The 72,089-nt window shown below is 39.5% G+C and overlaps 2 protein-coding genes across 2 annotated transcripts; one reads left to right on the top strand and one right to left on the bottom strand.

Annotated features, from left to right (window-relative positions):
- The first annotated feature begins 16,147 nt into the window (after nt 1-16,147).
- Nucleotides 16,148-38,314, top strand: igfbp3 (insulin-like growth factor binding protein 3). The gene is made up of 4 exons (XM_022686394.2): nt 16,148-16,837; nt 23,580-23,863; nt 24,679-24,798; nt 35,478-38,314. Exons 1-4 carry the CDS (start codon nt 16,465-16,467, stop codon nt 35,601-35,603), a joined length of 903 nt encoding a protein of 300 aa, XP_022542115.1. The 5' UTR covers nt 16,148-16,464; the 3' UTR covers nt 35,604-38,314.
- Nucleotides 38,315-39,380: 1,066 nt separating this feature from the next.
- igfbp1a (insulin-like growth factor binding protein 1a) lies at nt 39,381-43,330 on the bottom strand. Its single transcript, XM_007245322.4, has 4 exons — nt 42,771-43,330; nt 41,945-42,084; nt 41,366-41,494; nt 39,381-40,943 (listed from the first exon to the last, which is right to left on the bottom strand). The coding sequence occupies exons 1-4, from the start codon at nt 43,147-43,149 to the stop codon at nt 40,818-40,820; spliced, it is 774 nt and encodes a 257-aa protein (XP_007245384.3). The 5' UTR covers nt 43,150-43,330; the 3' UTR covers nt 39,381-40,817.
- Between the last annotated feature and the right edge of the window lie 28,759 nt (nt 43,331-72,089).

The raw sequence follows: 72,089 nt of genomic DNA on the forward strand, positions 1-72,089 counted from the left end.
CACCATACACCCAGGACAGAGAAGGGAAATGGTGGGTGGAAACAGGGTACGAACCATGCAGAACACACAGAACTGCAGGATTATTCTTGAGATAAATTAAACATACATATGGTACTCATCTTGGTAATGAAGCAGCAAAACATGTGACAAGTTCTACAATCCAAAAAATTATATCACTAAAAATTAGTGCTTTAAGTCTCCACAGTAAATTTTATATTCTCTGCCCGAACCCAAGATTTCCCACGACTTTCCTTGGGCCGGGTCAGGCTCTGTGACATCTGTGACGTTTAAAATGCTTTTATCACAATACTGCTTACTGCTTAAAATCCTGTAGCAGTATTTGTGTTTAAATCAGACATGGGCGTGACTTAAAACCCGGAATTTTAATAGCAATTTGTCATGTTGGTGTAATAACAATGAAGAACTAAGAAAAAAGTAAAAATATGAAAATATAATTCACCGCAATCCAACTTTATAATAGGTTTCTGTAATTACTGTGTAGTTACATATTAACAACCCATGTAATAATAGTATAACTACTGGTGAAGTACAGATTTATAACAAGTCATGTAAAGTTATGCATGTGTGTCAATGTAAATTTTCACTTGTGTGTAATAGGGTAAGTTTCTCACATGTAGTACTGTGTGTAAGCATGAAATAAGTTGTGTATACATATATATATATATATATATATATATATATATATATATATATATATATATATATATATATATATATATATTCAATGGTTCTTTTGTGTTATGTAATTGTTACAGAATTTAAAAAAAATTGTATTTTAAAACTTTTTACTGGTAATGTGTTCATCTCCATTCAATTTTTCATTCAATGCACATTTTCTGTTGCTTTATTCATAATTTGCTGAAAATGTATATAGTATTTTAAAATGCTTTTATCACAATACAGTAACTTGGCAATACATTTTGAATTGTTTGGTTTTATTTTTATTATAAAACCAAACAAAACATATGGTTGTTAATTCATTATTTCATAAGGGGTACATTAAAAAATTCATGCTGCCTCAACAGCTGCTACAGAAACAGTACTGAGCCTAGCTGTAGCTCTATAGGGGGTAATGCATATTTGTAATGCATGTTTATAAAATGTGAGGTAATGACTCTCTCAATGGCTCAGGCTACACGTCAGTGGAGAGCCTGATGTCACTGTTTTAGACTTCAGTAAATGTCTAAGTCCTTCTCACTTACTCTTTTAATGCACACTCCTGTAACATCATCATTATAATGATTTATATTTGACTGGAGGCTTTCTTTGGTGAGCAGTATGAGAGCACATAAGCCTACAGTACCTTACAGTGTGTGACAGGATGTGAAAACATGCTGCTTGAACAGAGTGTGGCTATGTTTATGACATTTCACACACATGATGATTGTAATATTTTCCCCTAGAGGGGTTAGTTATAATTGTTTTTGAATGAGGCCTTCATGAGTAAAGTGTTGATGTGGAATGTTCTAAATAAGAACCATGTCACCCAGATTCATCTTTATGTTCTTTCTTTTTGTTCACTTCAGCTCCATTAAATTTACTATTCTGTGCATGTGTGCAAGATGTGCGCCTTTTGTATTTTATATGGGATGTGTTTGCTGTGTTTTACAAAATAGGTTTTGTATAATAGCAATACAGGTTTTTGACTGGTATCAGAAGGTTCTGTGTAGAACTGCTGATGTGGTTGTGAAGGTGATTTTATATAAATATATTTTCCAATAATAATAAGAACCATGAAATACATTTCCTGAGGAAAATGCAGAAAGATTTAAGGTGAACAGTTTCCAGGCAGTTGCTTGACCTTAAGTAGGGGGAAACTCTTAGTTTGCATGCTGCTAACCAGGTGTCCCAGGTGGTTACAGTGGTGGTTGCTAAGGTGTTCCGGGTGGTTGATTTGGTGTTCTTAAGGAGTTTCTTAGTGATGGCTATGGCAAACCATGTGGTTCAGGTACCATGCTCTTTGAGTCTTTTGCCAAAAAGGCATTGTGATTTTTTTTATTTTGCAGTGGTTCTAAAGTGCTTTAGGTGGTGGCTACAATAGTTGTTGTGGAATTTGATGTAATTGCTGTGCTTTCTCGTTGTTCTCGTTGTATGAACATTTGTAATTGTGTGTGTGTGTGTGTGAGTATCTGTGGGAATTTATGTGGATAGTGAGTCAGCGTACATTCAGTTATAATTCTATCTCTATAATACAGTGCCACCCATTCAGTGCTGATAATGCCATTGTTTTTATATGTCCAATAAAAGCTGCCCACACTCATAAAAAAGCCCAGTGCCTACTTATTCTCTGTTCGCTTTTCAAGAACAAACAAGAACAATGTCTGCTTTCAATAAATCATTGGTATGAGTTCATCCTTGAGGGCTGCGGAGAGTGTGAGTGTGTGTGTGAGTGTTAGCTTTGTGGTTTTCCTGGGAAACATCTGGTGCAGAATTCCATGAAGCACTCGAATGAGGCTTTGGCCATTTTCAAGCCAGCAGGGAGCACATCTTTCAACCTTTTATCTCAAAGACAGAGAGGTTGGTGGGGGGGGTGGTGTAGTAGGCTGAGAAAAAAGAGTATAGGGGAAAATGATGACAGGAAGAATAAGATAGTATGCGAATGACCATCTCTTTGTTCAGCAGTCTACAGCGGAATAATCAACAAAATTCCCCCTAACTTACTGATAAATTGATATATATTATGTATAAATATTTTTGGATCAACAGTATATCTTGTGCATATTCCATTGTTTATTAATTCATTTAAAGAATATTATTCATTATACCACAGTGAATTCCGACCCTTGGAGGCATTCTATGAGTGCCATTATCAGCCGGTAATGCACTGTAACCGAAGCTTTCCTTGTATTACTCCGCCACATTGAAGTAACCAGCGCTTACAAACCAAACAGCGCCGCTACAAACAGAGCAGCAAAGGAACTACTTTAACTCGCAGGGTTTTTATAACTAAACAGATCGTGCCTATGACCGCAACACAGCAGTGCCAATATTACTCGTTATAGCACTTCCTCATGTGTATTATTATCAGTATCATGAGAGACTGTAAATAACTAAGAAGGCAGATACAGAAACGTTAGTGTCTCAGCTCCTTTTGACCGCCGTCACTTTGCAATTCTAACATGAATGCAGCTCACCACAAATGCTTTCTCAATGTAAACCTCAACACAGTAAACTATGAATTAGTTAGACACACAGAATCGTTTGCTACCTTAACAACCTCCAGGAAATAATCACGTCCACGTCTAATTATGTTCCCATCCTACAAATAGCCTGTGGAAAACAGACCAATTAAACTATTTTACTGTTTTAACCAGAATGTAATCAAGAGTAGCAAAATTAAATACATTAAAATGAAGGTTACAATATGCTCTGAATGAACCGTTTTCTTTTTGTTGTTATTGTTTTTTTCAGCCTTGACTAATAAAAGTGCAGCAAGAGCTCCATGTTTAAGCCCATGTTTGTGTGATTTGTTTGAAAACTTCACGGCATCAGAAGTCGCCGGTTGGACCACAGGCTTAGTAGTCTAGACCCAGCAATAATTCTCTCTGATCAGGCAAAGAAGTCCCAGAACATGCTGGTTCATAGAGAATGTAAAGAGACAGGCCAGTAAAAAAAGTAGTACTCAAGTACACACATTCTCATATATGAACACACAACTCAGTGACTGCATGTGATCATTATCCATCGCTTACTAACTTAAATCAACAGAAAGATAGGAGCCTTAATCTGAATACAGAAAATGACACTTCAATTAACAGATCAGGCACAATCTGAAACAAGATGAGGTGCAGCCAGCTGAAAGAGTTCACACAGTGAACTCTGTAAATAGTTAAAATATAATTATTTTCTTCAGAGGAATTACAGAAGAATCCAGAGAGTGGTAAATACTATTTCCTACACCTTCAGGAGACTCTTGAAAACTGGAGAAAACTGCTACAATAATACTAATATTAATACAAATACTAATAGAGACCATTTTTGACTATTGACTGTTTTGACCATTTTGTCTCTTTCTTATTATTAAATCATTAACACTGAGCTTAACTGAGGCAAGTGTGACCTGCAGATCTTTAAATGTTGTTCTGACCTCCTAGCTGAGATGTCCATGCCCATTGCTAAATTAAGAAAATAAAAAGCAGCAGGGTCATACAGCACTGCTACTGGACAACTAAAAAATAGGGATGTTCTAAAACTTTGGACTGGTAGTGTGAAATGGAGTAAAATATATTTTTTTACATTACAAATGAACTGTAGTAAAAGTGCACAGTACTGTCATTTAAAACAACTTCAAAAGCTACGTAAGTAAATGTAATGGTGTAAGTGTAGTGCATCAATACCCACTTCTGCACATGGATAATGATACTGTTAGACAAAGCACTTCTAAGCCAGCTTATTCTGTAAAAAATGAGTTCTGAAAGTTCTGTTTTAATTAGGCATCAGAGTCTGGAACATGTCTTCTCTGTGTAAACAAAGATGACATTTGGCAGGGCTGAGATGGCATGAGATACTGTCCGCTCGAGTGCAATCTATTCGAGCTGTGTCTTTAAAAGTGTGACCATGACAATTTAGACCATCTGAGAGCTTTGTTTACATATTTGAAGGCCGCGCTGTGATTTTTAAAGCCATGTTGTTTATATCAGCTTTGTTTTGTATATAAACAGTCAGTCTTGAGGCCAGTTTCTTTTACATGTCTCCTGGGGTCTTAGCCTATTACCAGGCGATGCGTGAGCCGCTTTCAGTTCACTTTCTGCAAACAAGGGTTGTGTAAACAATGCAATTAGGACATTGACACATGACTCTTTAGAGACTGCTGCATATGAATATTATACATCTAGGACTATTTTAATTTTATTCCCAGAGCAATATAATAGCAGTCCCCAGTTTGCAAAGTGTATAAGCTGGGTTGCAAGGCCTAGGCTGCAGCCGAGGTGGGCTGTATTTCTCATCTACTTCATCATAGAAGTCTATTCCCAACTAAATAATCCATCATATACAGCAGAGAAATGCAGCTGACACTTTATTTATATAATGCAACTGATGTTACACTCACAGGCAACAAAGGAAAAGAGAACTATATCTTTGAAAAAATAAAAAGGCACATGAATTTCTCACCTCAGTGTAAAGTATGAAGAGAATCAGATACAGGAATACAGTCTATAATTATAGAACTACAAAGTACTCCTACAGTGGCATGAAAAAGTGTTTGCCACTAACAAAAAAAAAAAAAAACATTTGAACCAATCTAGCCCTGTGTGAAAAAGTGTCTGCCCCATAAACCTAATAACTTAGTTGTACAACCCTTGCAATCAACAATTGCAGTCAAGCTTTACAGATAACTAGCAATGAGTCTTTCACATCACTGAAGATAAATTTTGGCTCACTCGTTTTTGCAGAAATGTTTTAATTAAGACACACTAGAGGGTTTTCAAGCATAAACCAAAGGTTTAAGATCATCTAAAGCATCTCAATCAGACTTTGACCAGGACACTCCAAAACCTTAATTTAGCTTTTTTAAGTAATTCAGAGGTGAACTTGTTTGTTTGCTTTGGATCATTGTCCTGCTGCAGAACCCAAGTACTCCTGAGCTTGAGGTCACGAACAGATGACCAGACATTCTCCTTTTTTGATTGTCTGGTCAACAGCAGAATTCCTGCTTCCATCTATTACAGGAAGTTGTCCAGACCATCACACTAACACCACCATGTTTTACATTCAGTATGACAGACACCGTCCAAAAAGTTCCACTTTTGTCAATGCAAAGAATATGTATCCAAAGTCATCAAGATGTTTGTTGGTAAATAAGAGATGGGTTGTTGTGTTGTTTTTGTGCAGAAGTGTTTTTTGGTTTGGAACTCACTAATAGATACCATTTTTACCAGTCTCTTTCTTATTATTAAATCATTAACGCTGTACTTAACTGAGGCAAGTGAGACCTGCAGATCTTTAAATGTTGTTCTGACCTCCTAGATGAGTTGTCCATGCCCTTTTGGAATAATGTCAGTTGACCGGCCACTCCTGGGAAGGTTCACTAGTGCTCCATGTTTTCTTCATTTGCAAATAGCTCTCACTGTGGCTCACTAAAGTCCCAAAGCCTTAGAAATGACTGTGTAACCTTTTCCAGGCTGATGGATGATAAATGACTTTGTTTTCTCATCTATTTTTGAATTTCAAATCCGGGCAAAATGTGTTGCTTTTTGAGATCTTTTAGCTGCTTCATGTTGTCAGAAAGGTTCTATTTAAGTGATTTCTTGATTCTACATGTCTGGTAGTAATCAGCCCTGGTTGTGGTTAGTAGTGAAATTGAACTCAGCTTTCCAAAAAGTGTGATTAATCACAGTTAATTTAATGGGAGTTAAACACTTTTTCTTAAAGACCTAGATTGTTTTGTTGTAAGTGAATTTATATTTACTAAGCATATGTTTGTCTACTATTAAAGTGTGTTTAATAATCTGAAAAATGTAAGTATGACAAAAAGGGGGCAAATACTTTTACACACCACTGTATATTACCAGTGGAGCTGATAAAATGGACAGGGAGTGTAGAAACAAGGACGTGGCCATAGTATTGTGACTTGACAGTGTTTATTAATACTTTATTTATGTTATTAACATGAAAACCTATAAAGGACAAAAGTGCAGACTCAACACAGATAGATACAGAATTAAACTGTCATTCATTATGCAATATTATTCTATCTGTATATATAAATGACAGGGATAGTTCTGGATATGTAAGGGTTAATTATATAAGCTGGATATAATCCTTAGGCTTTGTGAGCTTGAGTGCTTATACTGTCAGCTATAGTATGTGTGTGTGTGTGTGTGTGTGTGTGTGTGTGTGTGTGTGTGTGTGTGTGTGAGACGGACAGAGGAGTGCATGTAAAGTGAGTGGAGTTAATATAATAGCAGTGCTCTATTAAACTGCTCTAGAAATTCCTCCACTCTTCTCCTCCTTGCCCCTTTTCTCTCTCTCTCTCTCTCTCTCTCTCTCTCTCTCTCTCTCCTCTTTATTCCTTCTTTCGCTTTCCAGCAGCTGTGTATGAAGAACTCCATTAGGCGACTGTCCGTCTGACCGCTATCTGATCTAACACTGAAGCAGCAGCACAATGTGTTTTCACCTAATCAAATACAAATTCATTTATAATATAATCTAATTTATTTCATATTTTTCCAGATTGCTGTTGATATTCTGTCTCTCTCTGTTAACATACTCCTACCATAAAAAGTAAAGGCTGTTCATGTCTTTGTAAAGGGGTAAATTTACACAATCAGCAGGGGATGAAACACTGTAGAGAGTATGAAGACAATAGAGAGTATGTACAGTACTGTGCAAAAGTTTTAGGCACCTAAGCAAATTACGTTAATTCTTTTATCTTAGCAATATGAGTGTTTTTGACAAAAAAAAGCACCACATATGCTTTAAAAAGATGCAAATACATATAAATATAGTAGAACATGGGTGTCCAAACTTTTTTTGTTGGGGGCCAGAAGGAGAAATATATTTGAAGTCACGGGCCACACTCTGTAATAAAACAAATAATGAAATATACCACTTTAAATAATACTTTTTTCCTGATTATTTCATTTACCCACCATTTTACTTGACTTACTATCTTTATCTTTGACAGTGTTGTGTAAAGTAAGATTTTTCAAATTGATGTTTAATTTCATGATTTCTCTTTATATGTCTCCTTAATTGCGGCAACTTTTGGCCTCGACTCTTTGGCCTGTTTTTCTGCACTAGAAATGCGCACCCTCTCCGCTTTTAGACTCTTTGGCCCGTTTTTCTGCGCTAGAAATGCGCACTCTCTCCGCTTTTAGACTCTTTGGCCCCTTTTTTGAAACCTAGCGTTCAAACTTTGAATCTCACATTATAAAAACCTGCTTAACAGCGGGCCAGCTTTCATTCTATTTCTAAAACACCTCGCGGGCCACTCCAAAAAAGGAAACGGGCCTCAAATGGCCCGCGGGCCGTAGTTTGGACACCCCTGTAGTAGAAAGTAAAAGAATTTCTCATTTTTAGGTAAGTATGTGCATGTGAATGTTTAACATCAGTAAGATTTGATTTACCAAACCAGTTGTTGATATGATGAGAACTAGAAATAACTCTATTAAACTCAGATGAGCAGAGATTAGGATCAGTAAAATTGCTGTTTGTATTTATTGTAATACAAGTGTTTTACTGAGCTAATAAACACTTACTTCACAGATAAGAAGCTTTTTCTTTACTTAAAATTCCCACAGGTGCCTAAAATATTTGCACAATACTGTATATTGTGTAAAATTCTTTAGTGTTCTCACTAAACCCAGGTTGGTACCTAAGTCTGCATTTTCAGGTGTGAAAAAGCTCTTAGAGAAGTGCTGACAGCCAAACCTACAAAAGCCAGGCAAGTGAGCAGAGGTGAAAGGGGCGACTTTGCAGCCCTGGAACTTGACTTTTCTCTATTTGAGCACTTTATTGTCAATAAACATCCACTCAGCTGCAATAATATCCACAGAAATAGTTATCTGATCTCATGTACTTACTCCCAGACATAATAGCAACAAACAAAAAAGCTTACATACACTCATTTTTATGCAGTGTCAGGATATGGGGTAAGAATATGTGTTATACTGAATGTACACTATGTATTCAAACATATTCAAGGGCCCCTAGTGCACTAGTAGCTAACAGGGAAGTGTGGAATACCCAAAGAAAAGCTTGCCAATTGATTGGGATATAAGTTTAAGGTCTCTTCGCTGGCTGGAGGAGTTAAAAGCCCCTCATAATTAAATAGTGAAATTAGGAATTTACATTCACTGAAATGATGAAACTCTATACAATTTTTTAAGGTGAGATTCTTTTGAAAATGGTGTTTGTGTTCCACAACTATCCATAACACAAGTAGTTTTGGTTCCTTCAAAAACTATGCATGTAAGAGAGATCCTTTCAGTGTGAAGAACCTATTACAATCAGTAGCATCCCACAAACAACCATTTAATGCATGATATTAAGAGTGTAACTGACCTCACTAATTGGATAACTATTTTAACTATATTGCATCTAGACTGCATTTCTCTTTTGGGACAAATCTATTATTAAAATTTGACAGTTTTTTTATTTGATTTTTGAAGGCATTTAAATTAAAATACCTTACAATAGAAAATACTGAAAGAACATTTCTTTCAAAATGGAGAAAGTGTTGATATATGAATATTTTCAGAAGTGCTTAATTCTTATGTGACTGAAAACAATCAAACTCTTACAGCAATTTTATAATTTCTATACCAAAAAAGTCTTGACTGATACAAAAATGGGACTATAGTGTTGTTAAAAATGACATGTGAGGACTATTTGGTTGCAGATTAGCTGTGATTTTCTGCTTTTTCTAATAAAAAAAAGTCAGTATACAAATACAGAACTGCACTACATAGCTACACTGAAACTGATAAAAGTCATTTCTAAATTCTGGGACTAAATTTTACATTTCTAAAATGCTTGTAGCTCATATTGACAGAAATCCATGTCTCTATCTATTAAGTGATAATAGTTCTTTCACATTCACATTAGTTTAAAAAGAACTAATCTTTGCTGGCTTAACAGCAGCTAAAAAGATTATAAAATTTAACTGGTTTAATCCCAAAACAAGACTCTTGTCAAACAAAACAATGCCTGTTATTCTATTATGACATTGTCTCTCTTGAACAGACTACTGCAATGATAAAAAAAAAAAAGCTAAAGCAGCTACATGTGTGGGTGGGATAGCATCAGACCAACCCTTAAGAACTTGCTTTTATCTCATTAGCCAATCTCAGACGCTCACCTTTTTCAACTTTTTTCTACTTTTTTTGGTGCAGCAGTGACTGGAATGGTTTATCCTATCCTATATCTGTATCTGCTTATGTTGTATTTCTTTTCTTATTTTTTGTGTTGAATTGTAAACACTATACTTTTGTTAAAAAAAAATCACAGTACAATCAAATACAGTATTGTGCAAATGTTTTAGGCACCTGTGGGAGTTTCAGTAAAGAAAAAGCTTCTTATCTGTGAAGTAAGTGTTTATTATCTCAGTAAAACACTATTACTAATGCATTACAATAAATACAAACAGCAACTTTACAAAAAATAAGCAGAGCTTTTATCGCCCTGTTTTTTTTTCCGTAAAACATCTCCTAATCTCTCCTCATCTGAGTTTAATAGAGTTATTTCTAGTTCTAGTTAAATTAGTAAATTTGGTAAGTCAGGTGAGCTGCTGACGGAACTGAACAGATATACACATGCTGGCTGATGAGCATCCAGGAGAAATCTGGAACTACACTTTGTTCTTCAGCTTGGAAAACTCACAGGATATAACGTAATTAGTTAAAAATAACAATTTCTTGTTACGTTTTACTGTATTTGTGATTATTTGCATCTGTTTAAATATTTTTTCAGGTAAAAACTGAAAATAAAAATATTGCCGAGATAAATGGATTAGCATAATTTGCTTTGATGCCTAAAACTTTTGCACTGTACTGTATTTATAAAAGAATAAACAATAAACTTGAGCTCAGTCAAGTGAGATCAACTCAGATAAAAAAAAAAACCCTCACATCATTGACCTTGAACTTGGGGCTGCCAAATGTGCTGGTCAGACTCAGCATGGGATACAGAGGCTCTCTCTGCCTCATGCTGGGAAGGTGTGCAGTGTCTCTCTCCGGCACCCGGAGAGAGACACTGCACAGTTCTCTGCATTCCATTCCCAGAATGCCTCTGGAGACTGCGACAGAGCACGCTCAGGAGACTCCAGCCGGAGGAATTCCTGAAGGAGGTGAAGAAAAGAGAGAGGGTTGGATAGAGCGAGAGAGAGAGAGAGAGAAACAGAGGGAGAAATGTGTCGAGTAATAAGAACACTAATCTTAGCAGCGGAGGTGGCTGGTGGAGTGGGCGTGCAGGGGGGTATTTCTGCTTGTTTTCAGTGGGCCAGTCTCAACACAGGGCTTCTGCAGCTCTCTGCGTTCCAGAAGCTGAAGCCTGCATGGGCCCAGTGTTATTGCAGAGCAGCAAGAGAGAGGCATGCAGTGCTGAGCCAGCACAATCCAAAATCCAAGCCACACTCTAATCATATTCTACCTCCCAGCAGAGCGGCTGAACCGGATTGATGAATGGATGCATAGATGGATGTTCCACCATCTGTCTGTACATAACTTGGGTTGTTAGTGACTTGACACACATCAGAACAAAAGCTGATTTATGAACATCCATATAACAGTCCTTAAAATGAAGAGAGAAGCTGCTGAAGTACGGTGGCCGAGAAAGCCCAACGCAGTGCAAATTGAAAAGCGCTGCAAAAGCACAAAACACATCCATCAAAATTACAACACAGGCGCAGCAAATAGAAAAACGCGCTGCAAATAGAAAAATGCGCTGCAAATAGAAAAACGCGCTGCAAATAGAACCACAACACAACGGAAGTGAGTCACAACACAACGGAATTTTCCCGGGGGACCTTAAAAGATACTGTACCAGCTAAGCTGCGTCTTCAGTAACGTCTCGGACTTCACTATGTGTACAAAGGACAATAAGTGGCAAACAAGGCGTTTTGTGAAGCAGAACTTTTAATAATATGCACACAACCGTGGTAATCACAGGTAATAAACATAACTTACTTTTCAGAAGCTTGTTTGCCACTTATTGTCCTTTGTATACAGCTGGTACAGTATCTTTTAAGGTCCCCCGGGAAAATTCCGTTGTGTTGTGACTCACTTCCGTTGTGTTGTGGTTCTTTTTGCAGCGCGTTTTTCTTTTTGCAGCGCGTTTTTCTATTTGCTGCGCCTGTGTTGTAATTTTGATGGATGTGTTTTGTGCTTTTGCAGCGCTTTTCAATTTGCACTGCGCTGGGCTTTCTCGGCCACCGTACTGAAGAACCACTTTGCCTCCATAAAGGAGCATTTTTGTGAAGAGCATCTGTAAGCGTTTATAACCTTTAACACAAGGGTTAAGAATCTTTACATCGATCACATTCACAATTCGCTTTTGTAAAAATGTTTTTAGAATCCTTTAAGCACCCCTTTGTGTTTGAAGGTGTAGTGTAAAAGTTTAAAAAACAAGTATTTTTTTTGTTTTACTGACAGTTAGAAGAGGGATTTAGGTCCTTAATGAGGTTTTAAAGCAACGCCAAGCTTACTTGGTGGCGTCCCTTTCATTTTGGTTGACGTTTTCATGAATATTTAAAGTTTGTTCAACATGATTATGGCCTGGCCTCATTACTTTGCCCCCAATGATGTCACAATGTGAATGTTTCACTGTCAGGGTGCGGGAAGGAAGGACGAGGAGAGCGGACGCAAATGCGAATGATTTTATTAAACAAATAACAAAAGACAAAAATAAACAAATAAACTGAAACTAAACTGAAAACAAGAAATATGGGGAACAGAGACGCAACCATAACAGGCTAACAAAGCACAAGAACCGACACGAGAAAAAGGGAGCACGGACTACAAATAGAGTAACACACACACCGGAAACAGACAACACCTGGGGCTAAGGGGCGGAGTTACAAATGAACACAGGTGAGGGCAAGAAACACTAAGGAACACGGGTCACGTGGGAGACACACTCACAGGCACAAGCAGCAGACAGGCACAGAAAAGGTAAATAAACACAGAAACATGAGAACAGACAGAGACCATGTGACATTCACAATATAAATTAATTCAAATCAAACGATCAAACGTCAACTTTCTAAAATGATAACTTTTTAGGAGAAGAAAAATAAAATTCTACATCAGTTTGAATCTTAATTTCTGTACTGTAGTTGAAGACAGTTATCCTGCTCTTTGAATTTTTCCCAAAGGCATTGTTGCATTTCAAGTAAAAATGCTATGTTTTCCTCTGAAAGTGGGCAACAATTTAGTGGCCATCACAAATTGGTTCTTGCAAAGATCTGGTAAAAAATACTATTTTGTGTTTCCCATACATCAGCTTAAAGATCTGACAGTTCACACATTGCCTAATTTGTGTATCCCACTCCTTGACAGGCAACAATGTATTAAGATGATCAAAAGTATTCACTTCGCCTGTCAACATTGTTTTTAATGTTATGACTGAGGAGCGAACGATTCAGTCTATTTGCATTTATAAAATGAGAGAAAAACTCAGTGTTCCACAAAATGAGCTCTTTAAGTTTGACCTTTGTCCTCCATCTATTAATACCTGGCCTACTCCCACAAAGTCAGGCCGAAGAATATTGCTCTTCCCCTGAGTCATTTCTGTGGTATGCATGATCTGATGATCATGATGTGCCTTCTCCTCACCATGGTCAGTCCAAAGATTAGAGTCTTTTTCTTCTTTTGCAAAGTTTTAAATGCTTGTGCAGAACAGCATGTGTCTATCACATTGTGAAAAAGATGGCGATCAAGTTCTGATGGTTTTTGACAAATAGGAAAGTGCATTAAATCAATCATGGGTCTAAAGTGCTATTAAATACACTGCCTGGCCAAACTTCACACACTTTCATACTTGATTGGACCACCTGATTCCAGCACGCATTTGCTGTTGCATCGTTTTCACAAGCTTCTGCATGCCACAACATTTACTGTATTTCTATCCAGATTTGCATTCATTTCCCCCCAGATTTTGAACTAATGATGAGAGATTTGGATTACTGTGCACAGTCTCCTCCAGCACATCCCAAAGATTCTCAATGAGGTTAAGGTCTGGACTCTGTGGTGAACAATCCATGTGTGTAAATGATGATCTCATGCTCCCTGAATCACTCTTTCACAATTTCAGCCCCATGAATCCTGACATTGTCATCTTGGAATATATCCGTGCCATCAGGGAAGAAAAAATCCATTGATGGAATAACCTGGTATATATTCAGTATATTCAGGTAGTCAGCTGACCTCATTCTTTCAGCACATACTGTTGCTGAACCCAGATCTGATTTTTTTTTTGTCAAGGCAGTCTATCTGAAATACAGCCAGATCATATTTTGTGAAATTAAATATTCTCTTTTATAGAAGATTATTTCATCCTGTTTATTTATGCTGCATTCTATTTACTTTGGTTGCTGGAGCTGGAAATGATGCCAAATGGAATGCAGTATGACATTTATGTGCATAGGAGCTACCAGTCATTACTAAGCAGTCATTACATTGAATTCTTCACTATCTAGGCTGTCCATACACTAGCCAACTTCACCTTTGGTTGCAGTGTTAGTGTGAACAAAAAAATGCTATGGACTCCTATGGACTGGAATTGATATATGATTATGTCAGGTAGGTTCTGTGCGGGATTTAGTTATAGCCAGGTCTTTGCTGTGGAGCAACACACTGTTCCCGCTGCTGGTGTGATGATATGTGGAGCCATTGCATACGGTACACTAACAGCGATATGTGCAGGACATTCTGTACAAATGCTGCAACCTGGCATTTTTCAGCAGGATAATGCTCATCCACACACAATAAGGGTTTCCCAGGAATGCCTCTGCCAGATTGTGACACTTGCTTCTCCTGCCAGTGTCGAAATTTATTTGACATGCAGGGGAAAGGAAGAGGAGGAGGAGGAAGAGGATGTTGAAGGTGTGCAATCCAGTGTCAGAGTGCCCTTCTTCTTCCCAGAGTAGCTTAGTAAAACACTCATGATTCATCAATCAAGCATGATTTCAAGAAGAAAAAAAATTACTCTGATGACAGGGACAGTACATCACCAAATTGTCAGTATACAGTGATCAGTACTTACCATGGCCAAAAGAAGGACAACCAGTGATCTAGCAACGGGGTCATGGGGTTCAAGACTTACTGGGGCATGTTAGAAACAAAGGCTAGTCCTACTGGCTAAGAAACTCCTGTAGCACAAACTGAAAATTGCTGGACACAAGTCTTGTGGAGTGCTTTGACAGATCAGAGCCATTTCGGTGGCATAAAAAGAAACTGAAATAATATTATAAGGGAGTTGGATTTAATATTATTTTTTAAGATAACATTTTAAAATGATCTGCATAAATACTGTGCATATGAAACATGTTGAATATGTATTTAAACAGACTTGTCTTTCTCTGTTGAGCGTAGTATGTGGTTTCTGATGCAGCTATTGAATAAAAGGTTTCCCTACAATGCATGGGACTGGTGAAGTGGGGCGGTAATCTTTCAAACATCCTGGTCTCATCAACACACAAGTTGAAAAACTAAGAACAAATGCTGCCATGAAGGACTTTATGATAATATGAACTCTTTGACAATATACACTTGCACCATTTTTGGGCATACTGTACAGTTTATTATCTCTTAAATCTTTATTATTGTGGGGTATCATATCATACCATACGTTTTATTTAGTTTTTTTTAGCAAGACAATTAAACAGACAGTACAACATTTAGTGCTGGATTGATTCCTTTTGTAAGTATTAAGTAAAGAAACTGTGTTTTTATTAGAGTTTATGTGCAACAGATTAGCTCAAAATTTGTTAAAGCATATGCTCTGTCCATGTCACGATAATTACGTTGTTGACTTATTGTCCAATATATGAACATGACCTCAATATTTTTTGCTGACTTTGATATCGTCATTTGTGTTTTCTTGCGTGCCTGTTGACACATTGATAAATTTCACCAATCTTTTAGCATGTTGCACAGTGACGAATGTATCGATAGAGGTGCAGAATGGACAGAGAAAAGTATACATCTCACAAAATAGTACTAATCAAAAGTTAAATATCTTGTTAACTGGTGTAACAGCATTATCATTTTATTTTTATTGTTGTTCTTATTATATGGGCATTCAATTATATTGTCATATCACAATACGTTCTTGGACAATACAAAAAAAGGAGTTTTCCTGAAAAACCTGCGGGTAATTGTGCTGCACTGTACTGTGTGCGTTCTCGTGGCTCGTATTGCAACTTTGGCGCGCACACCTCCACTCTTCCACCCCTCATTCATTCACTCTTTCACTCTTTTCTTAGTCCCCCTTCAACACACTCGTCTATAACAAAGCGCGAGCAGAGCAGATCAGCTAACAGTTGCTTCAGCGTTAATCAGCGCAGTTTGCCCACGAAGGATGTGCGCGGTCCCTTAAGAACGAGGATCCGGGCTACATAATTCATACCGGGGGGTGTGACTTTGGTTGCGCGTGCTTTTCCTGCCCCGTATAAAGCGCGCTCGTGCAGCGGAGCGCAGTTACAGATGGAGAAGCGCAGCCGCCCAGGCGAGGTGTACAGCCGAGCCAGAACGACGTGACAGAGACCCCCTCTCGTGACACACGATCCCCCTCCCCGATACTCCCCCGTCTTCTGCACGCGCTCCGAGCTCTGCTACGCCGGGCTTTGCTATTGTTTTTGTTTGTTTGTTTTTTGCCGGTTTCGCACTTTTTTCCTTCACGAGCGCTTTTCTAAGCTACTCTGAAGAAGGAGGGCACTCTGACCCCGGATCTCGCGCCTTCACCATCTTCCTCCTCCTCCTCCTCCTCTCCCCCGCGCGTCAGATGACGGCGGCGCAGCGCGCGCTCTGTCTGGCGGCGCTGCTCGCGGCCGCCTCGGCTGCCGGCCGCACGGCGCGCGCCTCGGGCCCCGTGGTGCGCTGCGAGCCGTGCGACGAAGGCGCGCTCGTGCAGTGCAAGCCGTTGCCGCGCGAGTGTGCGGAGCGCGTGCGTGAGCCCGGCTGCGGCTGCTGCATGACGTGCGCGCTTGCCGAGGGCCAGCCGTGCGGTGTGTACACGGGCCGCTGCGGCGCGGGGCTCACGTGCCAATATCGACCAGGCGAGACCAAGCCTCTACAGGCGCTGCTGGAGGGACGCGGGGTGTGCGCGAAGGCGCCCCGCAACAAACCGGCCGGAGGCGTCGTGGCGCGCGGGAACGGTGAGTGCAGAAACAACACATAATAACTATCCTGACACACCATAACTCCTCTCAGTGTATGTGTGTGCTGTGTGACTACTGTGTACCTGCGTGTGACCCGTGCAAATTTGTCCTAAGCTGTAAAAAAAAAAAACATGCTGTTTACAAGCTTTCCCCAATAACTTTTACAATATGTTCTGTGTTTTTATTAAAATTAATAAAATAACAAGAATACATTTAATGATTTTACAAAAAAGGTTATTATTAAAGAAATAAACGAATTATCTGAGCTTTTAGCTTTCGGGTTATTTTCTTTAAGATAATTTGATGAAGTGCGCATTATTTAAAGCGCCAATCTGGGTGGAGGTCTGCCCATCCAATAGAAAAGTGTGTTGTTACAAAGTGCCTTCTGTGCCGCCCCTGATAGAAAGTGTCCCAAATTGTGCATTTCCCGGTAAAGAAAATTAAATGTGGTTGAAGAAGTGTGTTAATGCAGTGCTGTAAATGGTGTATCTACCTGTGTGAGAATGTGAGGAAATTTCCTAACGGAAGCCACTTCACTGGAGGAAATGTGATGCCCTGAAGATACAATAAACTGCAAACTGCATTGGATAGAAAAAGACAAAGTAGACAGCTTATATCTGTCTTAGTAAAATGCGCATCTATTTCTTGCATTTCAGTTTCAGGAGATAACACAGCGAGCTTTCTTTGTTGTTGTTGTTTATTTTTTTATTTTTACATTTTATTTTTTGCTTCTTTTATTCAGACTGCTCTCTCGTGATCGATGCAGCTAGATTAACACTTCAATGAACGTTTAAATGCGAATATGCACTTTTGCACACAGTACACAGTACAAAAAAAGGCACTTTAAGGCTGCTGTATCGCTTTCACTGTTATAGACTCAGTATACACAGTAAAGTCCCGCAAGCTGCTGCTTAATTCTGCAGGCACCGGCATGACGCAGCCGCCGCTGTTTACCGCGTGTTCACCACTCCACCACCCCCTCACCCTCCCCCGAATCCCCCACGACGGACTGTACCGTGAAACTGCCCCACACTGCTGCCGTTGTTCGCTTCCGCGCGAGCGCTACAGCAACCCCTCTATGCTGTTTTATGCGTGCGGTGTGCAGTGTGTGTGTGTGTGTAGTGTGTGTATGGGAAGGAGAGAGAGACTGATCCATGTGTGTGTGTGTATGTACACAGTGTGCGCGCGCTAAAGTTTGGCTTCGCCAACCCGATCGTTAAGAATGCCACATGCGCGTATTTTTAGTACGCGGAGAAGAGCAGAGATCGGTGTGTTTTGGGAGTGTGTGTGTGTGTGTGTGTGTGTGTGTGTGTGTATATGTATTTATGAATAAGTGAATGAAGGACGCATGGACTGGTCCTGGAAGCGAGCGCGCACCTTCATTAGCAGCATGTAGCTCATATGAAACGCTCCACCAATCACAGTCCCTCACTCTGTAAAACCAGCAGCGATTAAAAGGCCAGAACTCTGCCATGGGAACAGGTTTCACCCATGTGAACACTTATGTTCATTAACGTTTTGCGACTTTGCTCTTGTGTATGATATGGAATATGATGAAGAATCCTTCTATCAGTGCCTCTGCAGCTCAGGCAAAAGTGATTGTGAGTAGTTGAGTGCAGGGCACACATTAAAACTGGTTAAATGTAGCACTGACTAAGCTTTAAGCTAACGTATTCCCATAACAGCATTATCTGTGATGTTTGACAGTATTTAGATTGATAAGTGTTTTTTTTCTATTGAAACCTTCCTCTGTAGGTGGGTGAAACAGTACCATCTTAAATAACTCACAATGAGAGGCTAACGTGCATCCTCCTCACAGAAGAGTTCGGTTTAAGCTTTTAACAGTCACACTATCTAAAATCCATTTGCCCCCCCCCCCCCTTAAAAAAATTGCCTATGGAACCTTTCAATACCTATTTAAGAAATGGATGTGTAAGTCAACCAGTCATTGGGCGTACCTGCCCAAATAGAGAAGTTCTGCCCACAAACTAATATATATTACAGAAAAGTCAACGAAATACAATAGAACTAGTATATAATCAACTCTACTGTGCCGAATAAAACATATACAATTATGTCCACCCCTTTGATTAATATGGTAACTCTAGCTTTTCGATAAATAGGTCAATATTTGTCTGTGAGACCCAGATATAATGGATTTGTCAGAAAATAATAAGTACCAATAGTCTATATCTTATAATATAAAGAATAAATGTTTATGGCTATTCAACTGAGTGTAAAACATAGAGACACAGCAGCTTTATGTACAGCTTGAAGTGTAACAAACTGCATCATACCAATTAACTTCTCATCAAACAGTGAATGGTTGGCTTTGACAGTTTCTTATTACAGCAATTTCATCACAAATAAAGATCTTCCGTTCAGTTGCAGTGCCTGTTAGATAAGTAATATAGTGTTATGGCAACTGTTACTTCTTACTGTTGCAGTTAATCTCAACTCAGAGGTGAGCTGTAATAGACAGTTGTGTTCATATCATTTTCACAGCGTTAATCCTGCTCAAATACTTTGTTTAGTAAAAGCTGAAAGTTGAACTGAAAAGCCGAGGCTTCTCTACAGTAGATGGTACAGTTTTGCACTGCTTGTTACAGATTGTGAAGTACTGAAGGATTACATGCATCTCTAGTTTCTTGATTTCTCAGAAACACTGCATGAATTGATCTGCCTGCCACATTTGGACGACCTTGCAAAGAGCCTGCCAGTGTGTAACACTACTGTGCTCGCACTACCTGTTGAAGTGCATGGTGCAGTGCACTGTATATTTGTGCACCACTAAAAATAGCATTACGTAGTGACTCTGACAGAGTTTTGGATAAAAAAAAAACATTCAGTAAATGACAAGTCTGCACCCATAGACTGGACCCTTCTGCTGGCAGACAGGTAGTCTATCTGGGACCAGAGGGCAATTGTATGAGCATGCACTAACTGCTTACTGAGGCACTGTTCCAGATCACACTTTAGCACACATAGGCCTAAACTAGCACCTAGTGCTTTTAACATGTATGTGATTTCAGTTAGCATACAAGCCACCCTCCCCTCCCCAGCCAACAGTGTGCTATGGCCCCTCCATTGCCTTGCCAGTGAGACCGCAGTGGTGTGTTGAAGCAATCAACCGTGACAATGTAACACACACAACAGCTATTGTTAGGACACAGAGTCACTTTTAAAAAGCAGTTTGGGGGCGCCAAGCATTTTACTGTACTGCCTTACCTCATATTCTGTCCTTCTGCTGGCCTTTAATTTTAGTCTCTCCAGCGCTCCTTTCCCATCATACCACACTTTATGGTAATTACATGCCTCGGCCAACCAGCGAGCAGGGCTGCGTCGCCATGGTACTCGTTGCTCCCACCCCACATCCCTGGCACACATGAGTTATGATGTTTTTGCTAGCGACTGCCTGGTCTGGGTGGCAGCATGGGGCCTGGCGTAGCTTCACTAAAGCTTTAAGGGTGGGCAGTGGTAGTGTAGCATCTTTTTAGTGGCAGCCTGATTGATAGTGAATGGCAGTGGGAGTTGACCTGATCAAAAAAATGCATGTCCAGTGTGCAATTTGCATTCTGTTTGCTTTATCTTAAACTGTAATTTACCTATTGTAGATCCTACTGGCATGATTTACACTTTGTGGTTAACAAGTCCTGTCATGGTTATTTTGTTGCATCTTTATGATGTTGTGTGCTTTTTAAAATGTCTTTATTTTTTTTTTTATTGGAAATGACTGCAGAGCTGTTCCAGTGGTGTAAATGTACTAGATGTTAATGCTGGATAAACCAAGGTTCTTTAAAAAAAAGAGAGTAAATACTAATTTTAGAATTTCAGATTTCTGAAATATGCTTTAATATGGAACAGTAAAGTATTGTTTAGGTCAGGCTACAGAAGTGAACTATGCATCCTGGTCCTCCTGGTCTTCTTGTCTTCTCCTAAAATCATGTGCTGGTTAAATTGTTCATTTTTAAATGCTGCTAGATATATGACTGGCACCCCGATGAGCAGATAATCCAGCCTTGAGCCCAATAATTCTGACTTGGCTCCAGATCAACCAATGAATTGGTGTAGATGAAATGACAGATCAATTGACAGTTGGATGGATGTTTTTTTTCTAAGTTTTGCCTGATTTAGTATACATGTGGATTGTAAAGCTAGTCAACACTGCAAGTGCATTAGAAGGCCACTGAGGCCATTAGAAATAGATCATCCAAAGTTTAATGGATAAAGCACCATCATTTCAACAGCTAAGCGGCTTTACATCTTTTTTAGTCGACACTTAACATGATAGCAATAAGTTCAGAATATGATCTACTTGTGGATTTGGCAGTTCTTCTCTATAGGGACTAGACAAGCTAAAGGTGTGCATTTGCACTTCTGTGTCAGCATTGGGTGCAACCCAAAGTTGATGAACACATTTATTAAAAGGGGGAGTTTACAAACATTTGGACATATAGTGAATGTGTATTTATTTAAATTGGAAATATACTGTTGTCACGTCTGGTGCTGTTAGCTCCTCTGTCCCTTCCACACCCAGCTCTAACGGAGGTTCTCAGGTCAACAACTACATTACCCAGAATGCACCACCCGCTGACATCACGCACTCACCTGATCATGTGACACCTCACCTGCTTCCTCCAGGAAGTCCTGAATACTGATTACTGGCACTATAAAAGAGCACTCCACACAAACACCCACGCCGCGTATTGTAGGTTCTCCTCATTACAAAGCGTTCTATATCTCTTGTCTCAGTTTATCTTGTGTATGACCTTGCCTTTGTTTTCTCGACGCCGATTATTGCCTTGCCTCTGATATTGGATTGCTTGTGTATTACCTGGACTGTGTTTTCACTACTGCCTCTTGGATTACCTCTGACATTGGATCTCTTGTGTATGAACTCTGGACTGTCTCTCGTTTATGGTATGGTTTTGTCTACATTGCTCTGGTTTCTGGTGATTAACTGTTTTCTGTATCAACCACGACTTACATCTGTTTATTTTTATAATAAACATATATTTTTATCAGTATCTGCACGTGTCTGCAATTCTGTGCTCATCATGACAACTGTGCAGTCATATAATGAACATATAATGTAAAGCAGTACACACACAATCACTACACACCATACACATTTAGAATATTTGTCCTGATAACCCTCACAACCTTTGACCTTGTGTCTCTCCTCCATGTAAATGTTGTTTGGGTGAATGACGTAATTGTGTGTTATACCCATTTCCGAATGTGAGTGTCTGTGTGAGTCAGTAAGTAACCGTGAGTGTGTGTGTTTGTGTGTGTGTGTGTTGTATGTTAAACTGTTTACCTGTTCAGGATTGAACAAATACATGAGGTTAAGTGTTTTTAAGTCTTGCTGGGAAAGTCCATAAAAAGTTATAAAAGTTTACATTGGGGATAAATATTGATGTTTTGCAGGTTCCTGAATTAGATGGTGCTCCACACGCACCCTCCCCCATCAACCTGCCCCCCACCCCGGCCCTGCCCTGGACGTGACTCTCGTTTGTGTTTTGTAGTGAAATTACAGTGGGTTAAACAGAGAAAGCGGGCTAATGCCATGATTTCAGCGCACTTGTCTCTGATTACATGTTGGCATTGAGATCAGTTATTATGTTAGACATGCACATGGCTGTTTATGTTGATGCTGTTGTTGATGTTGCTTTTTGGCCTTATGTCATGCTTTAATGAGGGCATGGTTTATCTGGGGTGTGCAGTGCTACTATTGGCTACAGTCCTGGTATAGCCACACTCATGCACACACACTTACACACTTACACACACATACTCACACACACACACACACACGCTTTGGCCTTCAATCTGGTTTTACTTAGTTTTTCCACTCTCCGAGCTGAGTCTGTCTCTGATTTTACTAGCTGTATCACTCTAATTGTACTCATATCTTTTTGGCCTACTGGTGATTTTCCAGCTCATCTTCCCGCTGTTGCCGTTTTAGTTTTATCTTTCTATTGTTCTATGAGAATTATTGAAGTTTCCCCATTGTTCTGGATGTGATTTCTTTATCTGCTTTATCTTTTTTAGTGTCCATGCCTATCTGCAATGGTGTTTAAAGTATATCATCTCAACATAAACTGAGTGCAAAAGTTTCTTGTCTATTTTAGATTTGAAGATTGAAAAGATATAGAAAACTTGTACCATTGGTAACCATTTGTACCATTTGCAGCTGGGTATAGATGGCATACAGCAATATTGTCTACTTACCCCTAACTGAAGGCTTTATAGTTAGTCTAGAGGTGGTGTTGTACATGTACATGTGTGGAATTAACTGTGTGATTCCCCTGGCATTCACCCTGGATCTGTTTTTGGTGCCTAAGTTTCCGGTCAGGTGGTCTTCCTTTCATCTGTAATGGATCCAACTCCAAGAGGACTATAAATACCACCAACACTGCCCCATCCACCCCTCTCTCATCACCCCACCCCAATTTCTGCCGGCTTCCTGCCTTTTTCTTTTTTCTTTCTTCTTTCTTTTCTCCCAAGTATCCTCTCTCATCAAACCTGATTGCTAAATTGATGTTGGGGGACTATGCTTTAGTTAACAAAACCTCTAAACCTCTTTTTAAATCTGTCCCCAGAGCTGTAGGTAATCCATGACTTCAACAGTTCATTAACAGCTCACAAACAGTTTTGTGTGAAGCTTTGGTTTATTTATGTGTGTTCCCATATAAACATGTCTGATCTTGACCTATCTCCATTTTCTGTGTTTCAGAAAGCCATGTGGTTCCAGAACAGGAGCGTCTCTCCAACTCTACTGTGGCAACGGTCACCGAGGGCATTGAGGTGGCGCAGCGCACAGCAACAGATTCAGGGCTTGATGTGGGCAGCCAGAGAACAGTGCTGGAGCCTAAAGGCTCTCTGCTGCACACCAAACTGGGCATAATTCAGAAGGAGCAGTCAAAGAACAGCCAGAGCTACAAAGTGGAGTCAGTGGCCAGCAGCGTCCACACTGACATCCACAATTTCAGTCTGGAGTCCAAAAGAGAGACTGAGTATGTAAGTGCTCCTTCACCCCTTGGCAGCAGGTCAAAGTATCTCAGAAAGTAATAGATGTGTTTTTTTAAAGTGGGCATGAGTACAGGTGTTTTAGAGAAAGACCCAATGATTCTGTTCTACACAGTACTGGCAAAGCAAATTATAATATTATTGCATTCTACTCTTTTTACTGCAGTTTTAGGTTTTACGCCAGTTTCCTAGATGGGTTAAGAACCAAGTGATTGACTTCTCCAGTCAAACACCATTTTGTGTTGCCAGTGTGTTATGGAACATTGTCCTACTGCACGATTACGTTCCTCCTGATTAGATTTAGCATTTTTATTCTGCTGCTGCCATCATCATCAATAAAGATTACTGAGCATGTTCTGTCTAGTCTAATCCATCAGTCTATAGTGGAAACTGAATTCTTGGTCCTTTGGAGAGAACTAATGTATATTATATGACTAATTCATAGCTCTGTGTGTGACTTTTTGAAATGTTTTATTTAATTCAATATTTAATTGCACTGAAATATAATGGGGTATTTCTTATTATTTGGAAGATGTCTGAAATAAAATAAAACGCTTTTTTGCATTTAAATCCCCCTTTTATAGATTTTGCATGTTTACATGGGATTTATTTGAAGTAGTTTGTAGATAGAACACTGTGTTCCGCTCAGTGTGGGCCATTATGGGGAGCCTGGCTGTATCTGTTATGGAAAAACAGTGGAAAAAAGGCTTTGAGTTTGTAACATTTCTGAGATTCCGTGCTCCGTATAGTAAACTCTGGACTGATTGTGTTTATATTTGTGTGTGTGTGTGTTTGTGTGTTTGAAGGGCCCGTGTCGTAGGGAGATGGAGAGTGTTTTGAAGAGTCTTAAGATATCCAATGTGTTGAACCCCCGATTCTTCCGCATTCCAAACTGTGACAGAAAGGGCTTCTACAAGAAGAAACAGGTGAGTGTTACTATGGCGCCCGACTATACCAGTATCACAAACAGCTTGATGTTTATGTGACCTGTATCAACTGGTCTGCATGAGTGCTTCTGAATGAGAGAAGGATGGCAGGGTGGGGTGTGTGGGGGGGGGGGAGGTTTTGAAATGTGTGAGTCAGTGAACCCCCCCCCTCCCTCACCACTTTCCATTAAGAGGATGAGTCAAAGCTGGGGTCTGTGCATGCTTAATGAGTTTGGGTGAATTTGGGCAAACAGGATTATTCAGTGGCTTGCTGAACAGGAAGCTCCTGCCATCACTGATAGGGGCACAGATTCTGAACCCACTGAACTGTGTCTTACTCACTGGGACACAGAGGCCGATCACTGAAATTCAGCTCTACAGCATTTCCTCTCTGACTCATGCAGTGAGCAGCGGAAAGAGGACAGAGAGGAAGAAAAGAGTATGAAAATCAGTTAACTGAACTGATGTGGGACAAGTTGATCTCTGCAATGTATCTCCACTAATGTATCCCCACTGATTCCTTAAACAACCTGTAAATACAGCTCTGAAAATGAGAAATGGCTGAAATAATAAAAAAGATGCAGATCTTTCGTACCTCAAATAATACAAAGAAAATAAGTTCATATTCATACAGTTTTAAGAGTTCAGAAATCAATATTTGGTGGAATAACCCTGGTTTTTAAATCACAGTTTTTTTCATGCATCTTGACATGTTCTCCTCCACTAGTCTTACAGACTGCTGTTGGATAACTTTATGCCTTTACTCCTGGTGCAAAAATTCAAGCAGTTCAGCTTGGTTTGATGGCTTATGATCATCCATCTTCCTCTTGATTATATTCCAGAGATTTTAAATTTGGTAAAATCAAAGAAAATCATCATTTTTAGTTGGCCTCTTATTTTTTTCCAGGCGATATATTGTTAAAAAAAAACAAACAAACATGGTTATATGGAAGAGTGCAGTACCACAGAAAATTGCTAGGAATTTTCTACAACAGTCGGTACGGAGAAGTGGGCAATGCCAATGCGCTCCATATATTCAGAAAGTTCTTTGTTTGGAAAGACATTCTATGCTGAGTCATTAAGAGTCCTTGGGCAGAACCCCTAACATAACTTTCACTTCTTTACCACTGAAAAAGCACAGTTGACTGAGTAATTCTGTGGATGTAGGCTGCTCTACCCAGCTCTGTACACAACATATACATACAGAGAGTCCCTGGCATGACCTTACTACTGTCCACGCAAAGCAAGCAACTGGAAGACTCTCTGTGCAACCTGTGGATTTATGAACTGAAAGCTAATGCAGGAAACTTTTACCAAAAAAAGGCCATGATTAAGATCTTTAGACTTAAGCATTTCCTCCTACAGTCTCTTTGATGAAGAAAGGTAGGACTGAGGAACAGGCTGGGCATGTTGAGATGTGTAATCCAGTCCTGGTCTTGAAGAGATCTTCCTTTCTGCAGACTTTAGCTCCAAACACTAATTGCTAATTGACCCCACATGGCACATCTCATTACCGCCTTCAGAAGTGCTGAAGCTGTGGGCTGAACCGGCTGAATGGGACGTGTTAGATTTGGATTGGAGGTGAAAAATGTTGAAAGGTAGACAGTTAATGACCACAGCTGTACCTGTTTTACAGCTATATGTGAGGAGCTTTAGGGATCTGCTGTCTTTGGAATTTTGTGTTTGACTTCTATATACAGTACATTTGTCTTTAGACCACAACACATCTTAATTCCCTGTATTTCTTTAATAATGTAAAGCTGAAGTTTCTTCCAAACACACTCACCTAGGAAGTGAATGGAAAGATGTGTCAGCACACATTTGCTGTGTTCAATTGAAAGTGTTTTTTTTTTTTCAGTTTCTGCAGATTAAGTTGAACGAATCTAGCATGTTCCATTAATGGGATAAATAGTGCTCTGCTTCCCTGATCAAGTATGAGGCAAGAGAAAACAAGAGGGACTAGCGAAGACTGCAAATATAAGACTGCAAGTCATGCACTGACAAGTCAATTAATGAGGGGAAGGAGATAAACGAGAGAGAGAGAGAGAGAGAGAGAGAGAGAAAAGCAAAGAGTGAGCTTAGAGGCATGGTTTTGGAAAAAAAGTGCAGTCAGAGGAGACTGGATTTTCTCCTCATAAACCTTTCAGTCTCGATAAACATTCAATGGCTGCAAAAAGGCACACAAGTGTACACACAGGCCCTCTCATACAAATGCACACTGCAGATATCCTGGGTGCTTAGGGCACCCCAGAATAAGATCAGTAATGTGAGTGTGCGTGTGTGTGTATGTATGTTGGAGGCCGTTCCCCTGGAGGACACAGTCGTCCACTCCCGGCTAATTTTAGCTCTGATTATATGAATTGGCTTAGTGTGCGAGTGGAGCCAGGCATGCTGGCCCCTCCCCACCCCATCCAGGCTCATCTCACCCCCAGGCTGGGAGTCCTCTCTGTGGGCCACAGGCTCGCTCTGCCCCCCTGACCTGCCACCTCAGCCCAGTCCTACAGCTCCTCAACTGCTGCTGCTGATGCTTGTAGTGTGACTGTAAGACGCGAGATAACTCTGAGAACTTGGCTTCTGCTTTGAGCCTCTCAATAAAAGCAGGTAAAAACAAGTTGCATTGTACTGATGTCCTTTGAAATCCAGAACCTTTTGAATAACCCCTGAGAGCCTCTAAAATTACATTTAATTAAATGAACTAGAAGAACATTTTATTTTTCTATTTTTCTACATTTTTTTTCTATTGAAGCATTATTCTGCCATAGGGTGGCACTGTAGCAAACACTGGCTTTGGAAGTGTAGCTTAAACTGTATTACATCAACTATTGCATAATATTGTTATTGAGATATAAGTTAGTTATCTAACTAACCCAAACATCCACCAAGATAACTCCTAGTTTTGGTTTTCCTTCCATTTTTGAAAATTAAAATGCAAAGTTCGCACTAAACCACAATAATAAGGAGCTATAAACTAAAATAGAGAGTGTGTCAGGAAAGGCTATTTTTGTATGATAGCGACTTACTAAACAACAAAAGCATTTACCTGCCCAGGGTGCTGTAAAAAAAGTAACAATTCTGATGTCTTTTAACCCTTGTGTGGTGTTCGGGTCTGTGCGACCCGTTTTCATTTTTCATCAAATGATACTAAAAAAATATTTTTTGTAAGGCAAACTCTTTGGCATTGGCTCATTTTTTGTGAAAAACATATATCAAAACACATTTTCGATAACCACACACTGTACACCCCTACTCATATCTTGAGTTTAATTCATTTTCTTTTACATTTTATTAAAAAACTAATAAAAAAAGAGTAGCACTTTTTGAAAGAAATGTAACATAAGAAAGGTAAAGGGCAAATATTAACCATGTAAGCTGTTTATATTTTTGCAATCTAGGTGAAGCAAGCATGTGTAAAGCATTTTAATGTAAAATTGCTTAATTTTGCTGAATTAAATACAAGTAACAAAGTAAACGAGTAACAAAAATATGAACACCACACAAGGGTTAAAGTCAATTTGCTATGCTAAATTTTGTCTATGCTACTGTACTGTAGTACAGTACAGTATTAAAATGCTTCTTCCTAGCATTTTAATACTTTTGTAGCTAGACCTGTCATAACTAGACCTGGAACCACTGGTACTACCAAATTGCAGTCCTTGGTGTGTAATGAAGCATAAGCTCACTGAGCATAAAGTGTGAAGAAAAATGACTGACTTCACTGTAGATAGCAAAGCATTCTTTTTTATATATATATATATATATATATATATATATATATATATATATTTTATTGCATATTTTTTACCGATTTTCTCCCCAATTTTGCTCAGCCAATTACCCAACCCACTCATTAGGACTCCCCATAACACTAGTAATGCCCCAACACACCAGGAAGGTGAAGACTAGCACACGCTTCCTCTGATACATGTGAAGTCAGACTACGCCTTTTTTTTTCGAGCTGCTGCTGATGCAGCATTTCCGAGTAGCATCACAGCGCCCTCGGAGGAAAACGCAGCGACGGTTCGGATACATCAGCTCACAGACGCCTTGTGCTGATCAACATCACCCTTTGGAGTGATGTGGGGAGAGAGTACCATCTACCCACCCGGAGGGAGCGAGGCCAATTGTGCTCTCTCAGGACTCCGGTAGCTGATGGCAAACCTGCATGAGCAGGGATCTGAACCTGCAACCTCCCACTCATAGTGGCAGCCCTATAGCATCCTGGATAACACTGTTGCACCACATGCAGACGACTGCACGGCAGTTGTAGTGCACACATTCATACCATTAGATTAATATGTCATTAGGCTATATTCCTTATATTACATTAACTTGTATTACATTAAGTTGCATAAAAGCACCAGCTACAATTCTAGATTGTTTCTGTTAGTCAATGCACTATAAAAGGGTATGAATGAGTATTTAATTGATAGGTAACCTTTATTAAGTGACTGTTTTATACCCAGTCTTTACTTTCATTCAGCCGCGTATTTAATCTTATTGTATTTATAACATTTACATGCAATTAGAACTGATCCACTCATTGACCGATAGACACTCGCATCTGCATTTGAAAACACAGTGACTAGCTCAGTGCCTGAGACAAAAAACAGACACTTTTCCTGTCCTCATGCAGTTGTTACACTCACATATTGTGCATCTGTGTGTGTGTGTGTGTGTGTGTTTTATGAGTCTGTGTTTACCCTGTGGCTGCTTTTAATGCCCTTCCGCCTTCCTGCTGCCCATAAGGGCATCATTATGGGCCAGCGATGACTGAGGCTTGCTTTGTGACACACACATACACATACACATACACATACACACACACACACACACACACATTCACACACATTACACAAACTTAGCATACACACAGGTCCGTTGTGTAACAGCCTCCGGCCATTGCCGCACTGACACGGGTACGCTCAGCTGCCTAAATATGCCTCTGTGGTGCTTTCTTTAACACACATATGCACACACACACACACACACACACACACAAAAACAAGTTCACACACATGCATACATATATTTGCAGTGCATGCTTATATGCACAAAAAACGCCCTGTCAGTAATCTTCAGGAATTGTATATGGATGTAGACCTATATTTGTTTGTGTACCACTTAGGCCATGACAATCACAATATATTTTGGCCAATGCCATATAATTTATAACAATATTGATATAAGCAATATGAAAGTAGATTCTGATAAATGTCATTCATAAATGCCATACATGTTAAAATATCAGAAATATCATATCATCTTTTTTAAACATTTATAATGCAATTGATATTGAATTATTGTCACCCATAACACAAGTAAAAACATACTTGATCAAAAAATCTACTTGAGAATACTAAATAAAGGCAACATAATATCTTAATACATTAAGTTTTAATAAGCATGGGCATAATATGTTTTTAAGAAGCTATTCTTTCATTGTAATCCTCTTTTGGTATTAAAAATAAAAAATAAAAAAACTCTACAGTTGTGACTAATTGCAAAGCCATTAAGAGCACCAGCAGCTCTCAGCAGCGAAACATAACAATGCCAATTAGTGACTTATTATTATAATTACTACATAATTATATACGAAAATTCAGAAGTACTTGTGGGATTAAAAGTTTTATTGTTTAAAGCAGTATTTCTTGCTCCTGGATTTTCCCTACAGTCAGGAAGTGTAATCAGCACTTAATTAGCCTCCTCTGATGGAGGATCATTTCTGGATAAGCCAACACTAAAAGTTAAAGAAGCAAGTGGACTGAATCATTACAGTATTATTATATCATATTTTTATACAAATATGGTTCAGATTTGAGATCAATTGAGCATCATAATGATTTTGAAGCTTTTTGGAGGCAATTTTAAGGTGTAAATGTTTGGATATTACTTTTAATATAATTCATTGAGATACTACCTGAGCAGAAGTGAAAGTAACCAGTGTTGTGTTGAAGTATTAGTCATTAGTGACAGTGAATAGAAACTTCATAGAAACCCACAGCATATTCTCACATCCTCCAGATGCACCTTTCATTCAGTGGTTCATGAAACAGAGAAAGAAGCACATGTGATTGTGCTGAACTGATAGATATGATAGACGTAACATTTAAAAATGTTCTATTATTATGCCGTTTTTGAGAAAGATTCTGTAAAGCACGGGAAGGCTAAAAGTGTGTGATGGGATGAGGGAAGGAAGGAAGCAGATGAGTAGAGAAGATGCAAAAAAAAAAAAGAGATGATTAGAAGGAAGCTAGAGGATGACCTTGTGGAGGCCGGAATGAAGGCTCTGGTTTTTTTTCCCAGACTGCTCTTGTCCTGCTTGAGGTATTTTAATTTGGTTCTCTCTCTATAAAAGTTCTTTTGATCTCTCTTTCTCCCTCTCTTCGTCTCTTTTGCTCTCTCTTTCTCTCTCTAGCACCATTTTTCACTGAAAAGTTTTTTTTTTCATGTGTCTTCCTCTAGATGCATGCCTGAGGGAATACATTTTTGTAAAAATATGCAGCACCCCCAGGGTGTGTGTGTGTGTGTGTGTATGTGTGTATATGTGTGTGCGTGTGTAATAAGCTCCAGATGACTTTGAGTGGATGCCAGTTTCCTAAAATAGTCTGGTAGCTCTTTAACGGTGTAGGGCAAATATTTTAGCAGAGCCAAATATACCCTCACACTTTTCACTCGTTTTCACGAACACAAAGACCCTGCCTGCATCAGAGCTGAGCCTCAGTATCCATTCATCCTTGTTATGTAGGCTACCCAAGGTTGAAATGACCACACAGACTTGGGGACTGATATTGAATTACGGTGAATACTACTATAATATAAGCTTTAATTAAAATGCATCTTTGCCAATATTTCTATAACATTGCCAAGTTTTAAAACCAGATATCATCTGAGTCCTCTGCATGTCTGCAGTGATATTAGGTGTGACCAGTAATACAAGTATACCACTTACATAAAAGTCATTCCATGGTGACGTCTGATGTCCAGGGTTACAAATTAGATGGTCTTCTATTTCATTCCATCTGACAGAAGATGATAATAAACATTAACAAAGTCTCAAACATTAAGGACTCAACAGTTTTGAGACAGTTGAGACAGGTCATTCTTGAATAATAACACAGTTTTAATTGGCTGTCACTTTTCATTGGTATATGTTGGATGAGTGCTGGTGTGTGTTGAGTGTAAAGCACTGTGTTAAGAGTGTAGATTGTAAATTAAGGCCAATTTAAACTTCTGAAGGAACTTCTGATGGTTTCGTCTGAGGATTCTAAAGAAGAAACCGTCATGGGGGTACTAGCAGCAATAAAGCAGTTGCAATTTGAATCCTGTCTGACATTCTCAGGATAAGCGGAAGTCTGGAGAAGACAGCTGTTATGTAGGCAGGCTAGTCATGTACCAATGAGACATGGAATTTGCAACCCTGAATCCTCTCTGGCATTCCCAGGATAAAGGAAGTGGAGTGGAGGGAAGACAACTGCACAGACTAGCCATGTGCCAAGAAGGCACAGTAATGGCAACCTTAGATTCTCTCTGGCATTCCCAGGATAAAGGCAGTGGAGGGAAGACAGTTGGACAGGCTAACTAGGGTGCCACAGCATCCTGGTCCAAGGATGTGACCAATCCAGTGGTTTTACAGTTCAGGCAAAAACACTACTTTGACAAAGTCTTAAATGATCATTTTCAAAGAAACAAAGAAGCAAATCTGTCACAGGCTTAGTTACAGCTAGACAAATAGCTTGTTTCCAAAAGTGCACACCAATGGAAATGCAGTTCAAGGATTTGGTAGTGCCCAGTGAATGGGCACCTTTTACCTTATGAATTAAGGCAAGGGAAAGTCCAGTTGTAGTCTTATAAGATGCACTTAGATGTCACAGACACAAAAATAGAGCTTGAAGGATGGGGAATAGCTTCCTTGCTATGGGAGGGAACATACTGGCCCAATCTAACTGTAGCCATGAATGACAAAGTTAAATGGCACAGCCACAAATACAGCTCAGTGTGTAGCAACTAGCTTCAGTTCAGAAGATACTAAAACTGATCCTCTGAAAGATATAGCGATTCACCGACATGCCAAAGGTCATGAGACAGAACTTCTATTGTGTCTTGTGACTTCTGCCATGTCATACAGAAGCCAAAACTGCTGCACTGGCCTGTGGGATATGTGTGTGGGGACTCGTCTTGTCTGTTTGCACACACAGTTCACACAGTTATAGCAATATGCCGCTGGTGAAAATCATTACCACCCACTGTGCTGTCCACTGTGGGAGGTAATGCCTTCTATGATCCCAAGCCATCCTGTAAAGTTACACTTTTAGATCAAGTTACGTACAGCTGGCTCATGACTTTAGTCCTTTTAGTGTTTGTTGCAGTAAGACAGGATAGTAGGACAGGATACGGTAGCTCCAGTTGCGAAACAAGTAAAACTAGCTGTAATAATACTAATAAGTTATTCCTATACTCTTTGCTTTTCCAAAAAAATTGAGTGATTATACCATCTTCGAGTTTTACATGAAAAGCCACATGTAAACACACACAGAATGCATTGCACCAGTTTGTGAATAAAGCATTTAGATCACGTTTATTTAACACAAGTTAATATGTGTAATTAATACTGTAAAGGATGCTGTGTGTGGTGGTGTTTATGCATAAACACAAATTTTTCCAAGTGTATTCTACAGCTGGCAGTATTACAGAAAGTACATTCCCTTACGATTGAAATAGTCCTTCGCATTTTATGGTGGAGCCGTTAAAGGAATGTGCAAACCATGTATTGTTTCACCGCATTGAGGAAACCCCCACAGTTCCTCGAAACCATTCGCAACCTCTTGGAGCTTTTCCCTCTTGGCAGTGTAATGTACAGTTAAACATTGTAGGCACAAAAGTGTGGGGCATGGTACTGCATCTGGTCATCACATTCTCCACAGTTGATACAGTTTTTAGTACAATCCAACATTTTAACAAAATCTTGCTTTCAAAATGTAAAACTTTCAAAAGCATCTTTTGAATGGCTTTATGAGTTGCTGTAATGACCAGGTAGACTCTGTGCTACTTTTAACTGTTATCTCAATACAAACATACACTCACTTAATTGCACGTTGAAAAAATGATCCGACATGAAACTTGGTGGGTAATCGTGTGTCAGACTGGAGTCTGGAGTGACTTGGAATGGCAGTGCATGTGTGAAATCACTGTGGTTAATGCCTTGATATGCCTGTTATAACCAGTCATTCCAAATTATTTTATCTAGTCATAACACATTTAAATTCACTGACAATCATGGTCTCAGTTCTTGAAAGAGTGGAAGCTGTATGCTGTGCACTGTTTTTGAGTGTGCACTAAAATGCTGTTCTAAAAACCCTTTGGTCAAATTCACCTTTGCAACCATGGTGGACCTCTTGTCCTCATTCTCAACAACGACCATTCTGTTACTTATGATTAACACCTAATATTAAAGTAAACATTCTATAAACAATGAAATGCCCACTATCCCCCACTATCATGCATATAATTGGTCACTTTGTGCTGTAGAGAATCTAACAAGCAACTCTGTGCTTATTAAAACGTCACTTTCTGAATCTGTGTATGCTATCCCGCAAATAAAAAAACAAAACTTTTTTTCCACAATCCACACCAGTGATTTTTAGTTTGTTAGACTGAACTGACAATAATCTGTATGTTGACTGTCAATCTGTTGATATTTGTATCAAGGTACCCACTTTTCCTCAATGAACTGAAGAATTTTGAATGTTTGGAATTCCCACTTGTACGCATTGTCAGGAATAAGTGTTCATTTTCAAGATCTCCAAGGAGTATTGCTTTGCTTGTATGGGTCTTATGCTCGGCAAGTGAACCCCTTTGTAGCAGCTTTAGGATGTCATTTTATGGTCATTCTTATTTCTTCAAAATTCTACTAAAAACCTTTATTGTTGTAAGATAGTTTTATCTATAGCAGCTTTTGTGATGACCACTAAAATCCTGGGAGTTTGGAATAGCGACTTCTACACTTATAACATTGCCAACGATTCACTTCTAACACATGCACACAGACACTTTTTTTTTGTTTTTTTTTTTTGTTTTTTTTTTTCATTTTGTCTGCTCTAGTGTGTGTCTGTGTATGTTAATCCCCATTGCCAAAGTCAGTTTTCTCTCTATGTCTCTGACTTACTCTCTCTCTCTCTCTCTCTCTCTCTCTCTCTCTCTCTCCCTCTACATACCCAGCGAGTTAATAGTGGCAATGCATTCTTCCCCTGGACGTGATGTTTGATTTGCACACGTTTCTGACTCACCGCCAAGAAAGAGAAGAGAGAGATTTAGAGAGAGAGAGTGAGAGAAAAATAGCAAAAGTATACGCTTCCCACTCTTTCTTAAACACCACCAATTCCCTACAAGTTAGTAACTTATTTAAAAACAACCATCAGATATAAATGTTTACTTGTTTAAATAGATAGCTCTCTCTCTCTCTTTCTCTCTCTCTCTCTCTCTCTCTCTCTCTCTCTCTCTCTCTCTCTCTCTCTCTCTCTCTCTGGATTCTAGTGTTGGTGTTACTCCCTGTCACCTGGGTGAGATATGCTGGGAGAAATGTGTGTTTTCGCCCCTCTCTCTTCCTGCGTTAGGGGGATGTTTTCTTTACATATACTGTACATGCTTCTAATGTAACGTCCACCTTCTTCTTCCCTCTGCAGTGTCGTCCATCCAAAGGCCGCAGAAGAGGTTACTGTTGGTGTGTGGACAAGTATGGACAGGCTTTGCCAGGCTATGAAGGAAAAGAACAAGGCCAAGTCCACTGTTATAACCTGGAAAAAAAATGAGAAGATGGAGAGATGGGTGGAGGTATGGTATGAATCCACAGTGAAAGGGGGGAGGGGAGATTTTTACAGGTGCTGCCCTATTGCTGAGCACCTCACCTATGCGCTGGAGCAAAGAACTCATCAGACCAGGTCACTTTTACACATCAGGGGAGTGAAGGGGGAGGGGTGAGATGACGATCTGCACTATTCTTCTTGTCCTGTTTGGATTATACCCGAAAAGGACACCAGAGAGACGCTAACAAAAAGGACATCCACACGTTGCATTTCTAAAATGCCCAAGATTAACACTGTGTTCGTATGCGTACAAGAGCTATATAACCTACGCGTACATGTCTGGGTTACAGCATACAGTCAACCCTTTCTCTTTTCTGGTAAAATGAAGAGCCTTCTTTGAATCACTGCCATGACTATCACTGTCTCTCTCATAGCCCCCTGTCCCTTCCAAAGGCTTCCTATTACTGCCTGGTGTAGGACCTTCTGTTTGAATAAAATATGGGCATGCTCAGTAGTGCCGGGTCTGCTCCTGCCATTGGCTCCATCTGAAGCACAAGCACTTGACGCACTTTGGCCCCTCGCTGAACAGCTACTCCGGTTTTTAACAGTGGCCGTGTCATAATACTTTTTTTTTTTTTTTTTACATGTACAAGCATCTATTACAAAATTCTTTTCTTTTATGCCATATCAGGACCTTATAAATCACGCTGAATGACCTTTACAAAAGTCACTTCAGCGCAATTTTTGTTCCTGTTTTTTTTTTTTTTCCTTTATTCACTGTATTTGCTTCTAAGTTCACTTGCTCACTTAAGCCCTTGTTAAGGATTTGGAAGATTTGTTGCATGTCTTTCTGATGCCTGTTTTCCTGTTCAGCTGGAAAGAGAAGAGGATGTAAGATATCAAAGCTGTAGCCTGCAGCATGCTTCCAAATAGATTCCAGATGGATATAATACACAGCACACATCTTCAATGCACTAATATAGATCACAGAGCACTTAATAGTAGCAATGCTGATTTTTATACGCCATTTTTATATTGGCACTGGTATTCTTCTCAAATATTTGAATGTAACGGAAATGCGACAGTACCTTGCATTGCCGCTGCATAGCTGGTGCACTCCAAAGCTTGACAATAATCACTGGCAGGTTTTTTTGTTGTCGTTTTTTCCTGTTCTTCTTCTTCTTTTTATTTTTTTCAAATCAATGCCTTAATCTCTTCAGTGCCGAAATGTGACAAATAACAGTTAGAGGTGGAAAGTGAGTGTTCTGTCTCTTTACATATTGTCCAGCTATTTTACACAAACGACAAGGCTACAGGTGACCCTGTTGGATAGGTTGTGTTTATTATGTTACAGGAAGGATGTCTGGTCTTATTCTGTCTCTGTCTGACCTCCTGAAAAAAGACTTGAAAAGTGGAGGGTTCCCCGGAGAGGTGACCCACCCAGCAGCTCAGTAGCACAGAATCGGCCAAAAAGCTTGACCCTTCCCCTGACATCCCAAAAAAAAGACCCCTCTCAAACACTACAAATTCACATACGATAAAGACTAAAGACTTAAGAAATGTTGGTGCTACACCGTTTCTCTTTGAATGACTTGATTTTGGGGGAAGAGCATAAAACTATGCTTAGCTATTGGCCCTCCTTCCTTTAACTTGTGTGTTATTTTTATTTGAGTATGTTTGCTGTCACGCAATTACCTTATATCTCCATTTTCTTTTTTCAGTTTTTGACATAATGTGAATCTGGCAGAATTGTATGATGAATGGACCAATAGAAATGAAAATGTACCTTTTTATAAAATCTTTTTTTTCATTGACTTCCATTTAAACTCCTGTAGAGTTGCCATTTCGGAGATAGAAGGTTTTTGCGTGACCACAGTGATATATAAATATATTATTTCTGGCCAGCTATGTGTATGAAGAGGCATGTGAACATTACTTTAAAAGACCGAAGTTATTTATCGAAGAAAGAGATATAAGCTGATCCAAACCTTTTCTTTCTTTTGAGAATTAAGTGACTCATTGATTGCACAACAGTGAATAGATAGAACTCAGCATGTTTTTGGGAATATAATCACTAAAGTTATTTTTGTTTTATATATATATATATATTATATTATTATATTATATATATATATATATATATTGTCAACAGTGCAGTGTGCAAAATCTCAGCGATTAATTAAGGAATGGTTCTGTTCTTGGTAGAGTGGTGTACTATAAAACATCTTCAGGTTTCTTAGGTCTTCTCTTGGCATAAACTACTAGATCTAAGCTAAGTGTTATCTGATCTGAAGTTAGTCGTTGGCTAAGTTAAATATTTAGAACATTGTTCAAGATTAAGCTAAAACAAAGTGAATGTTCACATTCAGCTGATGCTAAGCTAACATTTCATCTGCAGCTAAGATAATATCAGAGCTAAGGGAAAGCTGATGTACAGAAGAAAAAAAACTTGCCACCCACATTCTGTTGTGCAATGCCAGGGCCACTTCTCGCCGCAAGTCACTTTTAAGGATCTCTCCGTTCACGGGTAATTGTATTTTCTTTTTTTTTATCATTTAAAAGAATTTTGATTCTTTAAAAAGCTTTTCATTTTACTAAACTAGATATTACACAGCTATGCCTTTCTTTAAGAAAGGAAATGTTTTTTTGTTCAAATATAATTTGTATTTAATGTCTTTTTTAAAATAAAAATAAACACTATTTTAATTTAAACTTGATTTCAGGTCTCTTTGTGAAATGTGTGTGGTATCTGTTTATACAGTATGTTCCTGTCTGTATTTATGTAAATAACTTTATTTAACAGACTCTGAATGCAGAAACTAATAAACATTTTACAGGTTACACTGGCTATCCAAAAGAGAAACGAATTTATGATAAATTAATGCAAACATGCACATTTTTTTATTTATTTTTAATTAAGGTTATTATACAAATGTTGTGTCATGTTTGTTGGGGTAAATATCTCCATAGACACTTTCTACTGGAAGCATTGCTGGGATTTGGTTGACAATGATTTGGCTACATGCTTCCCAAATAGTTATCTTGTTTTTTTTTCAAGCAATGCCTGCAAAAATGCAGGTTAATTTTAACGGGTAAATGTGTTTATCCAGTAAAAAGACATTCCATTATGTTCATTATTATTTACCTCTCATAAGACTTGCATAAGCCAGCATTTCTCAAACCAGAGACCCCAGACAGACCAGATATTTGCATGAAGCTATGTCCGCATAGAGACAGAGCAAAATCTCAGGATGTGGGTCTCAGGATCTTGGGATGCCTTATAGGACTAATTTGGGAACCACAGACATGGTGCCACAATTCATAATCAAATTTCATGGCAGAAAAAATCCTTTCGCACTGGAAAACATACTTTTTTAGACACAATCATTTATATGTGCAAAAGTTCAAAAGCTGGAAAAAGTGCAGGGGGTGGTGCCAGAGGGGCTGCCCACTGAGGAGGGAGTGGGCATTCCTGTGCCCGACCAGTACAAACACAGAGCAGGTCAAAGGCACTGCAGTAAGCGGAGCCTGGTTCCCCCCAAATACCGAGCTAAAGTTAGTGTGCAGCACCATTTGAGATTACCACGATAAGGACACACACAGGAACACATACACACACACACACACACACACAGAAACACAGACACATACAGAATTTTGCCTTCAGGCAAATTTTAAATAGGCAAGAAAGAACATTTATGATTTTGCATAATAGTCTTTTATACTTTTATGAGTTTTATGCTTTGTTACATATTTCAGTAATGAAGACTGAAAACCACATCATCTTTTTCCCCACAATTTATTGAAATTACATTTTATCAAAAAGACATATTTACACTGATCAACTGCTTTGGAGTAACAACAGTTGCGGAATCTCTCTTCCTCGAAGATAATGAGTGTAGAAACCGCACTATTAAAACAATGAACAAACCACAGCATTTACTCAATGAACAACCATTTCACTCTGATCACGTTCAGACAATTTCAGCAAATCTCTTTCCATTCGCACTCACACGGACAGTTACAAAAAGATACACACATAGTCAATCTCAAGTGGTCCTAATTTCATGGTTAAAACAGCAAAGTTGGCAAAAGCAAAGGCTCTCCATAATATTAACATAGACACAACAAATCTTCAAAAACAGAGGTAGGAACAGGCAGTTACCCGTTTCAGAAGCTGGGAAGACCAATACCCATCATGCACTGCTGAATAAAGAAAAGAAAGAGCAGTAGCCCTGTTTACATAGCCTTCCATCTTCTGCAAAAGCGTGAGTTCTTTCACCAGAAATACGACAACAAGGGCAGTGCAACAGTACATACTGTTATATTATAAGTGTATACATATTTTGTTGCTGACACACAAAACCTATTTGTGCCATTTCTCACTTTCTGACATTACAGTGAATCTGACAGTTGTTCTTTATATTGGCTGAAACTTTCATGATAAAGGGACCAATAGAAATGCTCCAACATGGGTGCATATTAATTTTAAGAATGTTTTTTATCTCTCTGTAAAGTTATCTGAAGTTTTAGCGTGACAGCAACAATAAAATATTAAGTACAGCAACGGAAGACATGAGGAAAGGTGTCGGCAGTGACAAAGTGGTTTGGTCATGCAGTGCTTTTTTTTTCCATTTACACTCCTCCCAACAGACGATTGGAAAGATAAGACAACTGGCACTGATAATAAAACACAGAACACACATACAATAAAATAAAATAAAAAAATATAATAATAATAATAACAATAATAATAAGGCATAAGGAATAAATATTCTTGTCCAAAACAAATCATATGAATACATTCAGTTGAAATAAATACACATGGATGCTTTATGTAAATATAAACATATTCATAATCCTTTCAGAAAAAAATAGACTTTCTTTTTTTTTTTCCTTTTTCCTCTTTTTTGGTGGATTTGGTGAACTAGTATTCACCAATTAAAAAACAGTGTACCTGAATCAAAGAACACCATGTAGGCTACAATAAATAAATAGAAAATATAAAAAGAAATCAGTGGCTTTGCGTTAAAGTTCTGTATGTATGTGTCGAGATGTAGTCTGTCAGAAGAAGACATCCTCATGCAAACACTCTTAAATATCTATAGTAAAAAAGGTGCTACACAGGGTTCTCTGGTCAATGCCATAGGAGACACACTTCTGGCTTAAGGAACTCTCTGTAGCACCTTGATTGTTTTAAGAATGTAGGTGTGTGTGTGGTTAGTGATTGAATTCCTGGGGGCATTCGCTGTCTGTGGGCAGTTCACTTGATCCTAGAATCTTTTTTCCGTTCCACGGTGACACACACCAGCACTTCCCCCTCTGCCCATCCAGAGTTGATTCACACTGCAAAGAGACAAAGGACAAAGAAGCGGGGGTCAGTAATGAAGACCATCACACAGACATGCTGCGGCATCCTGCTCTAGCACTTCATATCACAATACAGCTGTGGGTTTGATGTAGCGTTATGCTGCCTAACATTACCAAGAAATGACACAAGCTACAAACAACTAGCGTATATATATATATATATATATATAGTGTGTGCACTGCCCTCACATGAATCAACATAATTGCTGTCAAAAGTAAATAATCAGAAGGATAAAGTTATGCTGATTCACGAGTGTCACCATTCAAATCAAACCCATTCAATACAATTTGAAATGATGCACAATCAACCCAACTGAGTGTCATCAGTGTCCAGTGTACCATATAGTAAATATATCATTTACATATTTAATATTGTGGTCAATATAACGTTTGTTTACCTGTTTGGGTTTGTATAGACCGTGTTTGTCACAGTTTGGCAAGTAGAACCTGGTCAGCTTATCTTCCAGCTTCTGTTGGGATTTAGCAATCTTCTCAAGTGCTCTCTGTAGCTCCACATGGCAGGGACCCTGGGAACAAAGAAAGAAACATTTCATAATTACTACTGACTGTTTTCTCACATACAAAGCTACATCTGCTAGTGCCTGATTAAATCTTATTTTATCTATAAAGTACATCTATAAAGCATGGGTAAGAAACCTGTAAGGAACCTGAGTGTGACCACTGCAGTCTGGATTGCATCTAGGCTAACTACACCATGTTTAACAGACTTGCAGGTCAGACCAAATGAGGTCTGGTCAAAGCTATAGAGCCCCTCATTCCTAAGCAAGTGGATTCCTTCTAGTTACTTGTCATCAAAAAAGGAGCAAAAAAAGTGTTCTAGTGCCCTCTCGTGGTTCGAACTGTTACCCACGGGCACTTTGCGATGCAGCTGATCTGATCTAGCCTATATGAACGTCTTAAAATAGTGCGGTGATTTTGATCACGCTCGTTTGTGTGTGCTGCTGCACTCCGCCCACCTGCTCCACGAGTTTCCTGCGGAAGGCGTTCACTTTGGACTTCATGCTCTCCTGTGCGGACATCAGCCGCGGATCCAGGGGCTTCCCGTGAGGGGACACGTACAGTGTGGAAGCGGGTTCCGTGTCGAGTTCTGGCAGATCTGGATAAGGGAAAATGAAAGGGAAGAGTTACAGTGTAAGCTCACATCAACCACCGGCATTTGATCACACACATAAAAAGAATAGGAATGTAATATTATAAGTGTTAAGGTAAAGTTTTTCGAAGGTTTTCATTTATTTTGCCACTTTTTTAGCATTATATTAATTAAACAGCATATAATCAGTAGCGATCCTTAACTGTTTGTTTTCCTGATTTTAAAATTAAAATAAATTGCAAAAATAAAATAAATAAATATTTACTGAAAAGTGAACAATTTAACATCCAATCAAACATATTACAGACTTAAATGTTATAATGCAAATAAAGTATTGTTATTATATATAAATTATTCTTTCTTTTTTTTATCATTATTTGGCCGAACATTTCAAGTGATTTTTTTTCAATTCGCCGAATTTTGCCGAATGTTCGGTGCATCACTAAAAACAGCAATACTAAATCTATTACACCAGCACAGTGACGAGAAAAAGCAAGTGCTGATGCAATGTTTCACTCCTGTGGAACTGATGAGAGCTCGTTTCAACGCACTGCTGATGAAATCTCGCACGAGATTACAACGTGCGGTCTACGTCACGCGCGCACCCACGGGCGCCGTGACAGAAAAAAATGGCATGGAAGACGCGAGACGTACAACAGAGGGGTGCACGAGCGACGTGCCGGTGTACGTACCTGGCGCCCGCTGACTCTGCTCCTGCTCGTACTCGGCGGGGTCGGTGCACACGGCCTGGCCCCGCGTAAGCGCGTGCAGCGGCCGCGGCTCTCCGGGCCTGGGCAGGCAGCGCAGCCCCGAGCCGCACGGCGCCGTGTAGATGCCGCAGGTCTCTCCGCGACCGAGCGCGCACGCCATGCAGCAGCCGCAGCCCGGCTCCCGCAGCACCTCCTTGCAGCTCGCCTCCACCGGCGGACACTCGTCCAGACGCTCCTGGGTGCACGGAGCGCAGCGGATGGGCTCCTGCGCCGCGAGCGGAGAGGCGCGCAGCCCCGGCGCCGGTACCAGCGCGCCCAGCGCCGCCGCGCACACCAAGAAACTCACAGACGCTCCGGTCATTCCAGAAAAAAACAGGACAGTGAAGATAAGAAAAGAAAAGTAGAGCAGTTATAAATAGCTGTCCAAATAAAAATAAATACAAAGCTACGAGCTGAGTGAGCAGCAGGAAGAGGAGGAGGAGGAGGAGCTTAGCGCGGATCGCCTCCTGCTGTCCGGTGAACTCGACTGACTGCCGCTCTGCTGCGCGCCCCGCAGTATTTATAGTCGCGCGCAGTCGCCGGCGTTAATGTTTGACGGCGGCATGAATGATTTCCGAAAAGAAGGAGTGGGGGATCCCGGCCGGCGCTGATTGGAGAGCGCGCCGCGCACGCAATACACGTCGGTACACAGCGTGCCGGAGATCAGCGCGGGGTTTACACCGGTTATGAGCTCAGGATTAGGACTGTGCGTAAAATCCGCACTCACCACGAGCTACACTTAAGACCACACGCTTACTTAATAATAATAATAATAATAATAATAATAATAATAATAAAGCAGTCGTATTACACACTTATTAACGTCCATTCTTAGTTCTACTATTTCATTGTGAACCACTCAGATTTTACCACACGTTTACACTATTACAAATTCAAGCACCACTTCTTGGTCTCATCCTTTTCTTGCCCACTTTACCACCATATATCATTAAACCATTAAAATGGGCATCTTAAAAGATCAAACAAACCAAACTAATCATTTGAATAAATGGTAATGGGTTCTTTACAGATTAAAAATAGTTTTATTCTGTAAAATTGGTTATAATTACAGCCGTGAAAATGCAGTTTTTTAAATGCAATGTTTTGATATAACACATTGTGTTCATCGCTTGCCGCCTTTACCTTTTTAAACTGGCTTATTATTAAAGGTGCCCTATGGACAGAAATCGCGTTTTTTAATACACTGAAAAAATGCTCTATCAATGCCAAGCAAAACAAATCATCAGTCTTGCTTTAAAATATTTTAATAATGTGCATTTACTTTAACCATGCATTTAAATTGTAACCATTTTTTCTATTATGGGTTTTATATCAAACTGTAAAGAATTCGTATGCTGTATGCTGTCTGATTTTAGATTAATGTCATGATTTTCTAATGGGATGTAGGTGTCCTAAACCAACTAATTTTAGTCCTATAGGCGTTTCAAATGCCTTTTCAGAGTCCAATAAATAATTAGTAGTCAAATAACAATTTTTGTAAAAGGGTTCCTCAATGGTTGAAGATTTATACATGAATTTTCACATACAAGACTGTTGTTGATGGTTATTTATATAAACTTTTACAAATGTTCGATTCACCGTCAAAAAGGGCTCCTCCAGTTTAATAAGTTATTGTAGCTCATTTATGAAATTAATCCTTATGTTTCACATTTGTGAGAGTAAGGAACTGAAGTGCCTTCTGAGTTGAAGATTACACTAATTCCATTACACCACCAGTATGTGAAGCTGTAAGATCTGGTGATGTTTCATCATAACGCCCACATGTTTTGAGTAACTTCTAAACTCAACATAAACACTGTCTGTTCCAAAAGCATATTGATTTAGTTAGTAATGTGTAACTCCACTTAGTAAACATGTTAGGACCAGCTATATGTTGCTGCTGGCGAAGTCCCCTCAGCTCTGACTACTTTGCTGTATAGAATAAAGGGAATAAGGAGGAAGTCATTATTACATGTTTGTGTGCTATTGTATTTCAGAGATGACACTTTTTTGTCAACTGCATTGAAAATAGACTCCAGCTGCTTTGCTTGTAAATCCTGGAGGTACATGAATAGAATGTGTCACATCAACACCAGTCTTCTATAGAATTCTTTAGAATTACAGCTGATTTGTTTAGCTGCTGTATATGTTAAAGCCCTTAGTAGTGTAACGTTAGTGGTTTCCTACTCCACATTACCGTCACTTTAGGAAAAAGCTTTTTAATTATCAGATTAGCTGGATCAAGTGAGTTAAGTGAGCATGTAAAAATATAAATGTTCAGGACAGGGCATCTTTTGGAAACCGCTGCTGTAGATACGCATTCAGAGCATACACACTACTGTAAACTACTGTTTATTCACTACGTGGATAAAGAGAACTGAACTCGTCAGAGTGGCACTTGCTGTATTTTGATTGGTGGTGATGGTGGAATGGGGTAGAGGTGGAATTATGTGCCATTTATATTTAGCGTCTGCGTTCATTAAGTGTGATTTGTGAAGCAGATTTGATGGAGCTGACCACTGTTCTCTGGTGCATTTTTCCATCCATCACTGAAGCTCAAATAGTTGAACTGAACAATGGCACTCATTCACTAAACTGTTTCCCCCCAGTTTTGGAAAGAACTCTTATACAACACCAGACCTCTCTCTCTCTCTCTCTGTCTAGTCTGACTCTAATTTCAGCTTTTGTTTCGTTCTCCAGTAATGAAGCCGTGGCACCGTGCCCTACATCGCTGGGTTACGTGACCCTGGGCGCGGAAGAAAGGAGCAGAAAGACAGAGGGAGGGATGGAAGGTTTGGATGCTGTTTCTGGAAGAACTATTGTCATTACCCCTTTTCTTCTGGTTGGGGGGGGGGGGGGTTGGTTGGGGGTGGGGGTAATAATAGACGCGGGACATGACGGTTCACACGTCTCCTTCACTTCGCGCGCGCGCAACCCCCTTTCTCTTTTTTCGCGCGCGCACGCGCCCCTTTGTCGGGTTTCGATTTGGCTGCGGAGAGCGGCACAGACCGGGATGAACTTCAGAGAGGAGAACACAGACCGGGTTCACACGTGTAACCGGGGGCTGAGGTGCTCTTGGTGCCATTGTGGTATCGTCTGTTCTAATACAAGTCCGTTCAAGCGCTGGCACGTGACGGAAGTGGATGCTCGCGGAGTGCCCAGAGTGTAGAACGTCATTTTTGGATGCATTACATCTTTAAAGGGTTTAAATGGCTGGGGCTTTGAATCTACACTCACAATACTTTTAGGTGAAAGCTGCTTCCTATAATAATTGCTATTATTGTTAATTAAATGTCACTTTCTACACCACAAGAGCAAAGTATAAGCTAAGGCCATAAGAATTTATAAAATACACTGCCTGGCCAAAAAAAAAAAAAGAGGCAAAAAAGTCACACTATATTTGCTTGGAACGCCTTTAATTTTGATTGCAGCAGGAATTCACTGTGGTATTGTTGCGATAAGCAAGCTTCTGCAATGTTACAACATTTATTTCAATCCAGTGTTGCATTATTTTTTCACCAATATCTTGCAGCATTAATGATTGTAGAGTCTGACCCCTGCACAAAGCCTTCTCCAGCACATCCCAAAGATTCTCAATGAGGTTAAGGTCTGAACTCTGGTGAGCAATCCATGTGTGAAAATGATGATCGCATGCACCCACTTTTAAACTGAAAACTCAAAAAATGTGTCAGTCTGTTACAAATGAATAACACGTTACAGCAACATATTTACTGTCTATAAGTGTCTGCTTTTTGGCAGCTTTTCTGTATAGGCCTACACTCAAAGTTTGAACTCAAAGAATTGTTCAGGCAGCACACTGTAGTGTCACTAACAGCAAACTTTATTTATTCAATTTACCAAATTCAAGAACTGGAAAATCTCTTGAGGTGTTACACATTTTGAGTGTGCAGATATATTTTTTAATTAGGCCTACTTCACATCCAGTTTATTATGTAGAAACATCACAATGCTTCAATTAGTGGCCTGCTGGTTGTTAGAATTCAACTCTCCAATTGGTCCAAACCAATTTCACAGATATGAAAGATATGGTGGTTTGGTCCAAACCTGCACCATTAAGCTTGATTTGGGGCATCAGTGTGTCTTTGCTATTATAACAGTGGGAAAGGTTCACCTTGCATAACTATAAACATGCAAAGGCTCTAAATTAAATATGGGTGTGTTTTGGGCGTAGTGTAAAGTAATAGTGTGTCACTTGCCATTTCCTTTAAGAGCCAGGTGCACTCTGACTTTGGTGCATTACTCTTTTAGGGACGCAGATATCTAGACGTGTCCAATGATTCAGGAAACTGATCAGCTCAATCATGCACATTCATTCTGTTTATTTGTTGGGGATGTGCCTGTTGACAATTCACTCTCAAGATAGCAATGAACATTTAACAGTTGACATACACCTAGGTTGTTTTAGTCAGTGATGTACATGTGTTTCTTATAGCCAAGACATCAGTATGCCTGAAATTGACCTGAACACACCTCATTTCCACATAACTTTGCCCATCAGCGTAGATATATTCTGAAGCGCCTTTGCTGTTTTAAATAAAGGATTAAAATAAACAGTTGGCAGGGTGTAAGATAGCAATAAGCATCATAGCAGGAATTGGCCATGGTGCACTTACTTTTACTTTTATTGTAAATATTTCCCTCAGATTCTCAGCCCCAAATTTGGAAATGGACATGTCAGTGAGCAAGACATGTTCAGTGATCTGAAGTTTGCTTCTTTAGTTTTGCAGTGAAGCTGTTGTAGACAGTGCTGGTTCCTATTTTAAGTTGTCTCAAAAAATATATATAAAATAGATTCTTAAATGTCTACTATGACTGCAGCATTTGTCTAAAAGGTTTATGGTTAAATTGTATAAATAATCTCTTTGAAATCTCTTTGAGTATTTTATTACAAACACTTTGCATTGCTTTCTATTTAGTCACTGATTAATGACTCTTCAGATGTAATAAACCTGGAATTTTAATGAGTTAAGATCATACCACTAGTAACCTTGACTTACCAACGCTGCATAATAAAATGACAAGGCACTGCCGCAAGTGCGTCTTTGAAATACAGGAGTGGTGTCTAAAATCCAGTAAATCCACACACAGATCATGCAGCCTGATAATGTCTTTAGGTTAATCTGGGTTTTTAGCTGCAGACGTTGAATATGCTCAATAAAATCATTAAAATGTTGAAATTCTGCCTTCTAGGACACATTATAAAGTGTCCTTTGAAGTTCAGAATCTGTCACTCTGTTTTAATTTACCTACTGTAAGGGCATGAAATCTTCTAAATTCTAAATATAAAATAATGTAAATATTTTATTTGTCCGTTCATTGTGAAATGTTAAGGGTTTTCAAAGGGTTTTCAAATCATGTCAGTAAGTCAAAAATGTCCAAAAAAAGTCCAGCGGTAACGTGAAAGCACTGGTATGTTTGTGTACTGTAATGTATTTAAGAGTTCAATTTACAGTGGGTAAGTGTTACAGTAGGGTGATGCTGCTGCTGCTGTGATTTGAAATTTGCAGAAGAGATTACTGCAAAACTGAGGAAAGGAATAAATGTGATCTAAGGTTGTCAGATCTGTTTATTTTTATGTCCAAGCAACATGAAAAAGCAACAAACAAAAAGAAGCCTTTTATTATACTGAACTGTACATTGTACCCTTATCCTATATGAACACGTGCTCTGTGTTGTGTTAGGTTGTTATCTTTGTGTGTCCGATGTGCGGCTGTGCTTTTTATCCTTTTAAATGGGTCAGGGACATGCAGTCATTACATAGCATTACCAGCATTGCCACAGCATTATCAGATGTATTACAACACAATGGAACCAGATTTCCTTTGTTGTTCTTTTATAATTTAACATTTTAAAAAACAAGTCATGTTTATTTAGACGATCAAAGTACTGCTGTATATTATGAAAACCTGCAGTGTGTTAATGTGTGTTTTAATTGCATGAGTAAATCAATCATTTAACCAACATAATGTGTGTAGCAACAGATGAGCTTCTACCTACAACACTTTAACTTTGTAGTCCAACAGTATTAGCCCTAATAATAATTTGTGCATGTGGCATTTCCCCCAGTAGCATTAAGAATGAATGTAGATTACTTTTTTTTTGATGAATGAATGTAGATTACTTTTAAAACAAGTAGGTGGTCATTATGTTTTGCATGATACGTGTAGGTGACGTGACTATTTTTGGAATAGTGCGATCCAATAACATGATATTATCAGAATAGGCTACCTTTTGATTCTTAAAACATCCAAGAAGACTTCATTTTTTAAATATTCTTTTTTTCTTTTAATATTTATCATATTCATCATGTTCATACACAGAAATCATATTTTCTCAGCATAATCTCATTTTCAATTTTTATTTCTTGTCATGAATTTGTCCACCCTGTCATGGCAAGACGAAAAATAGACTGGGAAATGAGAGGGTGGACAATTTCAGTGAAAATTGTCATGTGATGAAAATGTGGTGTCATGTGATGAAAACCTTGAGTTGTGGTCATAATTACCCAGATATTGAAGATATTTTAAGACAGAATGGACAGCCTAAGCTTTACCTCAGATAAGTATGGAGACAACATGAGAAATATTAGGTCAAATGAATATTAGAAATTGCTGACCTGCTGTTGTGATGTCACTGAATTTAAAGGTTTCTTTCTTAAGGGGGTGGTTATCCAAAATGGGAGGGAGTCCAGAGGTAACCCTCAAAGAAACAGGGTGAACACACCAAACTCCAGGGTGGGGGTTGAGGCATTTCAAAACCTCTGATGCTGATTTTTCTTTTTTTTGTAAGGATACAGACAAAGTAAAGCGGTGGTTATCCAAGATGATAGGTTGGACAGGCAGGCAAAGTTTTTCTTTTGTTTTTTTTTTGTTTTTTTTACAAATCTACACCTTACATTAAAGAAAGCTGTACAAAATGTATAACAAATTCTCTAAAGTGAAGGTTAACTTCTCTATATATTTTTTTGGGGATCATAGCATTTCAAGTTTCTGTGCTGCTGGGATGTGTGTGCTACTGGGTTCAATTAGCTCATTTAAAGTAAAAATCAGCTTTATTTTTAAAAGTCTGCACATGATCTACCTTAGGTGACCTTGTAATTGGAACATGAACAGTGAGTTAAGCCGTTTGGATTGTGTGTAAACTTCTGTTCACATCCCCAACCTCAACATCTCCAAACCTCCAGCACAATGTGCACAGACTCTGTGTGAGCTGCGTGAGCTTAATGAGGGAAATCCCTTGTTAGAGAAACGTCCGCATGGTGAGAGAGCGGAGGGCAAAGAGTGACTTCAGCAGCAAAACATGGCAGTGCTTTTCTCTTCTGAAGGCCTGTTAGACTGATGGATGTTGGCCCAGCCAGAGAAAACAAATTCATCAAAGCTGAGTCATGAAGGGTCAAGGCCAGAGCCCACGATCAAACAGACAGGCATACAAATACATTCACACACACTCATGAGGGCGTCCTCTGAGGCTGAATAATACTAAAGCAATACTTTTACAAATGAAGGTGCCAAACGAGACCTTTGCTTTGATATTTCACTGTCTGAAGAACTATTTAAATATATGTACAGGACCTTGAATAGATCTGAATTTGAAATAAATAAATAAATTCATATATATATATATTTTTTTTTTTGTGTGTGCAGTTAAAATATATACAAATATAACTGAATTGTCTTGTCTTTCATCTTCTCATTCGCAAAAGATCTTTGTGTTAAACTCAAGGAGGCATCTAAGAACTTGAAACACACACACACACATTTTAGGAAAAGTTGCATAAGAATAGTGCAAAAAACATAATTCAAGTGCTGTATGCACACACACAATGAGTCATTTGTTTACAGCAGTTTTGATGGTTTATTCATACTTTACATGACAGTACACATTCACATATTCACATTTAATACATATTCAAATTCATTTTACAGTTTATTTTTTCTGTACCAGTAGAATACTACATTACCTGCTAATATGTTTTTTCATGTAATAATAATATCAAGTATGCACTTTATCTTTAATGTATTTATTCATGTAAATATTTAATCAGCCAATTGTGTGCCAGAAGTACATAAAATCACACAGGTATATACATATTTATTCAAATCATCAGAATGGGGAATAAAACATGATCTGAGATTTTGAGCATGGCATGATCGTTGTTGGTATCAGATTTACTGGATGATCTCCTGATTTTCAGAACATCAGGCTCTAATGCCCGGCTCAAACTACATGATTTTAGCCCGATTTTGACCCAATTTTGTCGTAGTCGAAAAATTGCCTGTGTCGGATCAGAATTGCAATGTCTCGAGTGATAAAGGTCTGTGTAGTGTGACACAGCCAAAGAGCAGTAATTTGACGTGAGCATTGCCGTCGGAGCGTCCGACGGAAAGATTAGTATGTTAGAATTATGTTAGAATGTTTTTGTATTTTATCAGTTAGTTTGCCGTTCTCCGCGATGTGCTCAATGACGCTGACCAATAGGAAGACAAAGTGTACTGTGACACACAGATGTAAATATAGCGAAAAGAAAGCAGGAAAGTGCTCCTGCAGTTCGCTGGACCAGCAAAACAGAAGAAAAGCTTCTTGAGCTCTGGCAACAGTACCCCTGCTTTTATTCAGTTTATTCCTTTATTTATTCTGTTTATTCCTTTATTCTGTTTACATTACTGAAACCTAGCTAAAGTAGCTACATCTTTACCTCAGGTTCTCTTTGGAGTAACTTACAAAAATATCATGTAGTCTGAGTTAAGCATAAGGTTAAGAATCAATTCTGAAATTCTGAATTCAGAAACCACTTCATGAGAGTGAATGGCAAGACTGGTTGGAGCTGACAAAAAGGCTACAGTAACTCAGATCACCTCTCTGTGCAACTGTTGTAATCAGAGAAGCTCAGACTGAACAACACACCAAACCTTAGACCTCTCTCAGCCAAGAACAATAAGCAGTTTTAAATAAACACAACACTTTTTAAACACAACACTTTTAGTTTTGCTCCCATTTTATAATGAGCTGAACTCAAAGATCATTTTTTTTTCCGTGTACACTAAATGCCCTTTTCTCTCCAATTTTGTTTACTGTTCGGTCTTAATCTTTGTTAGTGAGCAGGTCTCCAGCCACAGATGTTGCAGGATTTGAGGGAGCGTGCAATTGGCATGCTGACTGCAGGAATGTCCACCAGAGCTGTTGCCCGTGAATTAAAAAGTTCATTTCAAGTCAAGTCAAGTCAAGTCAAGTCAAGTAGTTTTATTGTCAATACTGCATATGTACAGGACATACAGAGAATTAAAATTTCGTTACTCTGCTTACGTTAACTACGTAATTTTACAGCAAGTACAGATAACAGATATAATAAAAGAGAATGGGAGACACTATGTGTACAATACAGCAGGGACACAAGTAGACATACATGAGACAGAAAACAAAGTGCAGTAGTGGTGGGGGGTGAAATAAGATATATAATATAAAAGAATGGGAGACACTACATGTACAATACAACAAGGACACAATAGACATACGTAAGACGGAAGACAATAGTGCTATATTGATGGTGATTGAGATGGAATGATAGTATAAATAGAACCCGTATTACATTAGTGCAAATAGAGTATATAGCTTAAGGCGCTGGTAAGGAGAATGAGTTCCCCACCATAAGCCATCTGCAAAGCGGTTTCAGAGAATTTGGCATACATCCAACTGCCCTCGCAACCACAGACCACATGTAACCACACCAGCCCAGGACTTACAGATGCAGCATCTTCACCTCCAAGATCAGCCACCAGCCACCTGGACAGCTGCCGCTGTAACAATCGGTTTACATAACTAAAGAATTTCTACACAGTCTGTCAGGAACAGTCTTAGGGAAGCTCATCTGCATGCTTGCAGTCTCATTGGAGTTCTCCACCTGACTGCAGTTTGACATCGTAACCGACTTTGATGGTGGCTGGCACGATGGAGGGGTGTTTAATTTATCGATGAATCCCGTTTTTCACTGTACAGGGCAGATGGCAGACTGCGTGTATGGCGTCGTGTGGGTGAGCAGTTTGCTGATGTTAATTTTGTGAATCGAGTGGCCCACGGTGATGGTGAGGTTATGGTATGGGCAGGTGTATGTCACAGACAATGAACACAGCTGCATTTTTTATTTTGGATGGAATTTTGAATTCACCGAGATACTGTGACGAGATCCTGAGGCCCTTTGTTGTATCATTCATCCATGACCATAACCTCATGTTACAGCATGATAATGCACGGCCCCATGTTGCAAGTATCTGGACACAGTTCCTGGATGCTGAAAACATCCCTGTTCTCACGTGGCCAACATCTCACTGGACATGCAACATCTCACTGGTCATGCCACCCATTGAGCACGTTTGGGATGCTTTAGATAAGCATATGACAGTGGGTTCCAGTTCCTGCCAATATCCAGCAACTTCACACAGCCATTGAAGAGTGGACCTGATCAACTCTATGCGAAGGAGATGTATTGCACTAACTGGTTTTCTGAACCCCCTCAGATTCTCACAGAAATGTAAAATTGCATTAGAGTGGTCTTTTATTGTGGCCAGCCCAAGGTACACCTGTGTAATAATCACTGTGTCTAATCAGCAACTTTATATGCCACATCTGTGATTGATGGATGGTTTATCTCAGGAAAGGAGAAGTGCTCACTAACAGATTTAGACCCAATAGTGAGCAATTTGAAAGAAAAATAGCTTTTTTTGCGTACATAGAAAAAGTCTTAGATCTTTGAGTTCAGCTCATAAAAAAATGGAGCAAAACCAAAAGTGTTGCAACAAAAACATAGTTTTCTTGGACCCCTAAAAAGGGCTAGCTATGCCATTTGTACCCTATGATTGGTAGCCAACAGCTTCAGACAGACAGATCCAGATTGGGTCCAGACTCCACGGACCCAACCTGTCTTGTGTTGACAGACCAGGCTGTTAAATGTGGTTTAATGATGTTGAAACATTGTGACCTTTTTAGTTCCAATCAGTAATCATTTAAATGCTATTCTACTTAGGAATTGTTGTTCTTGAGCTTCTCTTGATGTACACAATTACCACAGTTTACCAATTGATCTTCTAATGATGCCTCCAATGTGATAATTCTCAAAAGTCTGCACCAGTGTCTTAAACTGAATGGCTAGCAACACTCTGATTGGTTTACTTCACGTTACGCCCAAAACACACTCATTAAGAGAATTACACACACTGACATGCCCTAAACCAAGCTGCGCTGTGAGCAGTTGACAGCTCGACTAATTATTTGTTAAAATAGGGCTCCAAAGTGTTTTATTGGCCATCCCAGGCACCAGAATGTAATCTATCAATCCATGCATCTTGTCATTTGCAACTTCTTGTTAAGGTTACGGTGGGACAGGAGCGGAACCAGAATCACTGGGAACAAGACATGAATACCCCCTAGACATGGCTCCAGTCTATTGCAGTGTACCACTCATATCCATTCACTCACACACTTATACATATATTACAATTCAGCACAGCCATTTCACCTACTATGTGTATTTTTGGGACTCAGGAGGGAGTCCAGAGGAAAACCTCACAGACACAGGGGGAATCAGACCCCTCACAGACAGTGACCAGGGTGGGAGTTGAAGCTTTTGAAAATCTATGAAGCTGATTTCTTTCTTTCTTTCTTTCTTTCTTTTTTTGGTAAGTTTTGAGTAAGAAAACAGATGGACTAGCATCCTGTCCAAGAAGTAATCCTGCCTTGCCCCCAATGATTCCAAGTACGTTTATTACCCCACGACCAGAACAAGAAAAAAATGTATAAGAAAAATGGATAGACAAATGGATGAAATATCTAATGGAGATTTGTGCACGTTTGTGCAGACAATGCTGCACAGTGGAGCAGTGCACCATTATTCCACAGTCTGCTTAACCTTTTTGTAATGTTTAGTCAAACAGAGATTTTGCTAGTTCAAAACATGCCATCAACTTGAGAGAACAGTGGGTTGGAGTTTGGACTGCTTCAACTTGTTGTAGGAAGCAAGTCCCCCCTCTTCTATAAGTAGAGTCAGGAAGGAGAGTTCGAAATAAAAGGGAGGAGATGAGACGGTGGAGGGTTGTGAAAACCCATTATGACACCTAAGAGAAGTCCAAAGGATTTATAGGATGTTGGATTTGGAAAGGGGAGGAGCTTTGGGCATGTTCCACCTCCTCAAACTTAGTTTTAGATTTACCATTCTAGTAATCATACAAGTAGCTCTCCTTGAAAATTTTCCTTTTGCCATTCCGGTTAACTAGCATTTCTTAAATACAATATAATACAATACAATACAAACTAAGGAAATTGCAATCTGAAAATGCGTTGCTAAATTCTAATAGCCCATGGTTGCTTATTGTTGGCTTGAGGAGTCAAGAGTATTTATAATGCTTTGGAATTTGTATTTTGCTCCAGGCTTTTCCTTACAATGATTGTGAATAAACAGTAGCACAGACAATGTAAAAAAAAAATCTAATTACAATCTAATTACAAAAATGATCTTCATGCATTTATTCTGGAGGTCAGTTTATCTTCCTGCTACTTACGTATTCTCAATAACAGAAATTTTGTCCAGGAAGTCTCAAACTTTTGCTAAAAGATTTCCTTCAGAAATGTTTGTATGTATAGTAAGTATGTATGTATCTATGTACTGTTGTTCCTATTCTTTGCAGAATTATTCCTGTGTGGAGATTTCAGATAGTATTTATAGTTAGGCGTGTATGGGAGTAAATCTAATGTGATTGGTCCATCTTACATGTCAGCCCCACGCCCCCTTATTTCTGGAAAACACTCACGTGAAGTGCTTAATTAGGGAAGCCAAAAATAACATATGTACCACACAAACATACTCACATGTTGAGGAAGCAACTGTACTTTGTGGCTGATTCCACATCCCAGCATGCATTTCCATCTATTCTTACCCGCCCCTTTAATCCTGCGCTATACAGGCGTACAGTACATATATAATTAATATCACCTTATCTGACAGCTGTCACGTTGCAGTGATTGATTGCAGGAGCGGCGGTGTGATTATCTGTGCATCAGCATGTCATCGAATAGCCGTCACTGTTGATCAACCTCATGTTCATCAAACCCTTAAAGCAATTCCACCGTGTCAGAAGTGTTTTGTGTACGCATGTGTGTGTGTGTGTGTGCGTGTGGGAAACCCGTCTCAAACGCACTCCCATGCACAGTCATCCATTGTGTATGGCTTCCTCTGGCTCCTCTCTCCAGCTAGCATGGAAGTGGCCAGACGAGAAGTGTTTATTTGACTGATGTTAAAATCCCGGCATAGGCAACACTCATTCATATACATAAACAGCCACACACACACCGCGCAAACTACACGATGGTGCGACATGGCCATTCATATAGTCTCAGGCCATCCGTTAACACCACACACATTATGATGACTTGACTTCCTTGAATGTAAATGCAGTTTAGCCAATGTAGATAAAGATGTGATTGACACGCTTGCAGTGTTTCAGCATGCTTCTGCATGAGCACTATTCACAGTATTCACCATTATCCGCAATTACATGCTTCCATTGTACAAAGTTTAATCCCTTAAACTGTCCACGCCTGTGTGTGGGCCCATGCAGCAATTTTTGTGTCATAATTACAGTTTATATGTTAGTTTTACATTAGCGTTTCCTCATATACAAACAAATATGTTTTTTTTTTTACAACCTACAAACTACACATGTTTATAGTCTTAATCAATGATGTAAAAATTCCCCAACCCTTTGAACCCTAAGCTGTTTTGGTTTGTTTTTCCTCAGTTTTTGTCTTGTCCGTTTCTCTTTCAGGTCTTATAACACAGTAATTATATCAGACAGCCACATGCCATGAGCTCTTTACTCCAGAAGCCATACGGCTGCTCAAAAATGTAATCATTTAAAATGTAAAAGGAAGCAGAATTGTTCTATTTTTCTGGAACTGGACATGTTTTGGTCAAAACTTTACCAAGCACCTGTTTTTTTACTTGTTTTTGAATGTTTAGACTTTCTGGTTATATTAGAATATTGATGATAGTTAATTACATGGCTTATTACTTTGGCAAAATATTGCAACTTATTTTTCTTGATAATCACACCTCTAGGATACATGTAGATTATTAAAAACCTGACGTGCCTTTCAGTATTTTTATGAGGACACACAAAGAAAACTATATACAAAAATGTAAACGTTTTAGTCTAAATAAATAAAAAAAGTTTAGTGCAAAATAACTACTAAACTAACTACTAAAAATGTGCAAGTAAAATAAAAACTATATAAAGTAATGTGCAGCATACCTAGATTTAGTTTGAGTGCAGATAGTTTCACACCTTTTCTGTGGACACTTTTAAGTCATTTATTGATATTATTTGGTTTGAAACATCATATAAATATGTTTGAAGCACTAAAGTTAAATAATATTGGTTGGGGATGGAGATCTCACTTTTTTAGGTGTTTCTCAATGGGTTTCTCGCAGATGCTTTACCGCACTGGGATGTCAATAGATGTCTCTATTTTTAGAAAGACTAAGTCCCGCCCATTCTAACCATATATGGATTATGTTTATGTGTGAAGGGATTCCTGAGTAATTAAGCTGAGAACACAAGGTGCGGAATATCCGTCTGTAGGGTTCTAAGGATTAATGTGGCCAGCGCAAAATTTTGGGCACAGCTTTGCAAAAGCTTATATTTTTGTTTAGCAAATCAGGACTGATATATGTCTCCAGTTACGGTTGAGAACTGTTAGCTGAACCAAATTTTCAAGCTGTATAAATCACATGACTGTACCAACCTTGTACTAACACTTAATCATGCGATCTAGCAATTATGAGCTCATGTCTAAAAATTTGAAGAAAAAAAATTATCAATACCAACAAGACAGGGATTGGTATCAAGTTCAGATTGTGAAGTTTACAGTGGAAACCATCATTAACAAAATATAGTTCAGAGGATCTGTGGAGGTCAATATGAGACCTTTCTCACATTGGCTAATGGTAATGAGTCCACAAGGAGATAAGGTCCCCTACTCTCCAAAATTAAACACTGCTGCATGTTTGTAGTTTTCTAAAGCTCACTTGGACAAGCCAACTGAAGCCTACTGAAACAAAGTTTTTGGACAAATGAGACAAAATTAATTGAGAATGAGGAAAATTAGAAAATTAGAAAAAAATTAGATTCAAAAGAACCCATGGTGATGCATGTGTCACAGACTCTTTAAAAGCTGTGTAAACTTTGATTTAAACTCACGGAGTCCCTAAGTGACAAACACTGAACCTCCTGAGAGCATCACAGGACAGTGTGTAAAGGTGTGTTCTTTCATCTGACCTGATTTACAGAGTGTAGGTGTGCTGGATTAGTGCTACAGACAAAAGTAGTTTATTTTATAAGTGTATTTTTAGCTTTCATAGCTCTGTTCCAACCATTTGAAGAATTGAAATGCTTTAACAAAATATTTAACATTCCATGTAACTAGTTCTGACCTGATTACTAGAGTATGATGTTAAAATATCAGTTATGAAATTGTTGTTGTCGTTTAAATTACATAAGGATTTTGTCTCAAAATATTTAGCCATGTGCCCACAGTAAAAAAATGCACAAAAGAGCTGCTCACTGTATTAATCAGTTTCATCTTTGAATTTGATATCGATATTCAGAAATTGTTTAAAGGAGAAGCACTATATTTGAAGAAAGGAAACAAATGCATTACCACATAAAATCATTGTGCCATGGTTTCAGCCTGTTTTGCTGCACCTGGGCCAGAACAATTTGCCATTACTGATGGAACAATAAATTCAGAAATACAGAAATATATCAGCAAATTGTGTAGGACAATATCAGTGCATCAGTCTGTGAGCTGAATCTAAGAAGAGCATGGGTCATGCAACAGGACAGCAACCTTAATCATACAACCCATTCTACTACCTTAATCCAATAGAAATGTTATAGTAGGAACTGAAACAAGCAGCTCATGATAGGAAATAAAACGGAGGAAATTATTGAATTAAAAATTTGCAGAAATGTTTAGTAGCAGTTATTGCTTAACAAGAGAGTCATACCAGATACATATAGGTTCAGATACTTTTGCCACTCACAGATATGTTATGTAAGACCATTTTACTTAATAAATAAAATACTAGTCCAATTGTCTCATTTGTTTGATTTCATCTTTTAGGATCTGATTAAGTTTTAGGTCAGATTTATGTAAAAAAAAAATAAAGACAATTTAAGTGGGGACTAGTAGACACATATTAGCATAACTGTGTTTGTTTATATAAATCATATATTGTCATCTAAATCACAAAAATAGACAAACACAGTCTACCTAAACTAATACCACACATAAAAATTATGTTTGCATGGTTTTATTGAACACAACATGTTAACATTCACAGTGCAGGGTGAAAAAAGTATGTGAACCCCTAGGCTAATTACTTTTCTAAGAGCTAATTAGAGCCAGTGATGAGATTGGATGTGTTGGTTAAAGTTGTTTACTTGTTTAGTATAGCTTTTGGTAATTAATGTTGTTCTCATTAGATAAGGCTGCAGATCCAGGGGTTCATGGACAGAGGGAATTGTGGTAAACTGAGATGCTGGTGCTGTTGTTCTCCCACTGCTCACGGTCACTCAGGTTTGTGGATGGTGGAGTGGGTGGATGCCAGTGTTTCAGGGTGCCTCCGTGTCTATGTTACCTTTTGGCTCTCTCCCTTTAGTTAGGCTGTTTTATTCAGATCTGCCGGAGTCATTAGATAGAAAATCACACTCTGATAATGTTTTATATTCTATGTTTTACATAAATCCGCTGCTAAACTCCTGAATATATAAAACCTATATGTATGTATGAAGACTTTTTAAAATGAATTTAAAAGCCGTTTGACTAGTGGTAGGATGGTCCCCCCTTATATGTGAGTCTTGGTTCTTCCCAAGGTTTCTTTTTCCTTGCCTCTGTGCTCACTGGGGGTTCTGTATTATGTATATTCTATGTTTAATGTTTGCCTGATTCTTTGTCCTGTGATCATGTTTCTGTAAAGCTGCTTTGTGACAACACCAGTTGTAAAAAGCGCTATACAAATACATTTGATTTGAAAAAGCTACTGTTGCTACTCTCCTTAGGCGTGGGCGTCCGGTAAAGGTGACTGCAAAAGCACAGCGCAGAATGATCAATGAGGTGGGGAAGAATCCTAGAGTGTCAGCTGAAGACTTACAGAAATCTCTGGCACATGCTCACATTTTTGTTGACAAATCTACAATAAGTAAAACATTAAACAAGAATGGATTTCATGGGATGACACCACGGAGGAAGCCACTGCTGTCCAAAAACACATTGCTACACGTTTGAAGTTTACAAAAGAGCACCTAGATGTTCCACAGCACTACTGGCAAAATATACTGTAGACAGATGAAACCAAAATTGCGTGGAGAACGCAACGCATCATCAAAACCTCTTCCCAACTGTAAAACATGGTGGAGGGGGCATAATGGTTTGGGGCTGCTTTGCTGCCTCAGGGTCTGGACGGATTGCCGTCATAAACAGAAAAATAAATTCCCAAGTTAACCAAGACATTTTACAGGAAAACTTAAGATCATCTGTCCACCAACTGAAGCTCAACAGAGGATGGATGATGCAACAGGATAACGACCCAAAACATAGAAGCAATTCAACAACTGAATGGCTTCTACAGAAGAAAATACGCTTTCTGGAGAGTCCTGATCTCAACCCAATTGAGATTCGCACCAGATATCCCAAGAATATTGATGAACTGAAACAGTTTTGTGAAGAGAAATGATCCAAAATTCCTCCTGACTGATGTGCAGGTCTGATCTGCAACTACAGGAAACTTTTGGTTGAGGTTTTTGCTGCCAAAGGAGGGTCAACCAGTTATTAAATCCAAAGGTTCACATACTTTTCCCCCTTACTGTGAATGTTAACATGTTGTGTTCAGAAAAAAACATGCAAACATATATTTTTGTGGTATTAGTTTAAGCAGACTGTGTTTGTCTATTGTTGTGACTTAGATGAAGATCAGAACACATTTAATGACCGATTTATGCAGAAATCCAAGTAATCCCAAAGGGTTCACATACTTTCTTGTAACTGTATATAACTGTATAATGACAAGTTCGCAGTAGAAGTGCTTAAACACCAAGACTGTGACTTCTGCATCAGCTCTTGCACAGAAACTCCCCAGGGCAACTGTTTATGTAGAGACTGCAGTCCCGCTTTTGTTATTGTTGATGCTCCAGTGCTGCACTGCAGTAGAAACTTTAAGGTTTTGTGTTTATGATGAAACCTCAGAAGAGTCATCTTCATTCCCACACTGTCCCTTTTGTCTTCCATGTGGAGAACTGCGCAGACACTGACGCTGCTCTACGTCACACCCCAACAGTCACTGTTGAGCAACTCCAACTGAAATTCCACACAGCTTAGAGTCCCATAGCTACACTCAGCCCTGATAACCAGCACACACTCTCAGTTTACAATAACAGTGTCCAGGGAGAAGAATGCAGCACATTTAGTAATCTGATGATGATTTGGCATCATGTTATGACAACATATGCCGCAGGCAGAGTGCAGAAGATCAGTACACCAGTGCCTATACCTCCTGTTAGCTCATTAACCATTTTTAATGCATTTTAATACATTTTAAGATAAGATAAATGGGGGAACGAGAAAAAAACAATCCTTTCATTTATTATTGTTCCATGAGGTAGTCTGTGATAGTCTGTGAGCTGAATCTAAGAAGAGCATGGGTCATGCAACAGGACAACAACCTTAGCCATTCAAGCCATTCTACTACCCTATTCCAATAGAAATGTTATGGTAGGACCTGAAACAAGCAGCCTCTAGGCTAATTGAATTAAAAATTCAATCATGAATGCTTAGTATCAGTTATTGCTAGACAAGGAAGGGGGTCATGCCAGATACAAAAAATATATAAATTTATCAAGTCTATATATAAATAAATTATCAAGTCTAATTGTCTCATTTGTTTGATTTGGTTCAACTTTTTCTGATTAGGTTTTAGGTCTGATTTATGCAGAAAAAAGACAATTTAAAGGTTTACACACTTTCTAGCACCACTGTATGTGTCACAGTACTGAATAATTTTGCTAACGTGGTTAAAAACAAGTGGGGACTAGTAGACACATATTAGTTATTATTATTCCATGAGGTAAAATAGTTCCATTCTATCAGACAGACCCCTGCTAAAGCATCACAGCAGTATAATAGAGTATAACAGTCAAGGAACATCCTTACTTGATATTACTATGCAAATAATAAACGCAAATATGTTGATTGATAGAGTCAATCAATTGGTTCTGTCAATCAATGACATAAAAATCATCTATAAGCAAACCAAGCTTTATTTATTTAAAGAACAGGGATCTATTAAAATCTGATTTTTACAACACATTTTTTGTATCTGAGAACAAAGTTGTTGATGCTCATCTGGCTAGAAAAGATTACTACCATCTCTAAAGAGTTTGGATAGATGTAGAAAATTTAAGATCACTACAACACTCAATGACTACTTTTAGGAAAAAAATTATGAAGTTATAGGTTAAAATGTGTTCAGAAAAATATAAAATTTAAATGAAATGTAAGCCATGAAATTGATCATAGTTTAATAGTGTAATAACACATGTTTACGGTCTGTTACAGGTGACAACACTATTGAAGTGAGTGCACCTACTTTATGACGAGATAATAAAATCCAATACAATCCAAAGGATCAAAGCAAAACAGATTAAGTTAGAATTTATTAATACTATTAATGTCTCAATATCTCTAGGATGTCAAGAAATGAGAATGTGAAAGCCCTTAAAACAAAAGATGGGGGTGAAGAGGGTTATATTGGCCTCCTAATATGAAATAGCTACTGATGCAGTACAACAGATAATGATCGAGAGTGGCTTAATGCGTTCTTGTTCTTGTCATGACTAATCATTATCCCCAAGGATACGAACAATGTGTCACCACTTGTGTGGTTTTGAAGTTCTGTAAACTATAACCCCGTGCCATAGTCTTGATGTGCAGAGTGGAATGTAGGTGGGTGAAATGTACAGGCAGCAGTGTACATATTTGTGCACTGTAAGGGTTCATTTACCTCCAACCAGTTTGTACAAGACCATGATGTGGACTGTTATGTGACTTGAGTGTGCCTGCTGGAAACAATCTGCTTCAAAATAACAAGGCAGTTTCCATCCCTAACATAAAACAATGACACATGGTGCACGCGTCACGCGCACAAGGACAAACATCTTTTAAAGTCCAGTCTTGGGCAACAAGACTGATATGTGGCTCCGAGTGGAGCGGCTTCCGCCGTCGTGGGGAGGTGTTTGTGCTTTGTCACTGTCAGTCAGGCCTACAAATGGAAATCGTTAGCCTCGTATTGACCTTACACCTGAGACAGGGATGCCTTGTAAACGACAGCGTGAAACAGCGCGAGCTGGAATGGGGTGGAATGTGAGTGGCACGCGGTAATGACCTGCGAATGCTGCTGTTTATCTTGGTATGCCGACCATAAAAGACTATGAGTCATTTCCACCCTGCAGGTGATAAACACTCCTACGCTTTACTCATCAACACGTGTACCACACACACACACACACACACACACACACAGACACACATACAGGCGCACACACATATATACATAAAAGGGTTGGGAATGTCATAGACTTTCCAGTAAAAGTGATTGATGGATAGAAAGAAAAAGAGAAAGAGGTACAAGAAAAAAGAAGAAAGAGATTTGCATATTTTGTAACAAGTCCAAGGGTGTCCTATGACGGAAATACAGTGTACAGTTGGAGATACGTGAAGTGTCCGCAGGGGCTTGTTTTAGGATTAGCCATGCAAGCCCAAACCTGTTACTCTGCAGGAGAAAGCTGATGGAACAGTGAGAGAAAAAACACCTTTACTGTTCCATGGAGGACAATTTCCTTTTCCCCTTACTCACGCTCTTACTCAGGCTCCTAAAAATATAGCTTCCATATTGTTTATTTAGCCTTTGATGTAGATCTCTAGGAATGTCGTTAAATAGGTATGGGACTTTTACACTTTTACATACTTTGTGGAGGGTCTTGCAATTCCAAATGTTCATATATAGTAGGCGATAACAAATATGTATATATATATACAGTCATATGAAAAAGTTTGGGCACCCCTATTAATCTTAATCATCATCAAAAGCACACCTCAGGCGACTCTGTTTGTGGCGTGCTTGCAGAAATGGCTTCTTTCGCATCACTCTCCCATACAGCTTCTCCTTGTGCAAAGTGCACTGTATTGTTGACTGATTTTGATGAGCCCATGATGCCACTCTTCAGAGGAGATTCAAATAGGAGAACAACTTGCAATTGGCCTCCTTAATAGCTTTTCTCATGATTGGATACACCTGGCTATGAAGTTCAAAGCTCAATGAGGTTACCAAACCAATTTTGTGCTTCAGTAAGTCAGTAAAAAGTAGTTAGGAGTATTCAAATAAAAAAAAATGATAAGGGTGCCCATACTTTTGCACCGGTCAAATTTTGGTTTAATGCATATTGCACATTTTCTCTTAGTACAATAAACCTCATTTCAATCCTGAAATATTACTGTGTCCATCAGTTATTAGATATATCAAACTGAAACGGCTGTTGCAAACACCCAAATATTTACAACTAAAAATGATTACGATTAATAGGGGTGCCCAAACTCTTTTATATGACTGTATATACAGTGTTATAAAATAGTTTGGGCACCCCTGATCATTTTCATTGTTCTTCCTTTATAAATCATTCGTTGTTTGGATCCTCAATTTCATATAGCAGATGATCACAGTGATATTTGAGAAGAAGTGAAATAAAGTTTATAGGATTTACAGAAAGTGTGCAATAACTATTTAAACTAAATTAGGCAGGTGCATAAATTTGGGCATCCTCGTCGTTTTATTGATTTGAATACCTTTAGCACTAATTATTAGAACACTAAATTAGTTTGGTAAACTCATTGGCCCTTGACCTACATACACAGGTGAATCCAATTATAAGAAAGAGTTAAGGTGCGAACTGCAGGTTTTTCGAAAAAAAAAAAAAAAAAAAAAAAAAGCAATTTATCAGGGCGAATTATACCCTGTGTCACCCAGTCTGAAGGGTGAAACTGTTAAAATTCCTGGATCTCGGAACACTATGGGAGAACGGAGGTGTGCTACTCATCAAAGATAAGTACTTTTTATCATGTTTTACTACATCAAAAGTCAATTTTACTCCAGAGTTCTCCTTTAATAGACCAGTACAGATGAAATTAAACACAGATCATGTTTGACTCAACAATTATGTCAAATAGCCTAGAACCTGTCTAGCATCTGCTCACCTTTGTTGGTTTCTCTTCATAGTGCATTTGTTCTGAGATTCTTCAATGTGAACACAGCTAGATAAAATGAATATAAAACAAAAAAGCAGATTGGTTAGCAATCTAGCATAGACACTTACTTGCTAACCACAGATTTTTATTTACCTGCATATGGCACTTTCCATGTCCCTCTTTTACACGGGTAAATCCATGGTGTTGAAGCACCTTTTCTAACAGAGCCTGAACTGACAACTACACCGTGTTATCAAGAATTGATGGTTGTGTTTGTCTCTTTCTCCTTTCAGCAAAGCCTCCATACGGAGTGACTTGTTTATTCTTTATCTGGCATAAACACTGTATGACGAGGTGTGATGACAATGACCGGCTGTGAAGCAGAAGCAAGAGGGCAATCAGAATCAAAGTTCTACTATTACGACTCCGGAAGAAATGTTGTCAGTTGCACGATTTAATGTTTTAACATATTTAGCAAAACAAAGATACATATATGAAGAGGTTATAATGAAACAGTCTTCTAGTAGAGTCTTTGGCGTAGGCCCCGTCATCGGCCCAGGACTTGATACATCTGGGCTCTGCAGATCCTGTCGTACATTGGAGACAGGGGCGGAGCCAACCCCAAAAGTGAAAGAATTAATATATATGCCCACCGGTAGATCTTTACTTTATCCTACATCCTGTTTTAAAAGAAATGTTTGATTAATAATCAGCATAATAATAAACGATACCGTACTTTTAAATGATAGCTTTTTAGCACCGGTGACAGTGGACAGTGAAGCATTTCCTTTTATACCTTGGATATCCCCATGCATGAGAGAGTTTAGCATTTAACTCGTGGATTGTCTTAAGTGAGCACATGCTTGATGTATCTAAATGTGGGTGACCTGTGCAGTAACAAGCAGAGTTAACGTGGGTGTAGTGTCCAATGATGCGCTTGCATTGCGCCAACTTTCCATGCTGTTAGTAAGGGCCGATGCCCTTCACTCATACATACGCTTGCTACGAGCCTAAGCGGGGTGCGCCCCCGAAGCGTACGGGCACGAGCCCTTCACTGCAATGTGGGTGACCTGTGCAGTAACAAGCAGAGTTAACGTGGGTGTAGTGTCCAATGATGCGCTTGCATTGCGCCAACTTTCCATGCTGTTAGTAAGGGCCGATGCCCTTCACTCATACATACGCTTGCTACGAGCCTAAGCGGGGTGCGCCGGCGAAGCGTACGGGCACGAGCCCTTCACTCATACATTCGCCTGCTACGAGCCCAGCGGGCATTCATCCGATCAATACATAACATTTTGCAGACGCTTTTGTCTAAAGCGACTTAAATAGTAAAGTTCAGAAATAATAGAAGGTAGAAAAACTTAATACAGGGCCTAAAGGAGATCAAAGGGAAGTTGTGTGACAGAGGAGTGAAGAAGGGGAAGAAGGAAGAGACGTTAGCAAGAAGAAAATGGTGTTAGGCGAGGGGAGCGCCCCCAAACATACGGGCCGCGGGCCCTACATTCATACACGAGGGCGTCGAGCCCAATCAAAGCATGCGTTGCTGTTAGTGAGGGCCATGGCCAAAACATGCATCTAGGTTGGGCATCGAGCCCATCATGCCCGGGGACCGCCCCCAAAGCATGCGTTGCTGTTAGTAACGGGCTGCGCGCCCGTTGCGCCTGACAAGCGCGGCGTTCGACCCCTGAAAAAACATGCTGTTAATAACATGCAATAATCCTCATGTCATGTCGTCTGGGCTGTGAGCCCAAGATAAAGAGGAGATTGTCTCCTGGCATGTGTTGATGTCGGGCCATAATGCATTAAGCTATAGGTATAGACATGTGATAATCAGCAGTGTTGGGAGAGTATCACAGATCGTTTTAATAACTGGTTAATACTGTTAGTGAAGCATTGAAACAAAAGCAAATGTTGATGTATAATAGATCATTTAAATCGCCGGATTGATGCACAAATTAACATACTCTAAAGTATGTAGTACTTCCACCGTCTCCAGTATTTGATTATAAATAATACTTACTTAGACAGTGTTGAATGAGCTTGCTGAGCGTTCAGCAGTAGGTCCAGTTCTGGTCTAATGTGTGACAGGTGTGCTGAAATTACCCGTCTCTCAAGTAGCAAAATGGTGACGTCAGCTTCGCTGAGGATGTGGCTGCGTCGTTCCTAAAGAGAGCGACCAGCGTAGCAGGATGGAGATGGTCAGCGTTTCCTAATTGACATTTGACAGGTGAAATCTGACCACTGTTTCGCCATAGGGTAGCTATTGGGTAAAACCAAACAGAGGCGCATAAAGTTTAGAAGAGCGTGAAAGCAGATAGCTAGCCCCAGTAGTGTAAAGACAGAAATCGGAGTGCACTTTTAGCATTTTAATTGTAAAACAGGGCCCTGTTATCTGCAACAGAATGTTTCGTGAAAACAGAAATGAAGGAAGGAGTAGAGCTTAAATCAGACAGCGTGAGGCATTGAACTGATCAAATAAATATTGTCGGCGCGCGCTCGTGAAATGCCTGTGCGCTTAAATCCATAAAAGCTGCCGTATGCAGTTGAAACATAGGGAGAATATATCAGACTTGTAAATTAGATTTATTTCTGTAAATGGCAAGCTATATTAAATTGAGGAAAAGGATTTTTTTGCAATGCCTTTGAGGAGTAAGCATATAGCTGGATTAGAAAACGAACTCGGATAATCTGACTATTACGACGTTCCTTATTAATTGGCATCAATAATTTTTTGTAGAGAGAAAGTTTGTTACCAATTATGAAATTAATTTATAATTACTGATGCCCAGGTAATTAAATTGAGCAATGACATGATCGGAGTGCAGAAAGAACAACTTAAATGAGGATCGTGATCACAGCTTCGCGGTCACAATGTATTTATTAATAATTTCAGAGAAAATAAAAAGTAATGAAACGCACGCGATCACCACCGATCATTTCGTACAGAACTGAGAGGCAGATCCAGGGGCGAGGGTCAAAATTAATAGCCAACAGTCGGCAAACTATCGCCCTTGGAAATAAATACCCAAAACCGACAAACAGAGCGGCGCTCGCACCGAGCGCAGCCGAAGAAACGGCGCCGAGGAGAACAATGAGAAATACCGGACCACAACCAAGAAAGCGAGACTAGAAAAGCCACGAACGACACAGCAAACAGGGAAGACACAAAAAGCACCCAAGCGAAATCGCGAGCCCAGAGACCGATAAAGAGATATATAGATATATTATTTATCCCAAAGGAAAATAAAGCACCCAAGCGAAATCACGAACCCAGAGACAGATAAAGATACAGATATATAGATATTAAACAGCTCTAAGGAAATGTAGACATCCTGCAGCAACAGCACGATTCATAAGAAATAAAGAACAGTAAGAATAAAGAAACACACTATATACGGATCAAAACACAGAAGAATAGAAAAGATATAAGAAGATTAAATAGAACAGAAAAGGTAATAAGAAGATAAGTCGGGAAGCACTTCAGCAGCAAACAGTTTTAAAACGCAGAGGAAGACATATTCCTTTAAACTAAGCTTTAACAACTTATCCATTTCACAGGTACAATAATTCGTAAGAGTAACAGCAGTATCATTATTATTATTATTATTATTATTATCATTATTTTTTTTTATATAAATAAATATATTTATAAATAATATTACAGTTGGACAATTTATTTCATATCAGTTCGTATTCTAGAATTATGTCTTATTAGTACTAGCATTACTAGCATTATTATTAACTATTATATATTTATTTTTCGTGCTTATTCTATGTACAGCACACGTTGAGCTGCATTGTAATGTATGAAGGTGCTACAAAATAAAGAGTAACATCGGCATCATTATTATCATTATCACTATTATTAGTACTATTATTATTACCATTATCACCATTAGTACTATTATTATTACCATTATTATTACCGTAAACTAGGCAGAGCAGTAGATGTTGCCAACTGCCATCAAATAATTTACGGAGCAAAGTGCAAGGAGCAATGACATGGATCGCAAGAGACTGAAAGCACCGAGAAACACAAACATGCATATGATACAAAATATGTCGAAGAAGCGAATACGTGAAAACCCAATCATGAGTAACTGTATGCGACAGTAAGGGAGGCGAGGTCGGGGAAGAGACGGCGGAAGAATGAAGTAGTGAGCGGTAGAATGTCAGAGAAGTGCGACTGAATCAAAAAGCAGGCAGCAGCAGCGTCACGCCTCCGACGGAAGGATTTAAAAGTCCGGATAAATCAACAGAACAGCGAACAGAAGACAGAACAGAAAAAAAAGAAAAGAGGTAGAAGAGTGGCCAGCCATAAGGTCAAAAGACCGCGAAGAGGACCATCCACGCGCCGGGGGCAAACGGGCTTCGGAAGGAAGGCAAAAGAAGAACCTTACCTTGTAGGATGACAGCACGCAAGCGCGGGGAAAACCATAGCAGCATCAGGAGAAACAAACGGCCTACCAAAAGCCGGGCCAGGCACGGCAGTAGCTAAACAGGAGGAGGAAGAGGCCATGCAGCAGAGGACCCAGGCAGAAACACACGTGGCAGCGCAGCAGCAGATCCAGCAGAAGCGCCAGGTAGGGCAGTAGCAGCAGCAGCAGCAGAGCTGGCAGAAGCGCCAGGTAGGGCAGTAGCAGCAGCAGCAGCAGCAGATCCGGCAGAAGCGCCAGGTAGGGCAGTAGCAGCAGCAGCAGATCCGGCAGAAGCGCCAGGCAGGGCAGTAGCAGCAGCAGCAGCAGCAGATCCGGCAGAAGGGCACCAGCAGCGCAGGAGCAGCAGCAGCAGCAGATCCGATAGAAGCTCACCAGCAGCGCAGTAGCAGCAGCAGCAGCAGCAGATCCGACAGAAGCGCACCAGCAGCGCAGTAGCAGTAGCAGCAGATCCAGCAGAAGCGCACCAGCAGCGCAGTAGCGGCGAACGAACCAGGAGCGCGCTAGGCAGCACAGCAACAGTAGAAGATCCAGGCAGGAGCGCGCCAGTCAGCGCAGCAAAAGTCAAAGTTCCAGGGAGAGCGCGCCAGAAGGAGAAAGATACGGGCAGGTCCGCGCCAGCCACAGCAGCAGCAGAGGCCAAGGGAGGCGGAGCGAAGGCAGAGGGGCCGGGTGAACCGGTGCTCAGTTGCAACTTGCCACCCTTTCGAACCGTGCTACTCTAGTACACAAATAAAAAAGTAAAAACGCTAGAAAAAGCCCCATATTCAAACATGCTTCAGCAGGAATACAATAAAGCCGAAACAAAATATCGGAGGACAGTTAAGAGTAAGGAGGGGAGACCACAACTTAACAGAAAACCACAAAATAAGAAAACAAACAATGGTCCGCGCATGGGCACTGGCGTCGAGAAGCACATCTCGACGGGTTGCACAATACGACAGAACGCTGCGTTACAGGGAGAGGCAACCCGGAAGCAGATCCACAGCGCTCTTCGACAGCGACCAAACCAGAGTCCGAACTCCACGCCGAGACAGCGACCGCTTGAAGGACCGGGACAGCTGGGGCTCATCGCCGACAGTGGGCTGGGGCGGCGGCGGGACAGAGCAGGAGGGGGTAGAGAAGCGGGCCGCCAGCCAACGGCGCGGCGCGTGGCAAGCAGATTGCGTCTTCTGTGCACCGCCGACCGGACGTGGGGAGCAGCAGCCGTCAGTAGGAGCGGGAGGCGTCCGACGACAAAGCGGCCAGCAGTAGGAGGTTAGCAACAGGAGGCCAACACGAGACGCCGGTCGGACACACTAGAAGCGAGAACGGGACATAAGCGAGAGAACTGCGGACAACGTCAGTAAGAACGACCATCGGCGTCTGAAAGGCAGCAAAGGTACTGAATGAGTGATCTTATTTAAAGGCAGAGGGAACAGCTGATTGGATAGTTAATTAGGTGACGTAGCATTGGAGTCTTTAGTAGAACTTTCGCTGCGCTTTCATTTCTGGTTGTGTAAACCAGTGCTAGGAAGAGAGCCATTTGTGTCACACTGCCCTGTTCAAGTGACCTGTCTGCATGTTTCAAATGTCCTGTATTTGTGTGTGTGTACATGAGTGTGTAGTTATGTGTGTGTGCGTGTGTGTGTGTGTTCTTTTTTTTTCCTTCTCACACCTCATTTCTCACAATACATGACCCAGAATCGGATATTTGGTAAGTGTCCGTTTCCTGTGGCAGAATGTGCCGCATGCTTTGTGTTTACACCAGTCCGATAAGAATCTGTTTTTTGTTTAGTTTTTCCCCTCTTCTGCAAAACACATTAGAGCAGGCACATTCCAGGATTTGGGAAAAGGTGGTTCCGGCCGGAAAGCTGCATGAATGTAAAGGAAAAGTACAGGACAGTAATCCGGACCTGGAACAGTCCTGTGACCTTCAGTGTTCTTGAATGACACTGTATATTTCTCTCTCTCTCTTACCCTCACAAACATCTGAACAATATCACAGAACAAAATGTAATGTACTTGAATGATTCTAAAGTATGAGAAGCCAACTAAATGTTTAATGACTCCTGAAATTAATTATATGCTTCTCTCTACCATGCTATTTATTTTTTTTAAACACTCTAGTGATCTAGTGATCACATGACAACATTACACTCAATGAGTGAAAACAAGATGATGGGAATCCCAGTCAAAAGTTTCTACAGCCAGTCCAGACAGAAACATGGGCTGGGTAAATATTCTCATCGAATTTTATGTTTAAAATGTGTTTATTTAATTACTGGAGAACACTAAAATTTAGTTTTTGGACTGATTGGGTCTGGTTTCAAATGGATATTTTTTTACTTTTAAAATGAACTACTGTACATAAGAGGGCATTGTTTTTGCAAAAAAGGCTTCCTGTACAAGACAACATTTATTTTTTATACTAAACAGGTCCCAGAAGGTTAAGTGTAGGGTATTAAAAATTTGTGTTAAAGAC

The sequence above is a fragment of the Astyanax mexicanus genome, chromosome 1 (genome assembly GCF_023375975.1).
Source record: "Astyanax mexicanus isolate ESR-SI-001 chromosome 1, AstMex3_surface, whole genome shotgun sequence".
Taxonomy (NCBI): Eukaryota; Metazoa; Chordata; class Actinopteri; order Characiformes; family Acestrorhamphidae; genus Astyanax; species Astyanax mexicanus.

Coding starts and splice junctions, on each gene's coding strand:
- igfbp3 (XM_022686394.2), top strand. CDS start 16,465: ATGACGGCGGCGCAGCGCGCGCTCTGTCTGGCGGCGCTGCTCGCGGCC. Junction 16,838..23,579: donor CGTCGTGGCGCGCGGGAACG/GTGAGTGCAGAA, acceptor TCTGTGTTTCAG/AAAGCCATGTGGTTCCAGAA. Junction 24,799..35,477: donor GCTTCTACAAGAAGAAACAG/GTGAGTGTTACT, acceptor TTCCCTCTGCAG/TGTCGTCCATCCAAAGGCCG.
- igfbp1a (XM_007245322.4), bottom strand. CDS start 43,149: ATGACCGGAGCGTCTGTGAGTTTCTTGGTGTGCGCGGCGGCGCTGGGC. Junction 41,495..41,944: donor GCAGGAAACTCGTGGAGCAG/GTGGGCGGAGTG, acceptor CTTTGTTCCCAG/GGTCCCTGCCATGTGGAGCT. Junction 40,944..41,365: donor GTCTATACAAACCCAAACAG/GTAAACAAACGT, acceptor GTCTCTTTGCAG/TGTGAATCAACTCTGGATGG.